The sequence below is a fragment of the Ornithodoros turicata genome, chromosome 2 (genome assembly GCF_037126465.1).
Source record: "Ornithodoros turicata isolate Travis chromosome 2, ASM3712646v1, whole genome shotgun sequence".
In the NCBI taxonomy this organism is placed as follows: domain Eukaryota; kingdom Metazoa; phylum Arthropoda; class Arachnida; order Ixodida; family Argasidae; genus Ornithodoros; species Ornithodoros turicata.
In genome coordinates this window covers 75,467,187-75,534,432 of record NC_088202.1, presented here as the reverse complement: position 1 = coordinate 75,534,432, position 67,246 = coordinate 75,467,187, and the positions used below count along the sequence as shown (strand labels likewise).

Genomic DNA, 67,246 nt, shown 5'->3' with positions numbered 1-67,246 from the left:
TCAACGAAAAATGTCCCTCTAGATTCCTGTCTTGTGGAATCATGGGCACTCAACCACCTTAAGGGGTGCCTCAACTTCTGGCTTCTGACCTCTCTACTGGGAAATTTTCAGTAAAAAAAAGGAAGACTCGGGCTTCCGAAAGCCATAAAGTAAGCATTGAAGTGAGACAGTCGTCGGAAAAGACGCGCGTTAGTCCCGGCCACCAGCGCAAGGTGGCGGTTACGGTAATAGTACAAACATGTTCTGTCGGTACAGAGCGCGCACGAGCTTCGTGTCATTTGTCGAAAGAGTATGTCACGAAAACGCGTGTTTCGAAGCTTGTGATGCATAACGCATTTTTATGACTTCGTTAGCTAGTATTTACTACAGATGACGAATCAGAACCTTTACATGTTGCATGGCCAACTATTCTGACCCAATTAATGATTTTTTGTATGCCGTGTTAGCACCACGAAGCAACTGTGGATATGAGCGGCGTACAGATGTCGACAGATGGAGAGAGGACAGCAGGAAGGAGTGAGGGTGTGGAGGGTTGTATGCGTCCTGATCCGACTTCAGGTTGAACTGTGCCAACATTCGGAAAACCCAGGGAAAACCTCAGACAGCACAGCCGGTGGTAGGACTCCAATTAATTATTTATAACTTTCAGACGTCGATATGCTATCGCTATTACCTGAAGTGCTTGGGCACTTTGTCCCATGTTGCTCCAAAGAAACGAGAAAGGCATTCCAAATTTTACAACAAAGACGGCAATAGACGCTTGGCACTGGCAATCTTGAAGGTCACGGGCCTCTGACATCACTGCTAACTCAATCCGGGCAGAAAAATCATTATTTCTTCCTTAGTGCTTGTGCGTGTACCAGCTGGTAAAAAGTCGTGTTTTCAAATTAACATCGAGATTAACTTTCGACAAGGCGATCCTGCACGGGTGGTGCATCCCGGGACACTACAATGTAAGTCCGACACCCGTAGAAATCGCCTGGATGCCAGGTTTTGCACACTGCAGCGATACCACAGTGGCTGTCGCAGCTTTTCTCTTCTGGTCACTCTATATAGTCACGGCAGGACCGTGGGTAATGACGGAGGAGCAAAGGACACGGAGACGCGGAGAGAGAGAGAAAGCCAAACAGATGACACACATCGCGCAGATATTCTTACATGTTACAACAGTTTAGTCCGAGCTGCTCAAGAGATGCTGTTATTCTTCAAAACAGGTCGAATAGTAATCTGTCTCAAATGCGCCACGTAGAACTTCAATATCACGTGATACCTGTCCGCCGATCCGGGACGGCCCCCAATGTTTCCCGTGGCAGCTGGCTGTGGACGCTGTGATCGCGAAATTTTCAGTCTTTGAAATTCATTAGTATGAAAAATATGAAGGACACATACACGATGGCTTGTGTGTGCATCGTCACAAAGCCAAGTTCGACCTGGTGGTGCATAAAAATATTGTGCGTGCATTTCGCCTTTCAGTCCCTGTAAGGTAAACAAAAAGAGTGCACGGGCCCGGATGACACACCGAATGCTTATGCGGTGTCGATTCCTAAATAGTGGCCGCCTTTGAAAAGCCATTTTAGATAGGAACTATACCAGCAGATTGGAACCGTGCTGAGAGCAATATTTAAAAGTGGGAATAAGCCAGTTGTGAATAATTACTTATCCTTCTGTTGCTCTGACTTCCACTTTTTGTAAACTCCCGGAACATGTTGTATATGAACTAATTATGAAAGATGGAAGTCAGTCAGGATTTGAGGCTTTGTATGTATTTGTCCTTTCTATGTTGTTCCAGCCTCAGAACATCAATTCTCTCATGAACTAATTACTGAGGGGTTAGTGGCCAAAAAATATGTTACCCTATTCGTGACGCGGTTTTAGGGAAGGCTACACTAGGGTTAGTCAGGTCACTGAAACAGTGCACGATTTTCATTTCATTTCACTTCATCTATTACTGAAGCATAAGCTCCATGTCGGGAACCGACGATATTTCGAACAGAAACTGTCCTTCCACTAAATCGCTGGATTCTCCACTTTTATTTAGTTAGCAGTCGCTAGGGACCCCTCCTAGGGGGTAGTCAATAGTGGGGTATTAGTGGAGAGCCCGTTCGCAGGTGAAGGATATTTTTTTCTAGATTTCTTCAGAGCGTTAGATAAAGTTCACCACGCTCGGAATAAAATTCGGGAGTGCAGATAAGTGGAGTGTAATATGTTTGTATTTAGTATTTGTACTTATATATTTGTATATAGAGTGTCCTATATATTGAGTGCCATATTGCCAGAGGTGAAGGCTAAACATTGTTCACAAGAAAAGAATGCGCAATCACAGGACGAGTGAACTCTACGCCAGCGTTTCTTTCTTGTGTGATGTTGATTTCGCAAAAGCTCAGATGTAAGCACGGGAACGTTCACTACAGTCAATAAGTCGACTACGCTGTCGTTCACCATCTTGTCAGATGCGGTCTCAAGAGCTCTCGCGTTGTAAGATATCTCGCTGTGGAGAGTTGGGGGCGGAGGCGGTATAGCTGGGACGGAAAGCGCTAGGCGGTTCCGAACATCTCTACCGCATGTGGGTACGGGCCACGATACTATACACGGGCTATAGGTCGTGGTTACGGGGCATCTGGACGGAGCCTTTCCTCCTCTGAGTGCCGCCCTCTCACACCTCCGCTTACGGAGTGACGTCACGCCGCTGGAGCTTCTGCAGCCCCGGAGGCTGCGGTGATCGTTAAAATTCGTATAGTAAAAGGGGCAATAAACAGGCATACGAGTCGCACAATTTTAAATACATTGTGATATATTGTCGACGGTGAACGTTTTCAAAACACTGCTGTTTCAAAAAAAGTAAATAATGACTACAAACCAACTGAATATTCACTGCACTCTTTCGCCCTCATGCCCCACACTGCGATGTCTTGGCGACAATAGGGACACGTCATTTTGACGTCACGCATCATAGGCCATTTAGAATGCCGGACGCTTATACATTAATTTTGTTGTAATATCGAGAAGTGATGTCAATTCTAAACATATTCACGCTTGTCAAATCGAAGATAGCCAGTTCAAGCCGTAGCACAAACCCTTAATACTATATTTCACTGGCGCACTATGTTTTCGGAGCTTTGTTGCTCCGCGAGGTCACCGAGATGTTCCCGCAACCGGTTCCCTCCCGGGCTGCAGCTTGCTCAGCAGTGGGGTCCGTCATTACCTCATTAGCTAGGAGAGCGAAATCTCCCCCACCTCCAGCGCCTAAGATTCGGTGTTGCTATACATTGGGACATGATGACGTGACCCGGTTCCAAGGATAAGGATACACTCACGCGGATTATGCCATTTGAATGGCATTGTTTCGTGTTATAGGCGCTCGCGAGAAGCAAAATAATTTCATATTTGGATATCGTGAGCTACATTCTTTCATTGAGCATAATAGTTGGAGAATGATCCTCGACCTGTTTTGTGCCCCTTTAATGTCGAAGCATTTTTCGGACGCGAAAAACAATAGCAAGGTAGACTGTTGGCAGATGCCTAACACACTCGTATCGGTTTCATAGATGGGTTTCCGGATGTGACCGTCCGTTTAAATCCTTCAGGTGACCTGAGCTGGAAGATACCAAGCACGTAATCGTGGATAGTGTCCTCTTCAGGACTCAACGAGAAAAGCCATACGAAACCGCATGAATCAAACCACTGCCTTCGCTTCGCTTTGGCGACAGTCCTTGGACTCTGGACCAACATCCTGTAACATCACCGCCTCCTGCATACTTTCCTGGATTTCCTGCAAGACACCGGTCTCCTTTATGGCCTTTAGTGCGCCTCTCCACATTCTGTGCATTGCGTGTCTTCCTCCATTTATGGGGGCCTTACTCCGCAGATGTGCATCCTTATTGTGTCATCATGTGCAGCCTTGCTACCGTCTTTCAGCCATCGCGACTTCATTGTCATTTTATATCTCATGCAGCCTCTTCGGCATTGGGGTGGTGGGCCCCAACTCAGAAGGTGAATTTCATTGTCATCAGTGCGTTGGTTGTCGTTGGATAAAGCTCCCTATCCAAAATTGCTGTCTAAACTGAATGAATTGGACCTTCTTAACCCGTGGGACACAGCATGTGCACATTAAGAATTACCGTCCAGATTCCCAGTTTGGCAAGGATCAGCTCTGGGTCAGTAGCTGTTTCTTGATTCTGTCAACAGTATCGTGAATACCATATACGTAATACCGTAACGAGACACTGAGTTCCTGTTAAATTATGTGCTAATGATTGCGTTTTGTATAACCATGTTAAATCCCATTCCGACCGATTCGTTTTAACTCATAACTCAGCTTCGGAAAGGCGTAAATCTCGGCAGATGGCAATTACATTTAAAAGCGATTATCAGTAATATGCTAGACAGCATTCAAAATAATGTTTTTTACGAACATTGCGAAGAAAAGCACCCTGTTAAGACCCATTTCTTAATATTCGGTTATGTCTGATGCTTTGTAGAGCGTTACACGGCACAAATATTGAGAGGCGATATTCAGATGTGATCCTGCTGAAACTCACATATTAACTTGTAGGTAACATCTCCTCCGGTGTGGGCAGACGACGTGAAGATAAAATAAATAAAGGAAGTGTCACCTACAAGTTCTTTATTCCTGCTGTACTTTTTTCACATATGAACATAATATGTCCGTCTGCAACAAGTAAGACGTTCGTTACTATGTTACACTTGAACCTAACCCTCGCTCATCCTTATATAAGGTAGCACACCCATTCGTCCAAATGTTTATTTCGTCCAAGTATTCACAACGTCCCAGTACTCAGCGCGTCCGAAAAAAATTGGACATAGTGGGCATTGGACGAACTGAACCAAAGAGGGGAAAACATGACCAACCCGTCCAAATAACCGTACCGTCCAAACGCTTGTTTCGTCCGAAAAGGGAGGGGGATCTCCGAATGCGAGTGAACAATTGCTTCGTTTACGATTGAAGGTAGGATTTAAACATTCACACCGAAAGGTGCCATGCCATGCACCAAGTAAAACGAAAAACAAATGCTCAGCCTGCTCTGTTTATTTATTTTTCTTTCTTTCTTTTTTTTTTTTCATTCCAACAACTGACTTATTAGTTGAAGGTAAGATTTAAACATTCCCACCGAAAGATGTTATACACCAAGTAAAACGAGTAACAAATGCTCAGCCTGCTCCGTTTAGTTGTTTTTGTTTTTGTTTTTTTCCTTTGAACAACTAACTTATTAGTTAGCATGGCCCAGCAAGTGAGACATGCGCTGCAGGTATGCCTTGATGACATGAGCAAACTGCTCTGTTACGTCTGTGAAGGGTGCTTCGTTTCCCAGCATCATTTCCCCTGAGCTGTATTTTCCGTACGCCCATGAGAAGGAGCGAGCCTCTTGTATCGTCTCCTGCTTGGCGAAGGAGCCGAATGCGTACCTGCAAATGGCGTTAAGAAGCATGAATACAAAGAGAGCAAGCGAGGAAGTATATATGCTATATTCTATTAATTATCATGATGATGTTCCCTGATTATGCGAATTTGCTGCTTACCTGGTTGTGCCTACATTGTGTATGGTTGACTCAAATTCGACGAGGAACTTCGAAAACGTCATGTGGGGTTGGCTCTTGAATTTCATGCGCAGCGAATTATGCCACCATTCGGCGTGATTGTTTGTGCGTATCCTCCTTTGTCCTCATCCGCAAACTAATTCCAGAGATGAACGTTGGTAAGCCACTGCCGCTCGAAGTAGTCTACGTAAAAGCAAAGGACCGCAAGTTTCCTTTCAGATCCCTAGATGTTTCCAAGAAAGATCGCTGACATTGGGAAACGCGGTACTTAGCGAGAACATAGTTATCGAAAACAACACATCGTTAACTGGACGGTCACTGTAGGTCAGCGGTCCTGTGAACGGGTTTGTGTTTTCTGTGATTCCCCGTTTGATCGATAATCCATTTGCTTTCATGAATATAGTCACCTGCCATTCACCCAGTGTCAAAATGGCCTGTGCTTTCATGAACGCAGCCAGGCAGTCGCCTGCCGAAAGGGGTAGCACCCCGATTCGTCCAAATGTTTATTTCGTCCGAGTATTCACAACGTCCAAGTACTCAGCACGTCCGAAAAAAATTGGACATAGTGGGCATTGGACGAACTGAACCAAAGGGGGGAAAACTTGAACAACCCGTCCAAACGCTTGTTTCGTCCGAAAAGGGAGGGGGATCTCCGAATGCGAGTGAACAATTGGTTCGTTTACGATTGAAGGTAGGATTTAAACGTTCACACCGAAAGATGCCATGCCATACACCAAGTGAAACGAAAAACAAATGCTCAGCCTGCTCTGTTTATTTATTTTTCTTTCTTTCTTTTTTTTTTTCATTCCAACAACTGACTTATTAGTTGAAGGTAAGATTTAAACATTCCCACTGAAAGATGTTATACACCGAGTAAAACGAGAAACAAATGCTAAGCCTGCTCCGTTTAGTTTTTTTTTTTTTTTTTCTTTGAACAACTAACTTATTAGTTAGCATTTGTTGCATGTAGCATGCCCGTGAGGGCCCTTGGGGTAAAATGAATAAATAAATAAATAAAATAAATAAATGGCCCAGCAAGTGGGACATGCGCTGCAGGTATGCCTTGATGACATGAGCAAGCTGCTCTGTTACGTCTGTGAAGGGTGCTTCGTTTCCCAGCATCATTTCCCCTGAGCTGTATTTTCCGTACGCCCATGAGAAGGAATGGCGAGCCTCTTGTATCGTCTCCTGCTTGGCGAAGCCCCGTTCAACAGCAGCCGAATGCGTACCTGCAAATGGCGGTAAAAAGCTTGAATACAAAGAGAGCAAGCGAGGAAGTATATAAGCTATATTCTATTAATTATCGTGATGATGTTCCCTGATTATGCGAATTTGTTGCTTACCTGGTTGTGCTTACATTGTGTATGGTTCACTCAAATTTGACGAGGAACTTCGAGAACGTCATGTGGGGTTGGCTCTTGAATTTCGTGCGCAGCGAATTATGCCACCCTTCGGCGTGATTGTTTGTGCGGAGATCGTCCTCATCCGCAAACTAATTCCAGAGATGAACGTTGGTAAGCCACTGCCGCTCGAAGTAGTCTACGTAAAGGCAAAGGACCGCAAGTTTCCTTTCAGATCCCTAGATGTTTCCAAGAAAGATCACTGACATTCGGAAACGCAGTACTTAGCGAGAACACAGTTATAGAAAACAACACATGGTTGACTGGACGGTCACTGTAGGTCAGCGGTCCTGTGAACGGGTTTGTATTTTCTGTGATACCCCGTTTGATCGATAATCCATCTGCTTTCATGAATACAGTCACCTGCCATTCACCCACTGTCAAAATGGCCTGTGCTTTCATGAATGCAGCCAGGCAGTCGCCTGCCGAAAGGAGCAGAACCTTAGGCAGTCGTCTGCCGAAAGGAGCAGAGCCTTTGGGAATTCCCCGATTTGGACGAAATGGGTTATTGGACGGTACGGGTATTGGACGCGCTGGACAAGTTTCTCCTCGCCTGTTCATTTCGTCCAAGTGTTCAGGACGTCCGATTTTTTTTCGGACGAATTAAATATTTGGACGTTGTGAGTACTTGGACGAAATAAACGTTTGGCTACTATGTTCGCGAAATTGGAAAGGCGCGTTATCCATAGTATATATCGTAATCAGTCCTCTCCCTCAGCAATGATTGAGAAAGGCATTTTAAATACAGTTCAGCAGAGAAGAAAAGCGAATCATCTAAAAGGTTCAGACAGCAGTATCAGTATCCGTAGTCCCTTGTTCCCATTCTCTTCCACGCCGGCAGTTTTGAATATGCTTTCTTTCCGAGAACAAACTGACGATTGGAGTGAACGCATGAATAAATGCGTTCCATTTGATGTCGCAGACTTCCCATCGGTTGACCGAACTGCAGAAAAGTTATAGGGGGGGGGGGGGGGTTCGTTGGAGATGCCCGCGAGGTGTTGAGCGTAGAATTTACTTTGGTGACTTTTAGCTTAAGTGAATTCGTCCGTTTATTTGTTATCAATAACGTAAAATAATAACTAATTAACACAAATTAATTACATTATGTTAATTAATTGAGCCCTATACCAGACCGTAAATCCAAACGGTACACCTTTAATTCTTAAGTGTCGGTGTTAAGTGATCAGAAAAAGAAAAGTAAGTCATACGTAAAATAACACAGTGCCTAGTTTATTTCTGAAACCGAGGCACTTTTCACAAAAGTCGTACTATCGTTCACTTTCGTAAGTCGTTGCGTTTCGTTCCTATAGTTAAGAACTACCACGGCCGACGTGCTAGCATTCAGACGCCGTGGATCTACACACACCAGACTATCTGCTGAGGAGGATGAGCGCTCCATGAACTCTGAAATGGAACAGAAGGCCACCCTTTGGCGACTCACTTACCAGAGAATATAAGTACAAGGAATACGTGCAAGAAGAACCTTACGAGCGATTGTCTTGGGGCAGCTTCGACTTGTCAGCACGAAGATGGTGTTCGCTTCCCTTATTGTCCGAGATCTGAGAGGTTGTCCAGCAAGTAGATTGCATTTTTGCCACAGGACAAAAATCTGAAATGGAGAAGAAGGTGATGGGTGCACATGACCGTGTGCGCAATGCAACACAAGGTGTCCTGACGCCCTCAAGCATTCATACTATTCGCATAACAGGAGCGTGTACGTTTGCCATTGCACTCCGATACTTCCATACCATATAGTGATGGTGGTGGTGGTGGTGGTGGTGAAAGGGCTCGCCGTTGTCGGCATCACAGCGATGGGCAACGTCATGACTGACGCCCTGGGGGAATGTGCGTCCTGGGCCGACTTCTAAGGGAACTATGCCGACATATGTCTGAAAGCGTCTGAGGAAAACCCAGGAAAAACCATACCATACCATGCCATACCATATGACATACCATATGCCAGTCACAATTTGAGAATCTCTACAGCACATGGGTCGAAGTTTTCTAGACAAAAAAAAAAGAAAAGAATCAGACACAGAAAGCGCGCGTACTACACTGGTCATCTCTTGCGCTCCCCTTGCTAGTCTCTCTAACAATTTTCCGTTATTACTCCGCATCTTCTTCAAGGCAAGTGTCCGTGACCTGTAAGTAAGAAACAAACGCAGTCACGCAGTCGTTCATGATTGAGAGCGGCTTAATCGATTTCACCCAATGGCATCTCCTATACATTTCGTTTTCGGGTCAAGTCTGAGTCCATTGATGCTCTGGCAATAAGCAAGTTCCGCGCAAGACATATTCGTTACATTGGAGAAAAAAAAATGAAAAGTTGTTTCTACGTGAGTACAGATGGAATGGAAACACCCATTCGAAATGTTAAAGAAGGAGCAGCGTGATTAATTTTATCTGTGACTCCTGCAGTCGCACAGCACGAACATGGTAGCCGAAACGTCTTTTCACATCGCACAACCTTTGCTCCCATGCACCTGTGCGTTCTCACTGATGCGTAAGTGGAAGACCTTGCGGGGAGGGGGGATGTCCCTCACGATACCCTCAGGGCTGTTCGACTCGCCGTGCACCTCCTCGTCCTGTGTAACACCCTTAAAAGGGGGGAAGAAACACTACTTTCACCCTCGGAATTATCAAAAGAGACTCCTACATCAACACAAGCATCACTAACAGCTTCGTCTTCCAGCCGCGAAAGAAACCGAAGTCTTGTCGCCTGCGAACCTGACTGCGAATCGGCCTTGGTGTCAAGTCTGCGAAAGGTCAGCCACTATTGTTTCCTTGTCTCAGGGTACGAATGTTATATAATTTACTTGACTTTAGTGACCAAGGTTAGGTAACTGTTTTCTTGTTACCTTGAAAGCCGTCTTTGTATTAGCGGTCACTCCGTTGTTTTCTTCCGTGTTTCTTTCTGGACTTCTTACTGTCCACGCTTGGCTTGAAGCTGCAACGAGGACATTATCTCCATAAAAGAATAGCATTTTAGATCATTGCGGTAATCATGACTATTTTGGAATGACAATATGTATAATTAATGGCTAAAATTAGAAAGGCTGGTTCATATCATAAATAGTATTGATAAAGCTATCCATGTTTCGATTGAAATAATGGCTATATTCCTGGTATGTAAACGTTAACCAAGCACAAAGTATGCCTAATCCTTATGGATCTCCTGACATCCGGCACTTGTTTCTTCCTCTTATTTTTTTTTATATTTTCTCTATTGACACTTTTAGATTTACTAAGAAGTAAAATAGACGAATTGAAATAGGTTACTATGGTCAATTTCAACACATTGGAGCTATATCGAATACGACTTGTTCAACCGCGGTGCGTTTTAAATTGCTAAGCACCTGCGTGTTATATTCACGTATTCAAATTCGTATTTAGTTGGAAAAGTATCCAACGCCTTGTTGGAACCTCGGTTGCGCTGATAGTTGTGCGGTCGTATTCAACTCAAAATCTCTCGGATTAGGTGTGATGAAGCTGCAGTTGGTTTACAAAACTGTTTTAGAAATGCATAAAACATTAAACCAGCAGGTTTTAGTCTCACGTATTTGCGAGATGCAAGTCATCGCCTGGCCCCTTTTCGAGACTACTACTTGTTGCAAACTAGAAAACTGATCTGCTTTTCCGAAAAGTACCTGTACCCAAAAGGAGATTCTCATCTGTCGCGTGTCAGTGGAGAGAAACGGCTTTCGGATAGCTGTGTTGATAGGATCCTTCAAAGGGCTTTAGAGTGCCCATGTGTCAGCGGTATAAGCGCATTCTCATTTCATGTAGGTCTCAGTCCCGGTTGAAATCTATCCTCCTTATTGGCTATTGCATAGTTTAACCAATTGCAACTGCGTTACACTTTCAAGTGCAAGCTAGAGAAACGTCCATCCCATTACCAATATCGTTATGTATAATAGATAGCACGAGTTTAGACAAATAGAATACCTCTCTGTTTCGAGTAACAGCGCTCAACCATCACTTCACAGCTGTCCCTGCGGAAGATTTGACACATCTTCAAATGTGTCATCCAGCGCCTACTCAAGGATTCTGTCATTGTTCTTCGCCCTCCAACCTTTTCGTACAGGCGATTTTCCATGACAGTCAGTAGTCGGACCTGTCAAATCACGTGGCACTGCAATGATCGGGCAACGATTTTCGGGCTGCTATGATCGACAGAAGAAGAAATTGAACTTTAAACATTATAGTAAAAACAGGACAGGTAACGACCGAATGTGTACGCGTCTAAAATCACTTTTTTTCGTTAAAGTTGACATTTAAAATTACTTTCTCTGTCTCACGATGACCACAGAAACTCTGTAACACAATTTCTGCTCTAGCGAATGACAATTTCCTTTTCGGACGGTTTTGAAGACTATCATATGATAAAATTACACGATTCAGTCAAACATGATGCCCGAGTAAAAGCCAGTAGTATTATTCTCTAATCAAGGTGAGAACACTTTAATTGAATAGTGTTCACTATAACTGAATATGTCTACTTAAAATCATGATTTAACCAGGGTATATCCCAGCAGTAAGACCAGAAATTCTGAACAAACCATAAAATTCCAAAATTCGCGGATGCACCCAGTTGTAATTGATTCTGACACAGATTATAAAATATTTGCAGATGGCTTCAGCCGTATCTCTAACGACCATTGCTAAAGCATTTTGGGAAGGCTTCAGAACAAATTGCAAGTAGGAAAATACTATTTTTGAACTCGGAGTCAAACGCGCACGACATGTCCAAGAGTGTTGTTGCTAATTCTACAGAGGACACCCACGGATTCTGGCACTAATGGTACATCTAAAATGACAGTTCACACCGTTTGTTGATATGCCTTAAAGGAGAATGGAAGGCACTACGAACGCATGTTTTATACCGCGTATATGAACATAATACTTTTAGGAACTGTCTCGCAAAATATTTCCTGTGTAAAGTGCGAATTTTCTGAGAAAATTTGTTCACCAGAATGTGCGCAGCGGCAACGATCTCGCCCAGCTACCCAACGGGCAACCGACGCAAGCAGCTTTCCTGGCCTGCTGGATTGAAAGCCTGCTGCTATTGGCCAAACTCTTCTCAAAGCACCTAGACAAACAAACAAACAAACAAGCTCTTTTGCCTACCAGGATTGCGCGCTACACTCGAACTTTTTCTGCAGACGTGTGCCCCATGGCCTGTAATGCTAATTTTACCTCCTCCTGACTTTTTTTTTTTTTTTGAGGTCTTCCATGCTCCCAACGTCGTGTGGCAGGTGTGCATGCGAACGGTGTGTACGCAAAATTTGAGCGTTCATCGTCATCATCATCATCATCATTATGGAGCATTAAACGAGGAGCGTAGCATTCACACTGCCCCGGAATCCGCCAATTACTTTTGCTACACACAGTTTAGTGCGTTGAGGCACACAAACAGCAGCACAAATCAGCGTCTTCTGCCGGAAGAGCTGTTCTGGCAATGACGACACACTGTCTGGTCCTCTCTCTGTTGCCCAACATTTGACATTGTATGCGCGGATGACTTGTGTGTTTAAAGGAGTCGCGGTTTTCGTTCGTGCTCTGAGCAGAGGCTTTCCCAAGGGGGAACGTTAAACAGGTTCTCAGAGGCCCTCGCGTGGGTATTTGATTCATCGAGCGCATTCATGTTCGTTTACACTGAAGAACGATTTCTCTAAGTCTCAATGATCTCTCTGTCAGACTGCCTCACGAGACTCTTGCCTGGAGTTATATATATACCGTCAGACACACTCAAGGATGTCACCGAAGGGAAGGCCCTAGATGAGCATGTATCGTGGTATATAGTGGCATCGTAGGATTCTGAATATAGAGAATAGAGAACCTCACGTCAGCATTGTTGTCTTCCTTTGCTGCATCATCATTACCATGGTTATAGCTCGCGAGTTGTTCGATAACACATAAGCTACCTAAACAACATTATCTGCAACGCTAAGTCATCAGTGTTCTACCGATTGGCCAGTTGCCCCCATTAATCTAGACAAAGAAATGAAGTAGAGGATCTACTTCTCAAAAGCGGACGGATTGGCAAGCAATTCACGAAACATTGACGCCAAACTTTTGCGCTTCAGCACGACCAGCCGCTACAAAATATGTAAACCGAAACCAGTTACTTGCAGCAACAAACGACCCGCTTCGGTGGCAGATTTTTCTCTAAAAAGTGTCCACTGAAGGTCCCAAAAGGGGCGGTACCCATCTTAAAGGGACAGTCGCATCGACCACAGATCGATTCCGAAACCACAGTGAAATGAGATTCCCCGTCCTTCACTGACCATGACTCCGAAAGTCCCATTCCGATCGACGGAATACTTTTTGCATAATTCGTGTGTAAGCGGCGCTACAGCAGACGACGGATGCGGTCGTCAAGCGGAACTCCCTGCTGAGAATCTTTAGCAACGTCACACGGAATCTGACCAATAAGAACGCGGCGAGCCAGAGGAGTCCCCGCGGCTTGCAGCTTGCATGAGCAAGGTCAGGGAGACGAAGGCGAAGGCACATACGGAGATGGCGGACTCGGAACGCGGAAGTGGCGAATCGTGCTGTTCAAATGCCTTTAGTAATAGCTCCTGTGACGAATATACATGTTTGATGACGGCCCATATTCGACGGACCCGCTTCTTCTGCAAGTCGCTGGTGATGTATGTGCCGCAGCTGCGTTAGCGCAACAGAACGAGCCTCAGGACCACTGCTTTAGGTACGTCCATGATCGGAGTGCTCAATACTTAATCCCGTGACATTCACACTACGACGCAGGAAACAATCCAAGTGTTTGTGCGGCGTCTGTGCTCCCCAGGAACCGGATGAGTACCTATATGAAGCAGTGCTGGTGAAGTGGCAGAGTTGTGCAATGACGGGCACGCACCACACGCACGCATCACACTTTGTTCCCAGCTCTCTGTCATCAGCCAGAACTTCTGGTGGTGTATCCACCGCAGTATTGCAGCGACGATCACAGTCTTCGCCTACTGTGCCCACGATAAATAGGCACGTCGAGCAATCCTTATTTTCGTAGTTGTCGTCGTTGTTTGCACACACGACGAATGCCCCATGAAAGTTACGAAGGCTCTAACCAACTGTGCAACTCAAGGACCGGGTTAAAATTAGAATGATTGTCAGGAAATTACTGTGCTACATGTTTAGGAAAGTGTCCTTTCTTTTTACAGCTACGTCAGGTTCACTGCGTATTGTGTGTTTACAAGCTCAGTTTGGAGATTCCTTGGACCGAGAAACAGACGACAGATACCTGGGTGTGTCGTCCGCATGATTCGCCAACGTTTTTCCATCCTGGTCCTATCAGGACTATCATCTTTAGTATGCCTCATTTCCTGTTCACACCTACACCATAATAGACTTGCGTAGCTTCCAATTGAGAAGTGTGAAACAGAATCTGTGTTACCACAGTAATCCCGAGAAGTGCAAAGGAATAGGCAGGAGCAATAAACTACCTGGCCACAAGTGGCAGTTATACTTTTAATGGTAGTGTAATGCTTCTTATCGTTGGCAGTATTATAGCATGTGAGGGATATAACACGTCAACTAATTTCAGGTAACGTTTCATAACTCACTAATGGTACAGTTACACCTCATTATCATAGTAAGTGATACATCTGTCTGGGAATGTCCAAAATTTGTCATTCCCACGGAATATTGTTCTGCCTTGATACAGCAAAACAAATTTTGATACCTGCCATTGATCCAATTTTTTTAGCACCACTGTTTTGAAAACAGCTTTCAAGACTGTAGCTTCGGAGATCCTTGGCAGAGCATTACCTCTTGTCTATGTATTATAGTAATTATTATAATGCCAGGCAATAAGTTACGTAAATGTGAATAAATCTTTGTGTTGACTGAGTGTTGTCCATTCAAGAGCCATTGCACAAGTCCACATCCAACTCTTCACGCACAGATATTTATTATTTGCTATGCACAGACTGTTATCAGCGTGCACCACACTGGCAATGTCCCTTGGGATCTGAAGTGGGGACTCACAAAAATAAAAAATAAAATAAACAGTTTTGTAAGTACTTCAACTGCAATGAAAACGGGACGGTTGGACAGTAAATTGGATGGTTTCATTAAAACAGTGGTACACAGGAAAAAAACTTGGGGTGTTGGGGGGATCTGGATCGATCTCTTGGCACAACCAAGTGTAAAATTTTGGAAGGGTTAGTACATCCTGAAATGACCCTCATGCCCCTCAGACCCCACTACTCGAATAATGCACCTCCCTTTTACAGTAAGAGGCCTCTTACTATCTACGGCATATCCTATCAAAGCTCACAGGACAGCAAATTTGGCCAATGCTTATGTGACAGTGCCTCATAAAACATGCAGCTTTTCTGTTGAATTGACACTACATCTCTGGTAGCCCCTTTAATGTCTGGAGGTAGGTGCATCATTTGACATTTAACCAGCAGTAATGTATAGCATTGCAAAAAAGGAAACAAGGGCTTAATCTCAACGCTGCATCAGCATCATTCATCATCTCACAATAACGTTGTTGTTGTCAGCCTCTGCACAAAGATTTGGGTGGACCTGAAACGGACCTTTTTTTTCTTTTCATTTCCTGTTTTCAGTTATTTTGTCTTGGCATGGAGATGTGAGTAGAAGCCATGAAGTCATTCTCTTTACTTCTGAAATTGGATGTAGAAAGCACTGTTCTGGAAGATCATAATTTGTCAGAGGCGTCGTAGAGGCATTAGTGTAAAAACCAGGTCTCTCAGCAAAATTGTCGTGCACACACGTACATTGTTTGATGCCGTTTCATGGATGGATGGGACTTGGATCAGCAGCACTTGGTCCTTCTATAACACAGAAAGTCAAAAGTGCACCTCAAGTTGGCTACGACAACCGCAAAAACCGCCGCCCTACAGCACACAAACAGTTCACAAACAGAGAGATAAAAGGAAACTGGGAAGTGGTTTATGGCGCTTATGTTACGGACAGAGGTACTGTTTGTATATAGTGCCTGTTTCTAACACCAGCGCACAAACAGCGTCAGTTCTTCCTTTTAGTAATCGGGGTTCATAGTTTGCGAATTGTTCTGTGTCCAAAAATTTTAAACACATTATATGTATTTAAGTAATACAGTCGGACCTCGTTTTATGAACCCTCGATATACGAATTCCCTCAACTTACGAACGGCTCCACAGGGAACCAAACTATTTCCGTGTATTTTGACCTCGTTTTACGAACCCTCGATATCCGAACTATGAACGGATTATTAGGGAACGGACCCAAAGTAGCCAAGCCATTCTGACCTCGATATACGAACGGGCGCTATGAACGTACAGAGGACAGGCCAATGGACCGGAGGAAAATGAAAGTTCCTCAGTGCATGCTGCCAATGTCAAACATACAATGTTCCAACGTCGCTACGTTCCACAAACATGATTCACCATTTCCTGAAAGAATAATTCGGACGTTTACAGCCGAACGGCTGTGAGTTTGGACCAGGTCTCCGAGATGGAAACCTCTTGCCGTTCCAAGAGAAGGCGTTCAGTCCTGACAGCCGGTGACAAGCGTGATATTTGCAGTTGGAAACAGTCTCATCCGCGCGCGATACGGTACTTTGAGGACCGAGTGGACGAGTCAACTGTTAGACTTCTGTCATCTCTTCTAAACAGGATAGACCCTGCAGAAAGTATGGTGCAAAGCACAGTTACGCAGTATTTTCAAAAATAAAACTTATTCAAATCAATTTCCCGTGTTTTTGTGAGGTATTTGTGCACTGCACACCTCGGACCTCGATTTACGAATACCTCGATTTACGAACGATTTTCTGAGAAACGAAGGGTGTTCGTAAAGCGAGGTTTGACTGTATACGTACCACTTGCGCTTGACCCTGTCGAGCTGCCTGCAGCTGTAATACACATGAAAACCAATCATGTCTACCACATCCCACAAAAGTCACAGGTTCAGTATCAGGGAAAGTTTCATGATAACGCGTCCGACAACGAGAAAAGCCAATCACGTTCATATGAATGACATCATGTTCTTTTACTTGTTTATTGTATTTTATTTATGTAGTTATTAATCATAGGTTAGGGGATACCTTACGTTGTACTGATTTCGTCTTTTGCTGCTAAGTTACTCACGCGCAAGAGTGACAGACCCGATTGGGAAACTACATAGACATTGTGACTTACTGTGGAAGTTGCGGGCTCGCTTTGTTCGTGGAACACTGTCGGAACGGTCGTTCCTTTCGTTCCTTTTTTGTGTCAATCCAAGTTGCACTTGCATGATGTTCTCATCCAGGTACACATTATCGGTGAAATGCGAGGAGCATACACGGACAGCATGAACATTCCTTGCTTCATCTGGATACCCGTTAGTGATGTAGCTGCTTCCAACTTTCGCTTCGTCTGGGGTCTGGCTGTAGCTGTATCCTTGGCGTGCGAAATCAAACATCGAGGTTTTCGAAGGAAGTTTTCCTGGAGTCAGGAACACTGCGTCGGTTTCCAAACGACATCTCACGCGAAGGATGCAAGCGTAGAGATAGTATCCGCGTCACTAGAAAGTGTCACATGTGAATACGGGCGACGTGCCGGAAAAAAACAAAGCAGCCCCAGACTTGGCGGCAGACGACAGCGTCCTTCACAGCGGATTAGCCAGATTCCACCTTGCGTCACGCGATGTTGTTGGCGCTGGCGCGTTCGAGGATCAAAGCGAAACCGGATCTTTTAAATTCGATTCCTCATCACCCGGTCCGTTTTGGAAGGAGAAAATTTGGCAAATAGCTTGGTGGTAGTGTACCGAACACATTGGTATTGGATTCGTAACCACGGTTCCGGATGCGACAGTCCCTTTAATGCCGACAGCGCCCTGCTTTACAAGTTATGTTTTTTTACGAAACTAATTTGAATCTTTATTTAAATAATGAGCGCCTCCCACTCATTCACACGGTGCGCAGCTTGTAGGTGGTATCGGACAGATACTTGTAAAAAAGAAAGTTCGTCAATTGGTGCACCCGTTCACGAATTAGGCAGCGCGGGGATTTAACTTAAACACCCGGAATATATATATATATATATATGTGCCAGCTTGCTTGTATACTTTCCTTTCTTCAATCATTATATGTCTCCCGGAGGGATACCCTAGGACCACTGTACATGCACAAGTATAAAGTTTCCCTCCCCGAGGTGGATAGAAGGTTGTGCGACAACCACACTTTTCATTAAGTTCTAGGAGGGTTTCGGCTCTGCTGGGAATACTTTTTCGTATATATTTCGCGAAACTGAATTTACATGGCAGGAAGAAGGAAGAATGAAGGAAGGGTGTGGGAACAGTTGTATCGTTACTTCGTCGCACATGCTGTGTATCTGTTTTCGCCAGATGTCCCGTCCTTTCTAACACCACGTTATGAAGAGTCACCATGTACTCCCGTCTGCTTTGCATATCCACGTGTCGCATGTTTTCCCTTCAATCTGCCTTTCAGATATTACTTAAACATGCAATACATTTTCCCGTAGGTCTACTAAACACTCTAAAGCACCAGGATCACGCGTGAGTGTCTCATGCAATGTGACTTCGTTACTGCGCAGGAAACAACCAGAAGAATGCTGACCTCAGCCACTATCTTGTGGTGCACGGTATTTTATGCAACATTCAGCCTTGCGGCGTCGCAGCGCTGCAACTACAAGAATCCCACCCACACCATGTGTCTCTACAAGGCTCGGGCATGTCCTGGAAAGCAACTCATCCGTAAGTTGATGTCATGTTTCACCAACGAGACACACAGACAGGTGAAAGCGCCGACGCAAGGATGCCGCGAGGCTATCGATTTCTAACTGCACCTGCTAAATGCGAACGATCATGCTCCTAATGATAGCTGCATGAAATCACGTGCCTCCTACCGCGAACTCGGCAGCCACGGCAAAGGCCGGGTCACGAGGGCACCACTTGGTTCGAGTCAAAGTGCAAACGATCACACCTATCGTCCTCAATATCGGCGAGGCCTGCATTGATCTCTGATTTATCAGCCCATAGTACACGAACACACACGACGGCCCACTCCAGTCGCCGTGAGATGTTCTTCGACAGGCTTTACTTTTCTTTTTCCCCCCGATGCAGTAAGTCCTTTTTTTAAGCTCCGTGTTAGCGCCGCGAAGCAACTGTGGCTATGAGCGGCGTACAGACGTGGATAGATGGAGAGACTACAGGAGGAAGGAGTGGGCGACAGGGGGTTAGTATGCGTGCTGGGCCGGCTTCAGGGGGAACTGTGCCGACATTCGTCTGGAAAGTCTTCGGAAAACATCGGACAGCGCAGCCGGTGACAGGATTCGAACCCGTGCCACCTCTCAGTCTCGTCGTGGAAAGCGATCATCCTAACCACTATGCCACGGGAGCTGTAGATGGGTCATCTGCAAGCTCTGGAACAGGTGCACAAATGCGTACCGCAAATCGTAGCACACACACGCACACACAAAACAAAACAAACAACTGTTTCCATTGTATTAAGTCAGTGGTTGAAAGAGAGAAAAGGAAGCCATGCGTAACACCAATGATGTCACAATTTTAGGGTGGTTTCAAAAAGAAAAGTTTCATTCAAGTGCATAGTCACTAGTCGCACCCCACAACGTGATATGGCACGTCTCCATTTCTTACGTCTTATTTTTATTCAATTTCATGGCCACAGTACGGGACTGTGGCACCGGCCCTACTGTTCATCTGCCTTTTTCTTTATTCATTTTATATGGCCAACGTAATATGAAAACCCAACGAACGAACTTGGCGATAATTCAGGTCACGAGAGGTACAACCTTGACCTTGAATCTACCAATCCACTGTAATAAACCGTATCTGCAGGCTTCCCCAAGTTCATGAACGTCCATGACTTGATGTCCGCAACTTCTTTGTATTCCTCGTGCGTTTACCCCGTTCAACAGGATTCCCCGTGCGCATTCAGCGTCTTTCATCTTACGAAATCACCTTGCAATCCGTACCATAATCGGATATGACGCCGAAGAATAAATATCGCGTGAAGACGTGATATTCTAATTAGCTGGTTAATTAAGAGTTCGCGCGACCCAACCATTCCGTGCTATTCGACAACGCGATATCAACACGTGGTTGCTAATGATGCTAATGAAAGGAAGCCAAAATCGTGCCTCATCGCTCGCATCCGTTATGGCGACACCGTAGGTGGCTTTGCCAAATATCAGGCGTTCGAGATATATTGCGAGTGCGATAAATGAGGCCCTGATCCCTGCAAGTCACCTCACTGCCCACGAACCAAGTACCTATCTCTCGACCAGCGTCACGGTGAGCAAGGCCTCGGCGTCGCACTTAATTTGTAGATCTCGCAATCATCGACTCAAATACGGAACGTACGCGACATGTAACAACAGAAAAGGGTATGGCGTGGGGACAGGGGAAACAAAAGGGGAGTGGCGATCAAGACGGATCGGCGTGTTGATTGGAATATGACGAAATAGTGTGAATGCTTTGCGCGCGGCATGAAATGATCGGTCGAAACAGAAGTGAAAACATAACCAAAATTATAGGTTACAATATGATTGGTAAGATAATGAGCTGGCAGACGTTCTTCTTTTGAAGTTGCCGTGTTGCGCTCAAAAGGAAAGACAGCGTTGATATACTGCCCACACGTCGTTGCATCAACAACCATTTGGGATCATTCACTGCACTGAGATAGATCAAGGAGCAGTGCAATGGCGGTTAGCGCGGTAGCGGGTTTGCTGGATGGTATAGTTATCAACTTTCATCTACAATCGGTGGCCCTTAAACGTTCACATTGTGCATATGAAACCAAAAACTTGAAGCTTCAGACAGTGGTATGGCATTACGGATTTACCGCTGGCGTTAAAATTCAATCGTGAACAATGAACTCCCAATTTCAAAAATTGTTTTCATGGTCACTCTGTGACACCCTAAATTATCGTATAACAAAGAAGCAAAATGCATGCAAGCTGGTGTAGGTTAATTGTTAACATTTCCCTATGTGTGAGGAGACAGACAGACCTCGTGTCGTTGGTTTGTGCCTGTCCTTTGTGCATATCTCCACCAACTCAAGGAAACGTTGCCGACAAAGTATATCATCGTCCGGTTTATAGCATTTAATCAACCCATGGTAGATGGAAAAGCCTCGGGTAAAGAACCGTAGATATTTCGACCAGAAGACTGTCGGTCTTGTGTCAAAATACAGCCTCTCTCGGCACAATTGAAACATGTTTCGGCATAATTATTGTGTTTGTTTTGTGTTTCACACACAGTGTGTGTGGGGGGGGGGGGGGGGGGCATATGTTTAATAGATTTGAAAAACGAGAAAAGAATAGAAGAATGGAATAGAAATGGAATGCACTGTGGCTATAAAGTGTTGCTAATTAGCTACTCTGGTACTCTGGTATTAGGTACTCTTATAGCTCTGGTGCGACTTTCACAAGTCACACACTTAAGGACCAACTCAATATCATATACCTATGGACTCCCATCCAGCAGAATGCTTCACGATTCCTACATAGAAACCCTATGTCGAACGCAGTTATTTTATCTACCGTAATAGAGAGTCTTACGTGGTCCAGAATGGTGGCGACGTCGATGAATTACACAACCCAATGGCATCACAGTTTATAACACGCATATTAAATTCTAGTAATAATTTGGCCGCACTTTCATGTGTGCACGTTCGCAACGGGGTCATGAGACTTCCTCCACACGAAAATGAAGGGATGCATATTGTTGTTCCTTGCCCCACGTCTATGATTTCGAAGACGTTTTACAGAGGCAGCAGTTATGTGCACACCTACTGCTAGTTCCGTGACCTGCGTGCTCCGCACAAAACGGCGAAAGCTATAGGGTGAGGGCGCGCGGAGAGAAGGCCTTCACGTTGCCGCGCAACGCCCGGATGCTGGAATTCGCGTTACAGGAGTCGTAACTGTCCTCGTAAAACCTATTGCGCTGTGCATCCTCCATGACTGCACGTTGAGACCGTAACGCCACTCGAAGTGCCCGTCTCTGAAGATCACATTGGAGAGATTTGGGCAGTGCAGATGCCCAGTGAACTCGTGATAGCCGTGTGTTACCTGTCGCCCCTCGCCACGATGGAACGGATGCACGACTATATAGTCTACGCACTCACACCTTACCGCGCGAACAAGCTCATCCTCGTCGGTGACTTCAACGTGGTCGTTTCAGCGGTCAGGAACACGGCGTTCCTAGAAAACATGTCCCATCAACTAGTCCTCACGCAATGCACAGACATCCGCCAACCCAACAACAGACACGGATCGTGCATAGACTTGGTCATTGAAAACACCCACTTCGTTCAAGACATCACTCATCGCGCCAACCATTTCAACAACCACAAATCAGTGGACATCACACCGAAATAAGCAGTTTATGTACAAACTTTAATCCGTCCTGGAAATAGCAAGACGCCATACCGGTGGCTAACCTTTCCCTATTATTTTTTTATATATAATAAACATATCCCCCCCTTTAATCCGTCCTCACTCCACCACACATAGCTGACGCTGGAATTCACTTTACAGTAGTCGTCGCCGTCCTTGAATTTTGTTCTCTTATTTTTTCTGAAACGAGGAGGTGTAAGAGAGGTGGATGAGAAGGGAAAGACAGTTGTGATTGGACAAGGGTACGCTACATTTCCGAGCTGACAATGTCCCACCCAAAGAACGTAGTCCACGTTCAGATCAATGGCTCTTGGTCTGTGGCTCATCCTTATCTCATGGCTTACATATGTCGTTCTTAAGGTAAACAACTACCACTCTCACGGCAACTTAGTACGCAATGCTTCTAACCGCGGTGCAATCAATCTTTTGGCCAACCTTACATAATGGCCTAATGCCAGAGTTTGTGCCATTTTTAAAACAAACGTCGAGTTAATGAGCTGCATAAAGCATCCTGTCAGTGCGCGGCAATGATGCAACCAATATGCAAGGACTGCTTCCTATACACAAGTGATGCTCATCTGTGGAAGAGGTGCTTTGAGCACCCAATTGTGGCTGTTAATAAACATGTACGCGTCCATATATCACAGATATAAATCAGGGAGTTTCCTATTGTGAGCATATAAACCTTGCAGACTTGACTTACATGGTGTAGATTAAATCTAAATGCGAGAATAGATATCGTACTGCCAGTGGTGGGGGAGGCGGTCTTCGTATGCTTTTCAACAATCCGGCGGTCAGCGTGCCAGCGGATGGTGGCAGGTCGCTCGAAGTGGTTGGCGCGTACTAAGCGTACTTCATACGCAGTTGTAACGATGTATACAAGGCGTCCCACGACAGATAAACCAAGCTTGGAAAACATCTGGTATGCAGTGTTCGCGAAACGATACTGGTTGGTTACTGTTTGGCAGCCGTCATGGACAAGTCAGGGTTTCTTTTTTAGTGTCCATCCATAACTAATTTATTCATATGTTCATTTATTTATTATCACACCTGTATCCTCGAAGTGGACTGCAGTAGGGAGGATTGATCATCAGATAAGGAAACAAAGTCATACAAGCATACAACCATGTACACAACATTAATGTGCTAACGAACATTAACATCACTTGTGCACAGCCTCGCATAAAACAAGTTAACATCTCTGTGATGTTCCACACCTGAAATGTAACGGAACGCAGAAGCAACGCTGAAGGCATGTAGCCTTCACTTCGTCCAACCAACCAACACCAAATAGCACTAGTCACTTTAACCAAATCAATGCATCCATTGAGCATTTACTTGCGCTCTTTGGCTAGGTGGTGGCGAAGATGAAAGCTGCTCGCCGTGTGTGGCCACAATGAAAGAGGACAGCGTCACGACTAAAACGCAGGAAAAAAAAGACACTACACTACACCACAGGCGTGATATAAGCCTCGAAACGCGACTCTTTGGCCTAGGTGGTAGAGGTGGTGATGGAGAAAGGGCTCGCCCTTGTCGGCATCGCAGAGCTGGGCGACGTAACGACTGACTTCCTGGGGGAATGTGCATCCTGCGCCGACTTCTAATGGAACTGTGCCGACATATGTCTGAAAGCGTCTGAGCAAAACCCAGGAAGAACCCCAGGCAGCACAGACGGCACCGAGATTCGAACCCGGGTGTCTCCCAGTCTCGACGTGACATGGCCAGCAAACATTACCGTGCTGACATATGGCCAGCACGCTAACCACTGAGCCACACGAGTTAAGTAGAACTTGCGCCATAAAACCTTGAACCACATACACACGCACATATCCATACTACCACACATACATGCGTACATGGATGCATATGTACGTACATGCATGCATGCATGCATGCATACGTACATACATACATACATACATACATACATACATACATACATACATACATACATACATACATACATACATACATACATACATACATACATACATACATGTGTGTATGTATGCATTATGTATGTACGCATGTATTATGCATGCATAATGCATGCATAATGCTGAACATAATGCTGAACATTGCTCCGCTGCGCCTGTGGAAGAAGTTAAATAAAATTTCCAAAAGCGTGTGGACCGTCCCCTTACTGCAATATCACGGCGTTTGCACCCATGTCACCAAAGCGTAAACAGTAAATCAAACTGCATTGCTCCGCTGTGCTTCTGGTAGAGGTTGAATGAAGTTACAACGGCATCCCTGGCACTCATAATTGGTCTCTCGAATTTAGCGCCTAAGCCCATTATAAATTCAGTTTGATTCAGAACGGCTTATGAGGTTTAATTCTGGCCTATGATGTGATTGGCTATGACGTTAATATAATGAATATAATGGACAATTATGTTATGGATGTGATGTCGAATAATGGATAATGAAGTGATGGACTGTGATGTTGAATGATGGGTTATGATGTGATAAGCTGTGATCTTGATGTCGTATGATGGGCTATGGTGTGATGGGCTGTGATGTTGATATCGAATGATGGGATATGATGTGATGAACACTTATTAATAACAAAGGCACAAAAAGTGTGTAAACAGTGTGAGGCGAGAATGAAGAAAAAGGAACGTCCTGGGTCGCCAGGCGTGGAAGGAAGGTGACCGGGCCGTGGCTCACTCCAAGACATCTTCTTCCGCCAAACTCTTGAAATAAGGATGCAGCAGTCGGAGTAGCAACAAATACAAACGTTTAATGATGATGAGACGTATTTACAGGCATACATAATAATTTAGGATGGTAAAGTGCCGAATAGGTCGTCGTATAGGACGTTCTATGAATGACGACAGACGATTACGACGTGGCGCACCGCCGTTAAATACTACGGTGGCGCCACTTACACACATCGACGATGGGCATGTCAGCTGACGATGACAATGACGCTGACAACAGAGAAATGGCATGAACTACGAAGCATTTCAAACGTCCTTTTCGATCTGATTCGTCGCTAGAACATTAGAAGGCAATATGTCGACGTTCCCCTACCAAAAAGCTTTTGCCTGAAAATCCCCTCCCTGATAACGACTCAGGCCCAACTCTAGTTTGTAATCCGAAGGCGCACAGAACCACCCAGCCTGCCTACTTCAGTCTCTCTCATCTTCTTGTCATCATCATCTCGTCATCTTAAGCTACAGTCGTGAAGATGCCCACACCTGTGAGGTGAACAACGACAATCTGTTACCATAACTACCACCAACCCCTCAACCCTCAGCAACCAACCCACCGTGTTACTAGATTCGGGTGAAGCTGAAAAACTGTGTTTCTACACCGGCTGCACCTATATGCTGATGTAGCTGTACGATCATCTCACATCCATCGTTACTTCAGTGTTATGCTATATTTCACACAGTCCGGTCGGTATTCGCATCGTGGGCCATAACTCAGGTGGCTACTTTCCCCATTCAACATCAGCATTAGCCTTTGTTGTTGTTGTAGGTATCCTATTGTCGTCGGTCAGCACCGACACAACGTCACCATTTCCACAATAACGAGCTATTGGAAGAGAACTGCGTAGGAGAAATGCACGGATTAACGCCGAGTTGTTATTACAGGATCCGGCGGCGTGACGAAGGCTTACCAGGAGTACATCGTCGACCTTCACAACCAGTTGAGAGGCTGGGTGGCCGGAGGGTACCAGAAGGGATATCCGGCAGCAGTCAACATGAGGGCACTAGTGAGTACACCATTCCATAGATGCAGTGATGTAAAAGACTGTCTAACGATGCACACAATAAACGCGAGAGGTCGCTGCGCATTGGTGTCAACCCGTCGTTATACCGCGAGCGCTTCTGAGATTTCCGGGGGGGGGGGAGCTGAAATACATTAATCGTGTCCCCTCGACACTATTGTAATACAGGGACAACTACGACACACTGAGCAATATTGGCAACCAAAGAGGTAACACGGACCAAACGAAGCAGCGTACTACAACTCATGAAGCTTATTTAAACAGCAGAGTATTTTCAATCGTGATTTTTAGCTAATTCCAGTGGAGGTAGGCAGCTCCACAGCACGCTATTCGGGGGTAAAGAGACTGTGTAAAAATGAGTTTCCGTAGCATGACATTATTTGTATTGACAAAGATGGCTTTGAAGTGAAGTGGTGAAGTAATATGCATGAGATATTTATAAACCAGGCAGCGGGTAAACAATATTACAAGTAAAACTTTGTAATAATAACGTAAAATAAATAATAATGTATGTAATATGTAAATAATAATAAAAATAATAATGTAAAACTCCGAGACTATGGAGCACGAAGGGACAGACAGAACACGAAGTCTTGCTGGACTAGGCTGGTCCGATGGCGCGGTTCATTGGTCTGCAGTAGGGTGCCTGAATAGTAGCTCCCTCTAGTACTCAGGCGCCCTAGTTGGAAGGGCTGCTATTGTTATTACTGATATTAAACCATTATTAATAGCAAGCGTAGTTGGAGGGAGGGGGGAGGGAGTTGTAGTTGAAATTATTATGAGACCTCGTGGAGATACTGCTCCTACCTACCAGATCCCGTGGTATATTGGTTAGGATGATCGCTTTCCACGCCGAGACTGGGAGGTGACACGGGTTCGAATCCTGTCACCGGCTGTGCTGTCTGAGGTTTTCCGATGACTTACCAGACGAATGTCGGCACAGTTCCCCTCAAGTCGGCCCATGACGCATACTAACCCCCCTGTCCCCCCACTCCTTCCTGCTGTCCTCTCTCCATCTGTCCACGTCTGTACGCCGCTCATAGCCACAGTTGCTTCGCGGCGCTAACGCGGAATAAAAAAAAACTGCTCATACCAAAGTCTCTTTATAGTAATATCTTCGTGGAATAGTATATTATCTGTGTATTTTTGTATATGGTTATTCCAGTAGTACAACTGAATCTTTTGTCATTAAAAGATGTGCATAACTTGCTACTGATAGTGCCTACATTCTTCAAAAATTTATCAATTATTCATATGTAAGTAAGAAACATGCATTATTCGATGCACCCGTGCCCCATAAGGGGCATTTTGAAAAGCTTTTTTAGTTTAAGATGGGTCAGGTAACTATAAAAGTATCAAATAGTTCAAATAGAACTGCTTTAACTGGAGCAATGGACTTGTTCTGTAAGGTATCTCTAGTCGTAAACCACATACTCTTTAAACATAACCCCAGTGATATACCCAATTTGTGAACTAATTTGGATTCCCTCTGGTATCTTGTTCGCAGACATGGGACAATGAATTGGCTTCTATCGCGCAGAGGTGGGCAGACCAGTGTACAAGTGGTCACGACAAGAACAGGGACGTGCGTAAGTGCCTTTGAAAAGCATTTATTTATTTATTATGGCCTACAAGAAGGACCTTACTAAGGGATACAGTGGTAAGGGTAACAGTATACATACATATACAGAAACACAACTTGTAAAAATTAGCAACTTTATTTATTTTATTTATTCATGGCCTCTACCCGAGAAACGTCATCATGACGTTGGTAGACAGACTGAAACCGAAACAAATCGGAAGGGGAGGGCTGGGTTCCACGAATAGGCACTTGTTCGCTGCCTCCTTTTGAAAGAAAAGTAGGACCGATGGTCGTGTCCATTTCAGGGGCCATCGTAATCACCTCAAGACCGCGGCTTTCAGGCGGGACCTTGTTCGCCCCTAGCTTGGAGCGTAGTTCAAGTCAACCAAATTGGTGGCGCTGTCGAACGCTATGACGTCATTTGTTTACAAACAGGGAGAGGTCTATTATGTTATGTATTTAGCCTTTTAAAATTAAAAAAAAGAGTCGAAAGTGCAATGATCATTTGTATTCTCTGTCAGATTCCTGAAGTGCCTTCCAGTGACGTTATCAGATTCCTATTTAACTTCCCATTACTATCAGATTCCTAGCTTGCCTCCTGTAGTGACTTTATCAACTAATTACGTTACACCAATTACCAACATTATCAATTATGTTACATCATGTGCGGCTGAGTGTGCTGCCCAATTTTATAGAATTTGACAACTGCCATTACATTCGACATCTAAAAAAGAAAGAAAGAAAACGAGGTCATCCACACTTATCTGTATAGAGACAATCCTCATTGGAGAACGCATAACATGACACAAACGTTGGCAGCCTGGTGTGCTTCATTATGGGAAAAACCTGAGCCTGGGCGACAGCACACGCACATCACGCAACTATTGGTGTCGGGCACTTATGAGTACTTCTCTTGTTGTTTTTTTGTTGTTGTTGTTTTTTCGCGTCGATATACTCATCCATACTCTGTGAATGGTGTGGAAATAAGGCTTAATATAACATTGTTACATACGGCAAATATTGTTGTTTCATGTCATCCCCAATTACGGCATGTTGTCGCACTCGCAGGACAATACCCGGTGGGCCAGAACGTAGCTGCGACGTGGTCGTTCGACGAGGAGGACAATCTGCTGGACGAGCCTGATTGGGGTAGCCAAATATACGCCTGGTACGAGGAGTGCACAAATGGAGGCTTCAAGGCCAGCTACATCAATCCCTTCCGGTTCAGCAAGTCTTGGGGTCACTTTTCTCAGGTGTGGTCATATCTCAAACGTAGTTAGAAAATATTTCAAACTGCAACCTTCGTTAGGTGCGTTTACATAAAGCCGGTAAAAGTCAACGGGAGAGAAGTCGATTTCTCCTCTCCATGTAAACCAGCGTGTGTACCTCGAAATAAAAGGACCGAAATCGCCTTTGCAAAATAAACTACTGTAAATAAATCGTCTGACTATAAAATGCACAGTCGCGCGCGGGAAACTGCCGACGGCAAACTTAGACTAACTTGGATATACAAATGCAAACACCTGATCTTGGACTCGCCTAATAATAAACTAACCAACATGCTGCTCCGTCGTGTCCGCCCTGCTAAAATATGGCTTTCGTTCGCCCAGAAGGCTTGGACAGACATCGAAAACCCGTGAATTTGAGTGGTTAAACAGTGATGTCATGTTTTTAAACACGGCATATCACCTTACGAAGCAACCCAGCGTTCTCATCGTTTTTAATCGGGGATTTAGCAACCGGGAATATCGATGTCCTCCCAAACTAGCGCATATCACCTTAAAAGATATGTCGACACAACGAAGTCAAGTCGCTCGAATAAGGTACAGTCAACCCTCGTTTTATGAACCCTTGATATACGAATTCCTCGGTTTATGAACGGCGTCACAAGGAACCAAAGTTTTTCTGCGTATTTCTCCCTCGGTTTATGAACCCTCGATATTCGAACTGGGAACGGATTTTCAGGGAACGAACCGCAAAAACGCATGTTCTCTGACCTCGATATATGAGAGGGGCAGAGGTTGACACACGCACGAGGAAGTAGTGGGATCAAGTCAATAAAGGTTAAGAAAAAATGAAGGTCAAGCACCCGTGCAGTGTCCCACAACCACAGGAATTAGAGAGTGAAAACAGAGGAGCGCATTTCCTGTGCTGACGGTGAACAGATATGTGAGCCGCTTGATGATGCCGCTTTAGTGTGGTCGTCGAAAGTTTGTCGGAAAACCCACGGGAAATCTTAGACTGCACAGCCGGTACCGGTATTCAAACCCGGCGTCATCTCCCAGTCTCGGTGTGGAAAGCAATCATCGTACTCACAACGCCACGCGAGCTGGTCGGACGACAACTGTCGACAGAAGAACTTATCGAGCAACTTATCCAGCAGCTTCCGCTAAGTCGAGTGTTCCGCGACCTTGGGAGGCTCCGTCATTTGCCATGTAAACCCACACCATTCGACCTTGATGATTAGTCGACTGGGGCTTTGAGTCGACATATCAGTCCATGTGAATGCAGTTACATGCATTTATAGCGTGATGAATATTAGACAATAGTGAGTTTTAGTGCGTCTTACGCTGTCACCTTTGCGTACGTAAGATATTCGCGATTTCAATGAACTACAGGTGGCGCCCCGAACTTCCAAGATGGCGGACGTGTGGAGGTCACAGAGAAAAGCGAGCTTAGGGAATGCCTTGTCGACCGAATTATGTAAATCTCCTTCGGTTTTTAATACCCACAAAGTGACCTGTTTCATGAAAACTCAATTAATTTTGTTTGCTGGTCACCTCATACAGTGCAGATCAACTGAGAGGAGTAGGAAAAAAGTTTCCGTCGTCGGAGTTTGTTTACATACTTCGGGAGTCGAGCGAACAAAGGAGGCGTTTGAGAATCTACGTAAGAAGGCAAAGCAGGGATTAGTTGCTTAGAAGAGTGACATAGTATGTCCCATGTTAAAAAACACGACATCCTTGAGCCCGCCCTCATTTCTATGAAAGGAGGGGACTGTGTTAGTCATATCTAGATAGCTCTTACCAATGAAAAGACTAGCGTTTCTATGCCAGTACCCTTGCGGTTGTCGCGCTAATCTCCCACCTTCCGGGGTGTCGCGGAAATCGCTGGACCTCGTACCTGTACCTTCTGTCTTAGAATAAATTCAGTTGTTAGTTTGAGCTCGTCCTGTGCTGTTCGTGTCTTTTTGCTCGCTTACTCGACATGTATTCGTTTGCTGCACTGCTCTTGGTATTCACATACAACTTGGTGTGATATTTTCATCTTTGCGAATCATTCGTTGTTCCGTCTGCGGCACCAGACAGAAGCGTTCTCTCCCAGTGCCCTTCCATGGTGGATGCTTATCTACGCCGCATTAGTATGGTGATATAGTTGACTTTGCCTGACGCCAGAAACTGCATACACGTGAACATGACAAAGAAATGCCGGTTCCTCGTGCGATGGGTCGACACATGGGACTTCCGTTGTTCTTGATTAGGAAACTGTTAAAAGAAAGCATGGGGAATATCCAACAGGCTGATAAGAAATTAGGAATGCATTGATCTTTTCGATTTCGATACGCTGTTTTTTGCAGGCATTTTGTCCATAAGCAAGAGAAACGTGTACCGCCGTATACTGTTGTTCCCTATCCTGACGCGCTCTCGGACCTCTACTCGCAGCTTTGGAAAATCGACGCCAGGCGGCCACGGCTTCGCTGGAATCGCGAATAGCGTTTGTGGTCCTGCGCACACCCTAAACATAAAATCTTTGCGCATTGCGCGAACCCACCGCACAAATCCCTTACGTACGCAAAGGCGATTACGTACTATGCATTAAAACTCACTAATTTCAAGCTCTGTCGACTTCACGGTTGAAATTAGTGGTTTAGAATACTACATAGTTCCCACTTGCTGTAGGGGCCTCTGCTGCTCAAGGCATGATCACACATCGCAACGTCAAATTAGGTTATTCAGAAAGCGTTTAGAACACGAGCGGCGAGATTACTGAACCAAAAACATAACTTCACGCAGAAAGCGGTGTTTTGATTAGCTCTAAATATGTCAGACAAAACTCAACAAGAGAAAAGTATTTGGTGTCTGCGTTGCAGTTAGCATCCCACGGGTGTCTAAATAAAACCGCTGCTGTTTCAGATCGCGTGGGCAGAAACAACCAAGATTGGATGCGGCTACTCCTACTTCAGGCAGGACGGCCGCGGTCTCACCAAGCTGTACGTCTGCAACTATGGGCCAGGGTAATAAGACAAACAGTAATCTCTCATAGGAGCGTTGTTATCCTGCCTTTTAGAACAGTGTGTTTTTAGTGTTTCTGTTTGTGTAAAGGAGCCTAGGTAGCTCTCCATAGGTAACTCTCTTGCTTGATGACAATACACACATCCAATACGCTATTTTTGTAACTGATGCGGCCACACATTGCGTAGCTACTCACGCTATTTATGGGACTACGTTGTTACGGGATTAGGCAGGACAGGCAGGATTATTACGATATAGGTTACCCTATCACGGGACAAGATTATATAGAATAGTCACGAAGCATCGTCCAGATTACCTAGGCTGGAATATCAGTAGAGTGCCAACTGAACATTTTATTAAAGGGCATTACTTGATATTCTGTAGAGGCAACGTGATCGGTGGATCCATGTACGAGAAGGTTAAGAGAGCTGTATGCAAGGATGGATTTCGCCAATCCCTCAACACATATCTTGGACTCTGTGGTAAGCTATCTAATTCTACTAGTGATTCCCTCTCTGCTCCATGCACAACAGACTCTACAGAGTCTGCCACGTACACAAAAATAATTGACGTAAGGGTAACAATACGGTTAATTCGTTTCAGACAAATGAAACTTTCGGGTCTTGTCTCACATATCTGTAATTCTGTCTCCAATTATGTATCTTATTTGCGTGCGTATATGGGGGGTCGTTATTTTTGCCGAGGTTCTGTCTGTCTTTTCTAACTCCTGATATTGCGCAGGACGGAGTTTGCTGATCACTTACACGACAGAAAATTAAAGTCACACTTCCTTGGATAACTTCGTCTAGCGGCAGGCTGACCGTTGTACAGGCTTTGGGAAACGCGGGTGGTGTATTTCCTCCTCGGTGCGACACCCTATCAGCGAGCGGAAACGGGGTCGTTTACTGGTTCAGAGGGGTGAGCGAGTGCGCTGGTAGCGACACACCACGGTAGTTTCGGTATTGCATAGATGTGCTCGAAACGGGGTTGGAATTGCTTTCGCTGCCGGCGCACTCCACCTCCACCTCCACCCCTCTGAACGAGAGGAGAATCCCGCTTCCGCCTGTCGCTAAGGTGTCGCACCGAGGGGAAAATACGCCGCTCGCGTGTTCCGCAAACTTTTGTCGGAGACTGTACAACTATACCACAACCACAATCCGTGTATTTACACGCGTTAAAGGAACTGCCGCATCCGGAAACGAGTGTACGAGACCGACGCAGAATTGTTTGGCACTGATTCACAGTCCACTTGGCCAAATTAATCTTCCGGAAACAGCTTATATAACAGCATCTAAGGGTGCTCCAGTGATAGTAAGATCATGATGACGTAGGTCAGGCACACCAATGGGAGCGCAGCACAGGCGACTGTCTCCGTGCTCGTCTGCTTCACGTTCGCATCGTAACGTACTAAGTGAAAAGTCCTGTGTAGATAGGCCGATTTTCGCTTATGAGTGCGAGTTCTGACGCGACGCTGTCGCGTGGGACACCGCGTTACCTTCCTGGCTGCACTAACACGTTCTGCGCTAAACCAGAAACGACATTCCGACATTCCACAAGCCGATCACAGATTTCCGCGATTTGCCGGCGTCTGCCTGCCCGCCTCGCCGGTCGTCAAAGGGCGCTCCCTAATTGGACTTGCCCGTGCGACGTTTTCTCCGATTTCCAGAGAGGGAATTCCGCCATATTCCTAACACCCGGCGTCGCCTCTGGCCGTGCATTGTTTCCAACTGTGGAGAAATTACTCCACTAATTCGTGTCGGATTTGCGGCGTTATTGTCGCCGATGAACGAAGAGTAACACAGTGCTATAATTTCGGAATCGACCGGGACGGGCGTCAGTCCCTTTAAAATATGGTCATCAACCAGACACATTTTCTAAAATATCGAGTGGTGTAAATGTAATTATCCAGTAATACGGAACGCGAGGGTCCGTAGCTGACATAAGCCAGCTTCACATTAGCAGGTGCTGACGTGTGCACTGACGGTTGCCAAGATGTTGCTGATACTTATGGAATTTCCGTGCTCCCGCGTCCTATCATTAGACAGTGTTATACTTGTTGATAACGTCACCGTAAAGTTATCGTGCCAACCTGAACGAATGGGGGCGTGTATGAGTCCGAACCTCATCCATTGACTGGGTGCGGTATCCATCCCTCGTAAGCTATGTTATCAACAGTCTCTTAAAACCCTATCAACACACCCGTCTGGCAGACGTAACCTTCCCACTTGATAAGGGGATCTCATACGGAATGCCCCGGTTCGACACTCCGAATATTGTACCCCGTTCGCACTGCCGCACAGAATCTGGATCGGCACTCGACCATGACCGCGGCTACCCGTTCGACATACCCACGCCGTCCTCTTGATATTGAGGATCCAGGTTGTCATCTGATGCCATCCTGCACGGTGAAGGAGATAGGAAGCCACTGCGCCTGCGCGCACATGTCCTGCTTGTCAACAAAACAATCTTTTTATTTGGCCACACTACCATATGTAACGTAATTTCCTCTGTTTTTTGAATTCGACATACTACCTAGCGCGCACGGATACTTTAACTCGAATGTGTTATATTAGTGTGCCTTCATACGTGCAGATATGAAGAGCAACTCTCGCCCCGAATTATTCGCTGAACTTGCACTTCCATTTCATTGTGATCGTCGACGCCACGATGATTTATCATTATTCCAAGACCGTTCTCCCACCGAGGCACCTCGATGAACAGAGTGCGCAAGCGAGCTTTGTTTTGGCTATGGAACTGGCTCGTTAGCCGAAACGTTAAGCAGTTCAACTGAATATATCGAGGGCAGATGCGAGCGTGGAAGCTGAAAAACACAGCTGTTTGGCCGAACCTTTATTTCATTCGAAGTTTGTTGCAGCTGCAGCGGGACAAATCGCCGCCACAGGCAGGCTGATAGAACAGCGGGACAGCAGCAGAGAAAGCGAGACCTGTCCCGACTAAATCCGGGCGTTCTGGCCACTTTAGATTAGACCCGATTCCTTTCGGTTATTCCGCCTCGAACCAGTTTCCGACCAATTCGGGTTCAACCCCAGTTATCCCCGAATTGCAATCACGTATCAGGAAAACGACTTAGTAGCGATCTGTACGCGTGGCTTATGTATATTATTTGAGTTCAACAATAAATTATGCGAACATTTGAGGTTACGAAATGTGGTGCTTGTGAAAAAAGTAACATAATGAATAAATAATAATGCTTGAAAAAAATAACCCGATAACACCCGAATGTGCCAAACTACACACCCCAAATTACGGATATTAAGTTCCCCCCCCCCCCCCCACCGCCTCGAATCTGGGAAAGGCATTTTACCCGAAAACATCAGACCCTACATGTCCAGTGCATCTGTTCCAGTCATCCATGTGCTTTGACCCGTTACCACGCCCCGGTTTTCACTCTGTATAGTCTCATTGCGAACTCGTCCTTATCAATATTCGGTTCAGGATCACATTACAACATCAATTACGGAGTTATCATGATGTGTGCTTTCCAACGACCTTTCAAATTTAGGTCGCTAACAGCGCGACAATACAAACCGCTGCTAACCAACCGCAATGTTTCAGACAAGGACCCGGACTACGTCGAGCGGACAACTCGCTAAGCGTCAGCCCCAACCAGCAAAGGCCTACTGAGGGCTGCGGTGCAATGAAACTTTTCATCGAAAAAGAAAAACCTGCTTGGTCCGATACTTTTGAGTTCCATAACCATAATCACCACAAGGGCCCCATGAATCACGAAAAAAAGGAACGAAAGAGCAAGTACTGTGACGTGCATCATTATTATGCAAGTAAGATGTCGGTTATCTACAGAAGTGCTGTACAAAATGTTTTGTTGTAAGTAGAGAATAAAGTGTCTATCATTTCAGTATTAAGCTGTCCCTTTTGCAAAAGCTTCCGTGATCTGTAGGGAAACGACGGTAGCATAAAATGGGTCTCCATCATGAGATTGCAACAGAAATAAATCTCATAAGTCACTAAGTTATTGCAAAAGAAAAAAGTACAACTCAAATAGCATAGCTTGTATTACACGAGATTCCATCTGTGAACGTCATTGCCGACTTATTTTTTCAATACACCAAATTCAGCAAGCAAATTTCGACTGGTTTTGAAAAAAACATGGAAACATTGCATAAATGCGTCTACTACTCCTGCACAAAATCGCTTCCTTCGTTGTGGCATTTTTACGGTGGCAAGATACTGTGCGCTATTTCTTCAACGAGTGGTACCAGTGTTTTTAGCCAATGGCCACCTAAATAAAAGGAGCATGTTTAATACACCTGTCACACGGGCCGTGTTCAATGATCATTGAAGGCAATGGCAAGTGAACGAGTGCTGGGTATTAAAAGGGAGCCTGGCCATTAGGAGCAGCGTGAAGAAAATCAATGTGCAAGTTTTCGGTGATGCAGAAACAAAAATAGCAAAGACGCTTAAGAGCATCAACTGTTTACTATATATACAAATTAAAAGCTCCCATGGATTGAGTTTTGCTTTTGTTTGTATTTCTATTGCATTTGTTTGTATTTCTCTCAGCCCTCACCCTTTTCCCTTGTACCATGTGACATGGCTTCGATATATCCTTCGCCACTTGTAACAGGTCCTCAAACCTGAAGAAGTGCAGCCTACTGATCGAAAGTCTTGTTTTCAATTTGTATACAGTTGATGCTCTTAACCGTCCTTGTTATTTTTCGCTAGAAGGAACCTAAGAAAGGAGCTCGGCTTGTTAATCAAATTGATTTTCTTTTTTTTTTTTGCTTTCGTGTTAGCGCCGCGGAGCAACTGTGGCTACGAGTGGCGTGCAGACGTGGACAGATGGAGATAGGACAGCAGGAAGGAGGGAAAGACGGGGTTAGTATGCGTCCTGGGCCGACTTCAGGTGGAACTGTGCCGACATTTGTCTGGAAAGTCGGCCCAATCACCATTGAGTTTTTTTTTTTCTTTCTTTCTCTTTTGCTGCTGTATACCTGTGCTCCTATGCAATCCACCATGACAGCGAAAGTTTCGAGAAACTGGCCTGGTAGCTTGAACCGGCGAACCGAAAACTTGATGACCAAATGTTTTCACAAAAAAACTTTAATTGTATTCTGTAAGTGTACATTCTGTTGGAATTATCTTGCAAATCACCTTTAAATTACGCTTCACTGTCGATGTTTACGCAAAAAGAATATGTTTTGTCGTCCTTGTTAAGCCTAGTAAAGACAGCAATCGCTTTTATTCGTACCTTTATTCGTACAAGGCACGTGCAGCATGTCGCCACACAAAAAGGCTGTCTCACCTTACGTGTAAATCTACCCCTAATTGTTATTTTAGTCATACATACACCTTTGCCCGTTCTTGATTCATCTTGTTCATATAATACCGGTAGTGGTGGTGACGGTGATGATGATGGATCTGCTGTAATACCGGTGTCTGGTTCCAACAAGCGGTTCTGCCGGCCAATCAGTTCTGCCCGCAAACAGTTCTACGTTCTGCTGGTTCTGCGTCTCCCAGACATGCCCCTCTCCATCCAGATGTCATCAATGGAAGTGGCCGCGAGATCCATTATGGTGGTAGGTCGCCAGGGAATATCCTATTCAATACAAACCAATCAAGCTTCCCGAAAACGGCCCAGTGAATACAGGTGAAATATGAAATGAAATGGTGAAATGACATCTGCAGTTGGACCAGAGGCAAATCCCGTCCGGCCATCCAGCGGCGCCTGCAACACGCTTTGAACATTATTGAGCACTACCTCGCAACGGCCGGCATGAACATCTCGACTGAAAAGTCCGTGGTACTCCCGTTTACGAGAAGGAACATGCATCCCTTCCCTCTTTCAGTTGCTGGTGTACAGCTCAGGAGTGCATCTTTTCATCGTTTCCTAGGTGTCCCGGTAGAGGCCAGGCTGTCTTGGGTGAAGCACATAGCGAGCTTGGAAGCCATGGTCCACCGGTAGATTGCGGTGATCAGGCATCTGGCAGGCATGAAGTGGGGCAATGCTATGGCGTCGCTTTTGGCTGTCCACCATCGCGGGTCACTTGCACACAGCTTGCCTGTGTTGAATGGCCTTCCACCTTCCTCAGTCCATAAGCTTCAGTGCCTCCTGGCGCGCAGTCTCAGAGGGTGCTTGGGAGTCCCTCGGGCGGCAGAGACCCATATGGTCATTGTCGAGGCTAAGGAAGCCCCGCTTGAAGGGCTTCGCTACGGGGATACGTGTCGGCAGTACCTCCGCCTTCTAGCTCACCATCGGCGGCATCCGCTAGTTAGGAAACTCCGGAGACGCAAGCACAGCGGCATCCACCCATGTGTCTCTCAACTGAAGACCAGCATACCTGACTTTGTGGTCGAACCCATAGCTCCCAGCACTCCTACTTGGACTTTTCCGACGCCCTGCATCTCCCTGTCGGTGCCTGAGCTAACAGGGAAGAAAGGCAACGTCGCTGCATGCGTCTCAATGGCAACGTGATATCACCACCCACTCTCTGCTTTACTCCGTTGACCCCACATTGTCCCTTACTCTCCCCCGCCGAATGCCGCGTTGCTTTACCACAGTCTTCCACCGCATGAGAGTTAATGTGGCTTTTACACCGACTTTCAAACACCTTGTGGCGGTCCGTGTGTGATGACGAAGACGTGCCTCTGCTGCAACGCGCTACGGCGCTGGCACGGCAGTTCTACCGGCACCGTCCTAGTGTGAGGCCACGACCATCTGCCCGCTGGGACATTCCATCACCGCCGGTCAGGACGCATGTAGAGGGACTCCACCTCCTCTACATTTGGTGACCCGAACAACGAACACCATGTTCGGCATAATTCGGCCAAGCACCATCCCAAATTACTGCAAGCCCACCTCTGAAGGTACGGTGCAACGTTCTACCGAGGAACCGCTAGGCGACGACGTCGATTCACCGCGGCTCCACTCATCGCAACGCACGACCGCGCCACACCATGGTCCTACCCACCTTACCCATCTACCCAGATCACGTCGCCATGGTCGCGCACTCTGCGTCACGTCGCCACACGCTTCACGATGGCACTCCTCGGGCTACCACCAGCGGCACCTTCCCGAGCATCACGCTCCTGTACCGGTCGCGGTACGCCGCTGTCAACCGCGCCACCCGCATCTGCTACGCCAGCGGTCAAGGAACCCTGCCCGCCTCGCCTTCCCACCTGGCTTTTGTGCAACATAGTGGCAGTCCAGTCCATCCAATTGCGGTCAAGGGGCACCGGGACCAACGTTCCACCGGGGTCACGCACGGAGGCCACAGTGAGTTTTACTCCCGGTCTCCACGTGCTTCACGATGGTCCTCCCCGGCACTCTCCGTGGTGACAACACTACGAGCTCAACGCTCACGAACCGGTCGCGGTTCTGTCGCCCCACTCTCTTATCACTTCGGCCTACATGCATGCTCTCCGATTTGGCCCGCCCCTGGAACCCGGCCCCGGCCAGCTCTTGTCCGCACCGTTCAGCCCGCCACTTCTGCCCACTCATCACAAGACGCAAGACCAGCCGTCCCTGTACTGCGTGTCGCCCGTCTTCCTCCTCTTCCTGTATCGACGCGGAATCTCAACCGCCAGCTCTACACCGCTCCGCGTCTGAGGGGGGGAGTGATGTGGCGGCCCGTGTGTGATGACGAAGACGTGCCTCTGCTGCCACGCGCTACGGCGCTGGCACGGCAGTTCTACCGGCACCGTCCTAGTGTGAGGCCACGACCATCTACCCGCTGGGACATTCCATCACCGCCGGTCAGGACTCATGTAGAGGGACTCCACCTCCTCTACAACCTCCTCGGTGTATGCGCGTCCAGCCTCTGTTCTACGTGTGGTGTGCGCGGTGACCTCCATCACGTCCTCCTGGTCTGCGGAGAGTACGACCGCGACCGCGCCCTCATGGAAACTGCTCTCCAACGCGTCGATCAACGCCACTTCGACGTAGCCAAAATTCTCGGGCCATGGTTGGACCTCTCACACCTCATGCAAGGCCTACGAGCTGTTGCTGAGTTCCTCTCCAGCACTGGACTAATGGACGAACTCTAACAGGACACTTTTCCATCATCATCACTTCTCATCCCTTCCAAAAGCGCAATGGGGCAGTGTACCACCTTAACGGCGGAGAATGACCCGACACATCATCATCCCATTTATGTATGCGTGTGTGTGTGTCGTGTTGACAAGTATATCCAGTTGTTGACAGGTGTATTATGTATTCTTTCCCTCCCTTGCTACGTGGACATATGATGTCGGGATTCAGCCAATCGCCGCAGATGATTTGAAACTCAAGCTTTCTGTGGCTAGAAATGGCTCCCCATGTGGATCATGGCGAATGTCATCACAGCATGGTCCTGATTGGACGTTACGTCACGTGGCTTCACGTTATCAGGCTTTGTTTCTAGGTGGTGTTGGCTCAGCCAGTTGTTTCATTCCATGAAGATCTCGATCATCTTCGTTCATCTTCTTCACATTTCTGATAAGATGGCGTTATTACACGCTCCTAATATGCTAGCCTCTCGCAGCCGATGTTCGTTAGATTGACTGTGCTACAATGGAGCTTCACTTTCACCCCTTCCTTTTGCCGCTATGTCGGTCAGTTCTGTGGGCTCGTATGTTCGCGGTTTCCGAAGGCACGCAGTAGACGTTAAAGGGACCATGAAGAAATTTTTAAAAATGAAGTCGGTGGAGAATGGATGTCAAGCATGAAGTTTACCGAAATTTATGCAATTTTTGCCACATTGCATTCAGCGTGGGCGGAGTTGAAGCACGAAGAAAGCTTCGAGCGGCTGCCCAGCACACCTCCTGCAAGCGGCTTGACGTCACTTGCATCATTTGCCCACTCCAAAATTTCACCAGCCAGTCCGCCAGCGGGGAATGTCACCTGCTTCTGACGTCACATTTGTTTCTCCATCGCACCGCGGCAGCGCTCCGGTCGCAGCAGTCGCCTTTTTTTGTTTTTTTGACCGGGGTTATCAGTTACTATGCGTTATTAATGTATTAGCATTAGAGTCCTCGCCACGCAAGAATCGCGGCGTGGTCTATCTGTAGCCACGGCGCGGCGCGCATGCGCGGTCAATGGCCAGGGATGGAGGGAAGGAGTGGGCGCGCGGAGAACTAGAGTCACTAAATGAGCTACGCTTCAGAGTTTCGACACTGAGCCGCCATGTTATTTCGGATGACCTCCAGCGCCATCCATTTAGCGCTCTTCGAAGTGTTGTCTTCTTCCACTGCTGAACTTCACCTTCATCTATTTCTACTGCAAAAATAGAGGTGGGGCTGGAGGTCATCCGAAACAACATGGTGTCTCTTCTTGCCTCAGTGTCGATACTCTGAAGCGTAGCTTATTTAGTGACTCTACGGAGAACGGGCGACGCTGAGCACCAGCCGGTGCAGCTGTGGTGGTCACAGGTTCAGACGTGTCAGCATGGTCGCGCCATGGGTTATAAAAGCTGTGCGTAGGAGCACCGGTAAAAGAAGTTAGAGGCTCCGAGCTGCCAAACTAGGTCGGAGGAAGCCCGAAAGGCTCGAAAGCCCGAAGCCCGAAAGGCTCGTTTGGCTGTGGATGCTGTCTTGCGATAGCGTTGTGTAGGGTCGTGTGAAGGGTTGTGTAACGTTTGGCAACGGTCGTTGAAGGGATGTGTAGCGTTGTGAAGGAGAGTTCCAAGGGGGTTTTCAAGTTTTAATGCCAACACATTTCCGTCGGATCCACTAAGCAATCGACCATGTTTTTTTAATCGATACTCGGATCATACCCCGCAAGGTCATTGCACTAGTGCCCAGGGATGCATTACAAATACCCAGGGAGGTTTTTAAGATCTCTTCATAGTCCCTATATAGTCTTTGCAATTGTGGGTGAGGTAACGTTATTTCGCGGAACAGTAGGTAGCATCCGTTGTATAATACGAGTACGTCGCTTGATAGATACGGTGTCCGCATCATTGTTTTACTAGTTACATTATTTTAGCATACAAGTTGTGTACATTCAGCTTTTTTGTTTGTGTCCTCAATAGGTGTTACTGCAGCGAGTCGTGTGGTGTTAGGTATCGCTGCCTATGTGTGGAGGCTAGGGCCGCCTACGCTTCTATGTGTGGAGAAACAAACTTTCACGTAGCCACCGCCTCATATACTACATGTTTGTGAAAAAAAAAAAAAAACGTAAGACACAACACTGGTTAAGGCAGTGAATCTCTCTGCCAAACTTCCCAGCAAACGTTTCCTTTCGGCGCATGCTCCCAGATATAAGTGACAGAGCAGAACCGTACACAAGTGTCGGGATCGTTTTGGACGCCTACGTCACGTGCATCTATGCCTAGAATGTGCTTTTCTGTGTTTATCTTTGAACGTGTTGTAGATCCCATCGTTAGCTCTCACGTAAATTACTTCCCAAATAGTTCTAGGTACACGTGTACCCATGTGTTTAACCGAGTGCGAAGGAGCATACAGGGTGTTTCACTTGAGAGTGACCCCTAATTATTAAAAAAACTGTACTTGAGACAAAAATTAGAAACCTTCTGCGTCATACTTGTGAAGGTTTTTGCCGCCCAAACAGGTGATTTCCATCAGTGTACATCATTAACTTGTCTATTTAGTTTAATTAAAATAAAAAAATTCCCAAGGAAACGTAACGTTTTCTTGCGCTAATGAGAAAGCCCATGGCCACAACAGCCCATTTCAGTCACAATAACAGGATCTTTCACGATCTTTCCACAAAAATTTGAAACCCGAAAACACGTAAAAGCTGCCCGAAAAACCGTCGTTCATCAAGGCGCGCTCGTTCAAGTTGCCCCGCCTAAAGTATGGGGAGGAGGAAAGGACATCACAGGAAACAGCACAGAACATCCGATGTCGGTGATTATTGGTAACTGACGGCTGCGAACAGATAAGCTTGCGAAGACAAAATGCGTGATTGGGCCGGTCCCCGCCCTCCCTTTTTTATTCCTGTTTTTCTCACGCTGTTTCCATGCGCAGTGGGAGTGTCTTCGTGCCCAGAGCCGTATAAAAAAAGGGAGTCTGGCCATTGGGAGGAGTCACAAAAAGAGGCTCGACCTGTCAAACACAGTTTCGCTCCTCTGATTGGTTTACTTTTTACCAAGGGGGTCGCCATGACACCATACTGCCACCCAAAATGGCGACCAAAACAAACACAGTGAAGCGGGGATTTCGTGACAAAGAGTTTTCACAGATTAACCTGATTTTACGCTGCAAATGTACATCCTAATATAAGTTTCTCGGAAATCAGTTTCATATTATGCTCATCCATCGATATCTAACTGAAAATAATACGTTTTGTCGACGTGTTAGGCCTAGTGAACACGGCGATCACAACGAAACCAGAACAAAAACGGCGCTGTGCTGTACAATCTTATATTTAATTGCTGGATTTCATGGATATGAACACTCTTGCCTTTTATATTCAAACTATTCGTGTAGATTTGTTTAAAAAACATACCGACGACAGAATCTGTCCTAGCAGGTGGTTCTGCCGGCAGTGGTACAACGATGGAAGCAGACGACAGTTCCCGATGTGCCTTACGTTCCCTAGGTGGCGCACATTCAATTTGCACAAAAAATCCACTAGTTTTGCAGATTGCGTGAGGTATCCATTTCAATCCCATCCAATCCACTTGCCACCCAAAATGGCGCTGCCCATGTTGGATACGGGGACAAATAGTGAGGATAGGTTGATTGATAGCGCCCCATATTTCAGAACTCTATTGGTCGCAAAGCTGAAAAAGTGGGTGGAGCTTCAGGTATAGGCATGACCCATTAATGGCCAGACTCCCTTTTAATATACGGCTCTGTTCGTGCCTTGCCGATAGCACCGCCACTGATGAAATCCGAAAACGGGCTTGCAGAGATGGCAAGTTTTGAGGTGTCGAATTTTTGTGGAAAAGATCGTGAAAGATCCTGTAATTGTGACTGAAATGGGGAGTTGTGGCCATGGGTTTTCTAATTAGCGCAACAAAACGTTACCTTGCCTTGGGAATTTTTTTGAGTTCGATTAAGCTAATTAGACAAATTAATGAGCTACACTGATGGAAACCACCTGTTTGGGCGGCAAAAACCTTCACAAGTATGACTCAGAAGGTTTCAGATTTTTATCTCAAGTACATTTTTTTTTTATAATTAGGGGTCACCCTTAAGTGAAACACCCTGTATGTGGAATTCATTGGAATTTCAAGTCTTTTTGGCCAGCGGAATTGGGTGCCCTGAGGTAATCGCAACTCTTCGTTTCAGACTCTCTGATGTGTTTGCTTCGTGTGAGAATAGTTACACCCTTTTCTCCGGTACTGCGAGCCTCTGTGGCATTCTTCGAGAGGGTACCTGCTGAGCTGCTTCTGTCGACGCGCTGTTTTATACAACGCTGGATTGTCTGGGGGTTCCGCAAAGAAAATGCTTCGTTTGGATTTTTTTCTGGCTGGACATTCTGCAGTTGACAATGTGAGACAACCGCGTGGAGGCTCTAATTTCTTTCTTTCTTTTTTATTTTTGTTACCAACCAACCAACCGGACTCCAAATTCGCCATGTACGCCACCGGAACATGAAAATGGCGTAGGATGGCACATGTGTGCCGGCATAGCTCAGTGGTAGAGCACTGGTCTCGTAAACCAGGGGTCGTGAGTTCAAACCTCACTGTCGGCATCCGTTTTTTTTTCTTTTTTGGTTCATTTCATGATCCTCAGCACGAAAGTGTGCTTCCTTTCTCACTCAGTGCCTGTTGTCTTGTAAGCTTTTTGTATCTATATATATATAAAGTAAAAAAATAGCCGAAGCTCTGCAGCTGCACGTTGAGCATATGTTTACAATTTGACCATGCACTCCCAGCCAAGGACAGCTGTTTCGCTCTACTTGGAGCTCGTCAGCCTGGCGTAGGGAAGTGACACGATCTTGGGTCGGCACAACAGTGCGTCTCGGCGAGACGTCAATGTTCACGGTGACGACGCCACCTGTGGAGGCCGCAGTTGAAGCCAGCAAGTACATATAAAAAGTAAAAAAATAGCCGAAGCTCTGTAGCTGCACGTTGAGCATATGTTTACAATTTGACCGTGCACTCCCAGCCAAGGACAGTTGTTTCGCTCTACTTGGAGCTCGTCAGCCTGGCGTAGGGAAGTGACACGATCTTGGGTCGGCGCAACAGTGCGTCTCGGCGAGACGTCAATGTTCCACGGTGACGACGTCACCTGTGGAGGCCGCAGTGCAAGCCAGCAAGTACATATAAAAAGTAAAAAAATAGCCGAAGCTCTGTAGCTGCACGTTGAGCATATGTTTACAATTTGACCGTGCACTCCAAGCCAAGGACAGCTGTTTCGCTCTACTTGGAGCTCGTCAGCCTGGCGTAGGGAAGTGACACGATATTGGGTCGGCACAACAGTGCGTCTCGGCGAGACGTCAATGTTCCACGGTGACGACGCCACCTGTGGAGGCCGCAGTGCAAGCCAGCAAGTACATATAAAAAGTAAAAAATAGCCGAAGCTCTGTAGCTGCACGTTGAGCATATGTTTACAATTTGACCGTGCACTCCCAGCCAAGGACAGCTGTTTCGCTCTACTTGGAGCTCATCAGCCCTGCGTAGGGAAGTGACACGATCTTGGGTCGGCACAACAGTGCGTCTCGGCGAGACGTCAATGTCAAATTGTAAACATATGCTCAACGTGCAGCTACAGAGCTTCGGCTATTTTTTTACTTTTTATATGTACTTGCTGGTTTGCACTGCGGCCTCCACAGGTGGCGTCGTCACCGTGCAACATTGACGTCTCGCCGAGACGCACTGTTGTGCCGACCCAAGATCGTGTCACTTCCCTACGCCAGGCTGACGAGCTCCAAGTAGAGCGAAACAGCTGTCCTTGGCTGGGAGTGCACGGTCAAATTGTAAACATATGCTCAACGTGCAGCTACAGAGCTTCGGCTATTTTTTTACTTTTTATATGTACTTGCTGGCTTGCACTGCGGCCTCCACAGGTGGCGTCGTCACCGTGGAACATTGACGTCTCGCCGAGACGCACTGTTGTGCCGACCCAATATCGTGTCACTTCCCTACGCCAGGCTGACGAGCTCCAAGTAGAGCGAAACAGCTGTCCTTGGCTGGGAGTGCACGGTCAAATTGTAAACATATACATATATATATACATATATATATATATATGTATGTATGCATGTAACGCCTGAGGCTCCCGTCCAGTATATATATATATATATATATATATATATATATATTCCCCCCTCTTTATAATTCACTGGCTTGCACTGTGGCATTGAGGAGTGCTCAGTCACCCTCCCAGGTGTATATCGCTCGCTGAGTGACCCCTGGTTTGCCAATCCCGAACGATGCGCAGCTACCCAGGGCCGATGAGCCGCAAACACGGCGAAACACGTGTCCTCTGGTGCTGTCGCATCGTTCAATGAGTATCTGTTTCTCTACGTGCAGCCATAGAAGCCATTTTAATCTGTAAGTTTGAGTTTCAAACACGTCTAGCATCATTTACTTTTTTTTTTAGTGGCTTTTCCCCCCTCTTTATAATTCACTGGCTTGCACTGTGGCATTGAGGAGTGCTCAGTCACCCTCCCAGGTGTATATCGCTCGCTGAGTGACCCCTGGTTTGCCAATCCCGAACGATGCGCAGCTACCCAGGGCCGATGAGCCGCAAACACGGCGAAACACGTGTCCTCTGGTGCTGTCGCATCGTTCAATGAGTATCTGTTTCTCTACGTGCAGCCATAGAAGCCATTTTAATCTGTAAGTTTGAGTTTCAAACACGTCTAGCATCATTTACTTTTTTTAGTGGCTTTTCCCCCCTCTTTATAATTCACTGGCTTGCACTGTGGCATTGAGGAGTGCTCAGTCACCCTCCCAGGTGTATATCGCTCGCTGAGTGACCCCTGGTTTGCCAATCCCGAACGATGCGCAGCTACCCAGGGCCGATGAGCCGCAAACACGGCGAAACACGTGTCCTCTGGTGCTGTCGCATCGTTCAATGAGTATCTGTTTCTCTACGTGCAGCCATAGAAGCCATTTTAATCTGTAAGTTTGAGTTTCAAACACGTCTAGCATCATTTACTTTTTTTTTTTTTAGTGGCTTTTCCCCCCTCTTTATAATTCACTGGCTTGCACTGTGGCATTGAGGAGTGCTCAGTCACCCTCCCAGGTGTATATCGCTCGCTGAGTGACCCCTGGTTTGCCAATCCCGAACGATGCGCAGCTACCCAGGGCCGATGAGCCGCAAACACGGCGAAACACGTGTCCTCAGGTGCTGTCGCATCGTTCAATGAGTATCTGTTTCTCTACGTGCAGCCATAGAAGCCATTTTAATCTGTAAGTTTGAGTTTCAAACACGTCTAGCATCATTTACTTTTTTTTTAGTGGCTTTTCCCCCTCTTTATATATATATATATATGTATGTATGTATGCATGTAACGCCTGAGGCTCCCGTCCAGATGTGATGGCCGACTGGGTGGCCCCTCCTGCACCCCGTCTAACCCCGAAGGGGAACAGGGTCATAAACTGAAGCTCGGGGATCCCAAGAACGGATGGGAAGAGCAGTTGCTTCTTGAGTGCGAGAGCATATGTAGCAGCATCGTCATCATCATCCCCCGCGCACCAATGATCAAGGCGCGCGGGTAATAAAACACGACTGCACAGCCAGCTCGGGCCGTTGTTCGGCTGGCCGGTCTTTCCTCACGTCTGTGTACTGTCTTGTGCCTCTAGCACTACATTGGTGACCCGAACAATTTCTCGAACAATCCCAACCCTCTCCGACGATGTCTCAAGGCGACAACGCGGCGCCACCATCACCACACGTAACCGCTGTCGCCGTCAAACTACCTCCATTCTGGGACCGCAATCCAGCCATTTGGTTTGCCCAAGCCGAAGCGCAGTTTCATCTGTCCGGCATCACTTCCCAGACCACCCGGTTCTACAACGTCATCTCGGCTCTGTCTCCAACCGCCGCCGAAGAAGTGCACGATCTCATCACCTCCCCACCACCCGAGCACCCGTACGACCGACTTAAGGCTGCTTTGCTCAAACGCACTTCCACATCGGACCGCGAACGTCTCAGGCAGTTGTTATCTGCAGAAGAGCTCGGCGATAGGCGTCCAACGCAGCTTTTACGTCGGATGAAGCAGCTTTTGGGAGACGACGTTTCCGCAGCCGGTGACCGATTCCTGCACCAACTTTTCATGCAACGCCTGCCAACTAACGTCCAAATGGTTCTGGCCACCGCGTCGAACCTACCCCTGGACGAGCTTGCTTCCCTTGCTGACGCGGTCATGGAAGTCGCCTCACCACACCAAGTCAGCGTCCTTGAGCGACCTGCGGCTTTACAGAACGCCACTCCTCCGCCACAGGCCGACCATCGTTCCCCCCTTTCTCCACCCGACATTCAGGTGATGGCGCAGCAGATCAGCCACCTCACGCAGCTTGTCGCGTCACTTGTCACCCGCCCGCGATCCCCAAGTCCGCGCCGCCCTCGACACCGCCGAGGCCCCCCGTCGGAACGCCGATCGCGCTCTCGGTCGGACAGTTCAGGTGGCCTCTGCTGGTACCACCGTCGCTTTGGTGCGAACGCCAATCATTGCCTGCTTCCTTGTACCTGGACGGGAAACCCGCCGGCCTCCCACTAATGGCGGCAAGTGGACCCGGCCTTGACGACAGCCGCCTCTTTCACATCGTCGACCGTGCCAATGGCACTCGGTTCCTCGTCGACACAGGGGCTGAGGTCAGCGTCATTCCTGCCAGCAGCAGCTTTTCCCGATCTCGACAACCCTGCTTCTCCCTCAAGGCCGCTAACGCTTCTACTATCCCCGTCTACGGCCAGAAATCTCTCACCCTAAATATCGGGCTGCGAAGAGATTTCCGGTGGCTTTTCCTCGTAGCAGACGTCACTCAAGCAATTCTGGGAGCTGACTTCTTGAATCATTTTAAGCTGCTCGTCGATGTCAACGGGAAGCGCCTGATAGACCGTACCACTTCCTTATCTGTTCACGGCCTCACACTGCCTATTTCTCCATTGCGCGTCTCGTCCTGCTGTGCTCCAGACTTGCCCTTCGCCTCCATATTGAAGGAGTACCCGGCTCTTACCAAACCGCCGGACTGGACCAAGCCTGTGCAGCATGACGTCCTCCACTACGTCACCACCCGTGGCCCACCAGTCCATTTCCGCCCGCGTCGCCTAGCACCCGAAAAGTTCCAAGTAGCGAAAGCCGAGTTTGATCATATGCTGGAGCTCGGCATAATTCGACCATCATCCAGCATGTGGGCCTCGCCATTACATATGGTGCCGAAAAAGACCGGCGACTGGCGCCCGTGCGGCGACTACCGTGCCCTGAACCGAGAGACGCTTCCAGACCGATACCCCATCCCCCATATTTCAGACTTCGCTGCACAGCTGGAAGGCGCCAATACATTTTCCAAGATCGACCTCGTTCGTGCCTATCACCAGGTTCCCATGGCCGAAGAGGACATCCCTAAAACAGCCATTACCACCCCTTTTGGCCTGTTTGAATTTCTCAGGATGCCCTTCGGATTGAGGAATGCCGCCCAGACCTTTCAGAGGTTCGTTGACAACATCATCCGCGGGCTTCCTTTTGTTTATGCCTATATTGACGATATCCTCGTCGCAAGCCGCTCTCCTGCAGAACATGAGCAACATCTACGCGCGCTTTTCTCCCGCCTACAAGACAGCGGCGTTATCATTCACGCGGCGAAGAGCGAATTCGGCGTTTCGGAGCTCGATTTCCTTGGCCACCACGTCGACTCCCAAGGAATCAGGCCACTACCAACTAGAGTCGCCGCCATTAGAGATTTTCCTTTGCCCACTTCGGTGACCAAGCTACGCCAGTTCTTGGGCTTCATAAATTTCTATCGGCGCTTTATACCATCCTGTGCCTCCAAGCTCCGCCCTCTCGAAGCCCTGCTCACTACCAAGCGCGACAGATCTCCTTCTCGTTTACTGTGGACACAAGAAGCTACCGCTGCATTTGAGAGCATCAAGCAGGAAATTGCATCCGTGTCGCTTCTGTTCCACCCACGCCACGACGCCCCAACCTCGCTCATGGTGGACGCGTCCAGCGTAGCCGTTGGCGCCGTTCTCCAACAACATGTGTCCGGGGCCTGGCGACCGCTGGCCTTCTTCTCCCGTAAACTTAAGCCCCAGGAGACGCGGTACAGCACGTTTGGCAGAGAGCTTCTCGCCGTGTACCTGTCAATCAAGCACTTTCGTCACTTCTTGGAAGGTCGCACATTTACGGTATTCACGGACCACAAACCCCTCGTCCACGCGTTCTCCTCCGCCAGCACCACATATAGTCCCCGGGAACTTCGACACCTTGCATTCGTGGCAGAGTTCAGCACCGACATCCAGCACATCAGTGGTGCCGACAATTTGGTAGCTGACGCCCTCAGTCGTGTCAGCACGATCGGCATACCGACCTCCCCACCGTCTCTCGACGATTTGGCGCAAGCCCAACTCACCGACGATGAGCTGGCACAGTACCGCGCCAACCCCACATCCGCTTTAACAATTGACGACGTCGCCTTACCTGGCTCGGTCCGGCCTCTCGCCTGCGATACATCTCAAGGTCGGCCACGGCCTTTCGTTCCCGCATCACTCCGACGTCAACTCTTCCAAGCCTACCACGACCTTTCCCATCCCGGCATACGCGCCTCGCAAAGCCTGCTTACCCAACGATATGTCTGGCCCAACATGCGCAAGCAAATCAAGCACTGGGTGCAGACCTGTCTTTCTTGTCAGCGTTGCAAGATACAGAGATACACCCACCGACCCCCATCCCAGTTCCTTCCCCCCGACGACCGCTTCGCGCATATCCATTTGGACCTCGTGGGACCACTCCCAATCTGCGACGGTCACCGCTACATGCTCACTATCGTTGACCGCTTCACCCGTTGGCCAGAAGCAACCCCGGTCCCCGACGCCACCGCGGCCACCGTCGCTTCGGCCCTCCTAACAACATGGGTGTCGCGGTACGGCGTTCCTTCCATCATCACGACGGACCGCGGCGCCCAATTTGAGTCCGCCCTCTTCACCAGCCTCACCAACATACTGGGCGCCAGACGGATTCGTACTACCGCGTACCACCCGGCCTCCAATGGCATGGTGGAGCGGCTTCACCGTCAGCTAAAAGCCGCCCTCCGGGCGTCGCCTCAAGTCCCGTGGACCGAAGTTCTCCCCATTGTCCTTCTCGGGATCCGATCGGCTTTCAAACCCGACTTGGGTTGCTCAACAGCCGAGTTGGTCTATGGAACCTCATTGCGACTCCCCGGCGACCTCATCTCTGCCGCAGCGAACCCCGCAGCCGTACCACCAGCCGGCTATGTGTCCCGCCTACGAGACACGATGAATGCTCTTCGTCCCAGCCCCACCCGCACACCACGCATTGCCACCGGTTTCCAGCACCCCGCCCTCGAAACATGCTCGCATGTTTTCCTTCGGTGCGACGCCGTGAGGAAACCCTTGCAACAACCCTACTCTGGTCCTCACGCCGTACAGCACAGAGCCTCCACCCACTACACCATCCTGGTCAGCGGCCGAGAACAAACTGTCGCGCTGGAACGTCTCAAGCCAGCTTTCCTCGAGGCCCCTCAAGAAACATCCAACGCTTGCTCCATCGGTGTTTCTCCGGAGCTGGAACTTGGCAATCCCACTAGCCCTCCCCATCGACCCCCCCTCCAGTCCTGCTGCCCGCCGCAACAACCGCAAATGCACCCTCGCCCCCGAGTTTCCTGGGCACCACACCTCCACATCGCTCATTACCTTCCGGCCACTCGCTAGGGGGGGAGCCCTGTAGCAGCATCGTCATCATCATCCCCCGCGCACCAATGATCAAGGCGCGCGGGTAATAAAACACGACTGCACAGCCAGCTCGGGCCGTTGTTCGGCTGGCCGGTCTTTCCTCACGTCTGTGTACTGTCTTGTGCCTCTAGCACTACACATAAACACGTATTCTCCTAGTCACTCCTCCTCTGTTGTCTCCTTCACTCATTCGTCATTCGTAATGAATGAATGCGTCTATCATAAACCACCTTGCCCACCCCCAAGGGCCCTTGGGGTGTGCATAAGTAAATAAATACAAAACATCTTGATGCTGACTCCATTGATGCTGACTCCATTTCATGCAGTAAAAATTTCAATACGGGGCAAACGAACAGTGATGCTTGTATCGAGCAAACGTGCATTACAGGGGTGGCTATATCCCAGACAGAACACCATCTCCCACGGGCGTCCGCAATAGATCCCAATGACCATATCCCAAAAAATGGACGTCTGCGGGGCTTCCCTTAGGTATTTATGGAGGAAATATATCCGTAGCTGTACATACGCAGGAGCTCCTGCCGCGGCTGTTTCACGGAATGTCCGAATTAGCTCCCTGAGGGGGATGCTGTATGGATCATGTATTGCAAGAGAGAGAGAAACGCGGGACGATGTAGCACTGCACAAATTCGACTTTCCATGGACTAACTCAATTTCTCAAACCAAAGTAGTGAGAAACAAAGACGATATCCTCATGGGATCTTTATACGCCAAGCAATTCCTCATTTCAATGTTGTTTGGCTACGCAATCCGATCAAACTTAAGACACCTCACCCTTCATTTCGACTCACTGGCGAGCAGGGCTCTCGAACCTGTGGAAGCTCGCGAGAAAACCGATTTATACACAAAAACAGGATTCAAGGAATGGGCGCCGTCATTAGTGCTGCCACCCCGCGGTAGTCACTGGAACTGTGCACGTGTGGACTGCCGTTTGCCGACTTCCTTCATTTTCCCGTGTGTGTTTTCGTTCATTTGCGTCTTCGTTTGTGTTCATTTCGTGCCCGTTCATTTTCTGCCGCTCGGGAACCGGTGTAGAAAAAATATGGTATCGGCCTGTACTCCTCACGTGAACAACTGTGCATATCGCACGCAAAAGCAAGCAATCTTCTTTTTTCCTTGATCTTTCGAACGTTGATACGCTACTCTGATGTTTAGCGGATGACTACAGGTTTTCTCGCTCAATTTAATCCAATGGTCACTCAATTTAATCCTGTGGTCTCTCATTTTAATCCTATGGTCACTGAAATTCCCATGGTCACTGAATTTAATCCTATAGTCTATCAATTTAATCATATGGTAATCCAGTGGTCAGCCAATTTAATCCGACCCATATTATTGCATCTGCCGCCTTTGAAATCAGTATAACCCAATAATTTATGACTACTGCTGCACGATAAGGAGATAAATTGCCAGTACTTGGTCATTTATTACATTGATATTGCTGCATGAGTTATGACTATGCGGGACTTTATGAGCTTTTCATCACTATAACCTATATTATAGTCCATGACTGGACTATTTCGGACCACCCTTGTCGGAAATGGTATGACATGAATTATGACTATGCGGGATTTTATGGGCTTTTCATGACTATATCCTACATTATAGACTATAACTGGACTATTTCGGAGTAACCTCATTGCAGAGAGTATAATACCATGATCTATGACTATGTGGGATTTTATGGGCTTTTCATGACTAAAACCTGCATTGTATACTATGACTGAACTATTTTGGACTACTCTTGTTGGAAATTGAATAATGTCATGATTTATGACTATGCGGGATTTTATAAGCTTTTCATGACTAAAACCTGCATTGTATACTATGACTGAACTATTTCGGACTATTCTTGTTGGAAATTGAATAATGTCATGACTTATGACTATGCAGGATTTTGAGCTTTTATGACTGTAACCTACATTATAGACTATGACTGGACAATTTCGGACTACCCTTGTCGGAAATGGTATAATGACATGAATTATGACCATGTGGGACTTTATGAGCCTTTCATGACTATAGCCAACATCATAGATCATGACTGGACTATTTCAGACTCTACCCTTGTCGGAAATGGTATAATGATATTAATTATGACTATACGGGACTTTATGAGCTTTTTATGACTATAATCTATATTATAGGTCATGACTGGATTATTTCGGACCACCGTTGTCGGAAATGATATAATGACATGAATTATGACTATGCGGGATTTTATGAGGTTTTCATGACTATAACCTACCTTATAGACTATAACTGGACTATTTCGGGGTAACCTCATTGCAGAGTACCATGATCTATGACTATATGGGATTTTATGAGCTTTTCATGACTAAAATCTGCGTTGTATACTATGACTGAACTATTTCGGACTACTCTTGTTGGAAATTGAATACTGTCATGGCTTATGACTATTTGGGGATTCTATGAGCTTTTCACGACTATAACCTGTATTATAGACTATCACCGGATCAGTCCGGCTCCCCTTGTTGGAAATGGTCTAATGCCATGACCTATTGCTATTTGAGCATTTTATGAGCGTTTTATGACTATAATTTGTGATATGAGCAGACGGTTTATCGGTGTATCAGTTGTGATGAGGGCAGTGCTGTGCTCCGTCTAATGGACCATATACATCAAACTGTCAATACCCCAACAGTTACATGCCATATCATTGCACCATTTGCAGTTATGGTAGTTCAAATTAGTCTTGTGGTAATCCATAATATACGCTATGGTCATGAAAAGCTCATCAGATTCCAAGTAGTGATGTCATGACATTATACCATTTCCAGAAAGGGCAGTGCGAAACCCTCCACTCATAGCCCATTTAACAGATTGTAGTCATAAAAAGCTCATAAAATGCTCAAATGCAATAGGTCATGGCATTACGCTATTTCCAACAAGGGGAGTCCGAACTGATCCGGTGATAGTCATGAAAAGCTCATAGAATCCCCAAATAGTCATAAGTCATGACAGTATTCAATTTTCAACAAGAGTAGTCCGAAATAGTTCAGTCATAGTATACAATGGAGGTTTAAGTCATGAAAAGCTCGTGAAATCCCGCATAGTCATAGATCATGGTATTATACTCTCTGCAATGAGGTTACTCGGAAATAGTCCAGTTATAGTCTATAATTAGGTTATAGTCATAAAAAGCTCATAAAGTCTCGCATAGTTGCAATTCATGTCATTATACCATTTCCGACAACGGTGGTCCGAAATAGCCCGGTCATAGTCTATAATGTAGGTTATAGTCATAAAAGCTCAAAATCCTGCATAGTCATAAGTCATGACATAATTCAATTTCCAACAAGAGTAGTCCGAAATAGTTCAGTCATAGTCTATAATGTAGGTTTTAGTTATGAAAAGCCCATAAAATCCCACATAGTCATAGATCATGGTATTATACTCTCTGCAATGAGGTTACCCCGAAATAGTCCAGTTATAGTCATGAAAACCTCATAAAATCCCGCATAGTCATAATTCATGTCATTATACCATTTCTGACAAGGGTGGTCGGAAATAATCGAGTCGTGGACTATAATATAGGTTATAGTCATGAAAAGCTCATAAAGTCCCGCATAGTCATAACTCATGACGCAATACCAATGTAATAAATGACCAAGTACTCGCAATTTATCTACTTATCGTGCAGCAGTAGTCATAAATTACTGGGCTATACTGATTCCAATGGCGACAGATGTAATGATATGGGACGGACTAAATTGGCTGACCACTGGATTAATTTGGTTGACCATAGGATTAAATTGATAGACCATAGGATTAAATTCAGTGACCATTGGATTAATATTCAGTGACCATGGGATTAAAATGAGTGACCACAGGATTAAATTGAGTGACCATTGGATTAAATTGAGCGAGAAAATCTGTAGTTACATGAAATGTTACTTTATCGTCAGTCATACTCGTTAAAGACGGCAGTCACCAGTATTCATCCCAGTGGGAAGTGCGATTTTAGCAGTCCACCCCTGTTATGTCATCGCTGGGAACGATGCTAAGGATGGCACCGAGACTGGCAGTTTGAGAGTAACGCGACAAGGTCTATAGTGTCTGTTTTCTGTTTGGTTTGTTCTGTTTGATCTCGTCTGCCTTCAACTCCGCGTAAGCGGTGGAGAGGGAGGCAAAGGGGTGCTGTCCTTCGTATACTGGAGAAGAGCCCCTTGATAACCCTGTGCGCACCCGGGTGAGCAGTGTCTTTGAATGCGCGGCCGATAAAAAGGTCGTCGGGGCAGTATCGCTTGCGCTGCTGTTCCCGGGAAGATTTTTCCTAAGATCTTCATTTCTAAAGCTTTTCGTCTGAGTGGTCCAATCTCCTTTTCTTTCTTCTTTTTGGAAACGCCGCGCTCATTTTCCGTCATGGGAAATAAAGCGGAGTAAGAGAAAATAAACGAAAAAATGGCAGAAAGAAAGGCTGATTATTCTACTACAAAGCGTATACTGACTTCTAGAAAAAAAGTAATATTAGCTGGAGCATCCCGCAGAGCTCCTGCTTACGTCCGTAACTCCATTGATACATCCATAACATGGATGTTCGTAGGAAGTACTTCTCGTGGCCACTTGAATGACCCACGGGTATCCGCTGGACAAATCCCTTTATCCTGTGGATATCTGTATCTCCATGAAAGTATATCCGATGAACATCAATGGAACATAATTTTCTGGTGAAAAATTTCCCATGACAGCCATATAGAGGGAACGAGATTCATCTGCTGCGTCGTTCGTGCTTCATGAGCGAATGAAATTCCACTTTCTGCATTCTCTCTTTCTCCAGTGCTCGGCAATACAGAGCGGCCTGTCATTGGTCTGCTCAAACGATGTGCCTAATCGTCGCTAGGGGTCGCATGAGGAGACCACGAAACAGGTGGCTCCGTATTGCGGTGCTTCTTGAGAAGGAGAGAAGAAGGAAAACATAAATTGCGGTTTCGTTCGCGCATAAATCACGATCCGATAAATATCGTTCCTTTTGTATCGCTGTTAAGGTAACGAGATTCTTCGTTCTACGACGACAAATTTCACGTCTAGGTTCTTCACTCATAACATGGTAAGGAAAGTCTTCCGGCTTCTGCTTTATTTGAATACTTTTCAGTCCACCTATAGCAACCGGGAATGGGTAATTTACCAAAGAAAGTAAGTTATAGTTACAATTAGTCTACACAAATAGTAACAGTTATACAGCCACAATTACCACGTGAAAGTAAGGTAGTTACTCTACGGTTACCTTTGAAGACAGAAAACAACGAATAAAGGCAACACTCACAGAATTTGTTTCAGCACATGTACTGTCCAAGCACGGTTGTTATAAACAAAGTATTTCCCATGGGCATTAACGGCACGGTGGTAGTTTGTCTAAGGTCATCCCGGCAGCGTGTGAGGACCAAATTGGTCGAATTCCTGGTTGTGTAAAACGGCATGCTATTTGTAGTCTCGACAAAACGCCGCTAGGGAACTGACGCGTGAAAAATATTGCAGTACCGCTAACATATTAGTGACATTTACATTTTACAGTTAATTTTACAGTTAAAATGTGTCTTTTATTGAGCCTTTTATATAAGTCGCGAAAGTAGCAAATTCCAGGCCCGTGCTTAGATCCCACGCTAGAAGACACGCACGACGTAAGATGAAGCATGACGTCATAGCTCGGCTCGGTTGACGCCACGTGGCTGCGCTCTGCGTGGCGTCTATTTTAACCTCCTTTCCCCTATCCTCTCGGCCCTCCTCTCCTACCCTTGCTCGCCTCTCCTCCTCTTGGTTTGACCCGGCCTTTCGTCACCACTAAAGCCACAGTAAACGCCCAGAAGTTCTGTGGAATTAACGTACTTTCTTCAGGCATCCAATTTATAACAACACAACAACAGACTACAGTTAAACAAGAGTAATCGTTGTCAAAGTAGCGATATTTAAAAAAAGGTTAATACGCCAATAGCATGCAGCTGAGAACCAGGACAGACACACAATCATGTACAGAGGAACGTAGGATGACTAAACCATCAATTACGCACAAGGTGAAAAAAATGTTTTTGTGCACATTTTGATGAATAATTAAAATCATATAGCAGTAAATTATAGAATGGCTCATCTGCGGTCTAAGGGCCAGTTTCACCAACGCCGGTTAAGAGTTGATCAGTGATCAAGCACTTGAAATTACGACAAATTTCACGTCTAGGTTCTTCACTCATAACATGGTGAGGAAAGTCTTCCGGCTTCTGCTTTATTTGAATACTTTTCAGTCCACCTATAGCAACCGGGAATGGGTAATTTACCAAAGAAAGTAAGTTATAGTTACAATTAGTCTCAATTACTCAGTCGTCTTTTCTAACGTGAGCTAGCGTTACACCTTACATCACTAACTAACGTTATCGAAAAATAATGGACGGCTAACTTCAAGTGTAATTGATGCTTGATCTTGGCTTAAAGTTAGACGGCGTTTGTGAAACCGGGCCTAAAGGGCAACCTCCATGGAGCGAATTTTTGCAACGAAGTTCGCGCGGCAGACTGCCACGCGCGTTCCGCCGCCAGTTGTTCGCCGGCACCAGCTCCATGGAGCGAAAAACCAGCGGACGGCGTCGGGAAGTCATGCTGTGATGTCACTGTTGCCAGGGTATAAGGTGGAAGCTTAATGAAATCAGTTGCTCGAAAAAGTGCATTTAATGTCACAAATTTTGCAACTAAATCCAACAACTGTCTGAAAAGATGCGCCCAGTAACGTACCGAAAGGCATATTCACTACTGCGAAAGGAAAACATGTTTCTTGGCAGAGAATGCCTCACGTTCTAACGATGCAGTTGGCGAAACAGCGAGCAGACGACAGCATCCAGTTGCAAGAAGAGGACGATGAGGATGATTCACGAGAGCAGACGACTATAAGACGACCACGTGCAGGCGATCTGGCGTAGATTCGTAGCGGAAGAGCACTTTGATTGGTTCATCTGCAGTTGACGCTTCCGGAATCGCGGACGCTGGGCGAAAATATCTGGCATGGGCAGATCGGCGGCGGACGCTCACATTTTTGACGCGTCGCCCAGGCCGTCTGACGCTGAGCGAAGTTCGCAGCTTTTTCGCTGTACATTCGCTCCATGGAGGTTGCCCTTAAGAGAGCTAAGACAAGCATGGGATCGGTTGAGTCTGAACGTACCGCTGATATTCTGTGTACTGCATGTCGAGCCCAGCTGGCGTGAGAAGGAAGACTGGGCAGGAAGGGAGCTTGCGGGGCCGCAAGTCGTGACATATCACCAGAGGAATAACCAGAGAATACTAGATTTAGTTCTGACGCACTTTCAGCTATCAGTAACTGACAACAAAGAAAGAGTGAAGTACAAGTACAAGTACAAGTGCACTGATAGTAGTGAGAGGAATGATACCGTGCCTATCCAAAGGGTTAGCTATCTTTTGATATTTTGTAGTAAAGCTTCTTGTCCACTAACTGGACCCATTTGTTACAAACACATGCGACTTTGCTATGCTTGCATATGGTGCTATGCAAATATATGCCAAATTCGTCGACCTTACCCATGCATGTGCCGACGGGAGAAGCAGCAAACTGCGCTTCCTAGCTGGATAGCATTCCGCTGAAAATCGAAGCGCGCCAGCAGTCGCGCGGCGGAGACAGTCTGCAGAAAGCGTTATGCCTTACTAACTACCATGCCAACTGACAAAATATTACTTGTGTGAAAGCCATTACAATGCTTAAAGCGACAGTCCGGGAGTCAGGTGATTTTCGAATAACGACTGTATCAGATTCCAAACAGGTCGTGTATGCTACATGTGAAACGAGAAAGCTTAATTCTTCCTCGTTGTAGAGAGAATGAATCTAATTGTATGCGAATTCCATATCCGGTTTCGGTATCCCCCGACCACGCCCGACACTAGTGACGTCACGGGTGTCGTGACAAAGCAGCGTCTAGAGCGGCGACGCGAGACGCAATGCAATCGAAAGTGTTTTTAGCATGAGCGCTACAGACGAAGAAGAGCTGCTTTCTGAGAGCGATGATGGCCTACGTCGAAGACGAATGTCAGTTTACAACAGGCCCTTTGCCAGTACCGCAAGTACGCACGGAAGCATGCACGAGACGGACGATAGGCGCCTTCGTCGCCGGAGATTCCCACTTTTGCAGCAGATTTATTTAGCTGACAGCTTGTTGTCTGCAAGCGAGTTTTATGTCTGTTTACAGGGCATATGTTGTTGAGCCAGCGTTCTGTATATCTTGTTTAGATGCTGGTGCTTAGGCTGCAATCCGGAACGACCGGATGGATTTCTGTGCCGAATCTGCGACGAAAACAACATTGATTGCGTCGCTCAGCATATGTTTCCACTATTGTGCCTTCACCGTCAACTTCTCTCCGTTTTTGTACGACACATGAGGCACTAGATCCCCACCCAAGTGGAGCAACACAGAGACGGGAACAGGTACTGTAACAACCATGTTTGTACTTACTGAACCGTGTTTTTACATATGAAAACCACGAAAGTGTGAGTACTAGATGTAAAATTCCTAGAATATCAAACTAAGTTTTGGGACGGCACGCAGGAATTTGACTTATTCTTTCCTTTCTCTTTTTTTTTTTTTTCGTGTGTGTGTGTGTGCGTGTGCAGTACCCTCCGGTTTGCAGCGTATACCTTGTTCGTATGTTGGCTGTGGGGCCGCCTTGGCCGTGGATATCGCAGGCAAATACCCGGCTGCTGCGTATCATCTATTCGAAGTGTATTTCCATCACCAGTCTATCACGGATTTCAAGGTAGGACAGATATAACAAACAGTTCCAATGTTGAGCAATTTATTGAAGTTGCTATGATTTGTATTGACCACGTAATGAATTTTTTCAGAGATTGCTCACTGTATGATTGGAGAATGATTTCGCTGCCCGGCCTGCCTTAAAACCTGGCTGTACTCTTGTACAAGCTACACAGGAACCGTGAAACAAATAATTTTTATTTACATTGATAGAAAACACGCACTTGTGATGCTACAGAGATTACAGGACTTCTGGATGTCTTGCAGACGAAGTTGCATGTCCATCAAAGACCCATGTTGAAAAATACCACAAGATTATTTTATCATTGGACGCCTACCTCTGCATCAAACTAAGGCAGGCATTTGGAACATCTGCACTGACAACTAATAATATAAATATTACAAGCAGGGATAACGGATATGAAATCCATATGTGGCTTCAAAATTAGGCATTGCACGTCTAGCACATTGTCCTAGACATCCTAAATCACAATAGAAGTACGGTGGTGGTGAAAGGGCTTGCCGTTGTCGGCCTCACGTATGTGGGCAACGTCACGACTGACGCCCTGGGGAAATGTGCGTCCTGGGCCGACAATAGAAGTACGTGTGTGTATAGTGCCCAGTTTTGAACCAGTTAGGGAATTGAGAAGATTTCTTGCTATTATCTGCTCTGTATAATCACGTTCTTTCTCACTGCAGGATAATGCGTCGTAAGCCTCTTCATCAGCACGTAGTGCGCAGTATGTAAGTTGTAAGGCTGGTGTGTATTGTGCGGTTTGTTAATTTTGTTGTAGATATTCAATTTTTGTGTATTTGCAGCAAGTGCTGTCAAATAATGGATTTGTGAAAAAACACTTTAGTTGCATAAAATTATATTTTGTGCAAATAAGAGGAGAGGACAATTATTATTCAGCATACTTGCGATATTTCAGCTTAGTCTCGTTATTCCGCAGTCACTAAATGATGTAACTGGCATACACAACATGGGCGTGGATTCTAATGCTAACAAGTAAGCTGAACAACGACTGACAAATGACACAGAGCCATATTTTCCATGCTCATTTGAATCTGAACTTCGGGGTCGTCAACACTGGAAGTCATGTCCAACGCATGATTGATGACTTTTTCAGCACACATAATTTTCCAGCATTAACTCACATCTTGTATTGCCAAAAATAAATAGCAATTCTGGTAGAGGAAGTACTGACTCCGGTGTATATGAGCAAGGCCCATGATGTCGAACAGGCGCAGCGACTTGGTGATGATGCTACCAGAGAAAAGGACTGCCGAGCACATTGCAATATTGCCCACAGGTTTCTCATGAACAAGTGGCTGGCTGTTACACTGGTTCCTGTGGCCATTCTCACAAGTGCTTGTAACTTTTGCAAGCATTCCCATTGTTGTGAGCCGCACGTTTGTGGGTGATGATGAGCACCCGGTGCACACTTTCAGGAGTCCTATGAGGCTGGAGCGTGCCACGATGGACATGCCGGGAACTGATGAAGGCTGGGCTACGGACCTGAGAGTAATATTTAATCTTACTGACATGACAAAACTTCAAAAGTCATAGAACCACACACTGTGAACAAAACAACGCTCCGGGAAATGTATCACACAATTCTTCCCTGCCTTTGCTAGTTTGTTACAGCATCTCTGCTACATTTGTAATAATAAGAGCAAGTGGGGAGTCATGTGGCATGGCAATGGAATGTAAGTACTAACTGCTTTCTTGCAGATGATAATGAAGCAGACAGCGAAGGTAAAGAGCATCCTCCCACAATGTATCGTAATACCACGGTCCATTGATACTCTCTCTGGTCACGAAACTCCGCCAGAGAACAATAGGTCATTTTTGCCTAGGGAGAACCGCCGCCGCGCGGAGGCGCGCGCGTCGCTACTTGGGGAGAAAACGCCAGCTGATACGGGTAAATGCCAAATACCATGCCAATGATGAGGACGGTGCCCAGAAGAAGAACAGTCTCTGTTCGAAATATCGGCCGGCTTCTGTCCTGAGGCAACTCCCTTCCTACATCTCTACCGGTTCGCTGGATTTCTACCCATCTATCTTCTTTTGCCTGTGTTTTGACCAGTGTAGACGCTTCTTCCTGAAATCCAAGTGCATCCTTAGACTGTGAATAGATTTCGGGTAATCTATGCATGCCGCAGACGTGTTGTATCCCAGCGTGTCGCTCGAGATATGATAATTCTGGTGAAAAAGTATCGTTTTTCGCGTTGCCGACTGATGCCATCAAGCGAGACAAGTGGAAGCGTTCGATACCTCAGAAAGAGTACTCGCGTTTCAGCTTTGAGTCAAAGTGGACACGTGTGTGCGAGAAGCACTTTGACACATCCGACATTGTCAGAGCGGACGAATTCCTCTTGACACGCGAAGCTCTGAATGACACCGCAAGCAAAGAGAGGGTCACCATGCCTCGCGACAGGTCAAAGCTGCGTCCTGATGCCGTGCCACGAATTTTTGACGGGTGTCCGCAATACTAGAGAACCCCAAAGCCTAAAAGTCGCGCAACGACGAGGCTGCCAACAGCGAAACCGTTCTCAGGTGCAGGAAAGATTCACCACTGTAGGTGAACAGTGCAAATAAGTCTGGCCATCCAAGGCCCTAAGGCATTTGGTCATTTCATGAGTTGCCCTGGAACATTGTTTTTGCCGATTATCATAACTGATTTTGTAAAGCCCAGTCACTCACGGCCATTGATGTTCTGTGATATAAAGTCCTCATTGCCAGTGCCGCTGATTGTGATCACTGTTGTTTCGCGAATCATAAAATGTATAATACAATCATAAAATGTAGTTAATTAAAGCCTCCATGGTGTGGGAAACACGTTGCAATAGCAGTATTGTGGAGTTCTGCTACCTAAAATAGTAAATCTGCAATAAATGATGATTGGGTTCATTGCTGTAGCGCAGGTGGAGCCTTAATTTTTTCAGACATCAAACGAGATCGAAACACTTACAGTAAAGCGTGTCGATGAGATAACTGCCTAAACACAGAGTTTTTAAGTGACAAAGCGCCGCTGCAAATTTGCGATCAGTCCCATTGGGACGTCGGTATGTCAAAGCCATTTCTCGCTGAAAGTTCTCCTCCGTCCGCAGCCGATTATACTGCTCAGAGAGCTATATATCGCTGCACACCCGTGCACATGTAAAATAAAACAAAATTTAAAAAAACGTTGAACAACATTATTTGGTTTGTTGTGCTCAAAACCACCCAAAACGGCCAGCTCAGCCCACGCGCGAACATATGGCTACGATGCGCCAGACGCGACCGTCACCACCTGCCGCTTATGCGCGCGCCGCCGCGCGGCAGCTCCGGTCCCTAGGCTAACTTTCCGGCGGAGTTTCGTGACCAGAGAGAGTATGGACCGTGGTAACACTTAGCCGTCACCATCCAACTCATCAACAAGATGGCGCGTACCTACCACATCTATTGGCCTGTTTGGGAAGCAATAAATGGGGGTTGGGAAGCATTGTATGTTATTAACTGGTTACTCTGTATGTACTGCTGTTATTCATTCTATGTTATCAACCGGCTTCGCTGTATATACTACTGTTATTTACTGCTTGCACTGTACATATCATCAGGTTAATCTAATAAATTTTCTTTATATAAACCAAGGGTTGGTGGCAGAAAGTTAGGTAATGTACAGGGAGTAAAAAATTGTGCACTCACTCTCCATCACTGTCATAGCCAAGCTCCTGCACAAAGCCTCTGACCTATATCAGATGGCAGTGAGACATCTGTACGGCCTCATACACAGATGTATAAAATTAACCGCATTTATGTTTTATCAATAGATTGGCACTCTATAGCCTTCGTTAGTTCATGATGAACATATGTATTTAGTATGACAAGCCCAACCACGCCATGCTTTTTTAGTGCAATGTGAACAGTACTGACCAAATATGTATGATATTGTGCAGTTAATTACCTGGGTTCCTCCTCAAAACTGACAATATCGGCTGTGCCATCATGCCCTGGTGATGAAACTGACAAGGTGAAAGGAGGAAAGGTGTGAAAGGTGACAAGGAAAAAGGTGGAGATTCCGCAGCAGGTGTTGATGATCTAGGGAGAGCTTGGACACTATCGGGTGGCTCAGGATCTTCCACTATGACCAAACGAGGTGGATCCTCTGTAGGCACTGTCTGAGTGGTTGCGTCTTGTGCGGGTGGTCTCCATTGTGTGACTGTGGGTTTTGCTCCAAACGTCTCTCATCTGTCGGTGATGCTGCATTTTTCGTTGCATGCCGAGGCCTTATGAATGGGGACGGAACTGCAGTGAGCAGCTTACATTTGTAAAGCGAGTGACTAGTTTGATTGTGTGCAAAATACTTTTTTCAGGACCATAATGACATGTTATATTCCACTTATACACAAACACGGAGGTATAGTTACATCATCAATGGCTTTTAACCAAACTGAGGTTTGGAGTAAAAATTGTTAAACATGCAAGGGTGAAATAAACAACTAGTTTGCATCTGACGACCAGAATGCAAAATGTATTGTAGTTAGTCAATATGGTCTTACAACGGGTCTTTGCAGAATTTCAGACCCAGTGATGCAGTATTAACAAAAATTGTGCCATCTTTGTCACTACCTGAAGATGCAGTGTAATGCACACCAGACTCCTGGGAGTCAGCTGGAGAGGGTTGCGATACACCTTGAAAAAAAAAAGCACCAGAATACATCAGCGCATGCAGGCTGTCTTATTTGTATATTTTTCTTCCATGTTCGTTCTGTCAACTGAACTATGAAAACACAGCACACATTTGCCCGATACTGCCCATGCAGTTCACCTGCGATCTTGACTACGCCAAACCATAGGGCAAACTCATGAGTACCACTCCGGCAGTCAGCACGATACAAGTTTCAGGAGATGTGCCGATGACAAATATTGCGGCTCAATACGTATTTTTACAAAGCAGAAAATTATTCTTCACCATAGTCACTTGTCACTTCAAAAGGAACTGGCACCGCACCGTGGCCGTGCTCCTGCGCATCAATCAAAGATATGGAGCAAACAATATGTGAACCTGAGATGATCAGGGAAGTTAGGGACTTGCGCTATCCTAGCTCGAAGAAGCTGATGATGCGTTGAGACCAACCAGAGGATCAATGAAAACGGAAGGTACCGCGTCAGATTTCAAGGTGTGGCTTCGTCTTTCCTGGACGAGATATGCCGAGCTCCCACTGAGGTCTGTCACGCTCTTCGAAGCAATCCGCGGTAAAGTGCTCGGAACAGAGGGTACTTGATTCGTAGGACTGCCATCCGGGGCGACGAACCTTTGCTATCCATAGCTGTCGACGCTCGCACTTCGCAAAAATGAAAAACGATACTCCTGTTGTCTTCTCTTTGTTGTTCTTGCAGTGAACCTGTGTCCTCCCATTGCCACAAACGTGTTCAGCGACGTCGAAGCTGCAAAAAGGCGGCATGTATTCAAATATCGAAAGTACCAAAAAGCCACTGGCGACTGCTAGACACGCGACAGGCGTCCAAGGCACGGCGGAGCAGACACCGGAACTCGATACCGGTGACGTCACCAGTGATCGGAGTGCAGCTTTCAATCGGGGGTATTGTCCAAAGTTCAAAATTCAATAAAAAAAAATTCGCGGGGCCGAGTCCAAAGGAAAGCTGTTGCACGGTGGCTCCAGGAAACATAAGAAATCGTATAACAACGCCCGCAAACGTTGCATGATAGCTCCAGACAGTCCCTTTCAGTCCCGATCTCCTTAGCAATCATTGTGTTCAATCTAGCCATACTAATAAGCTGTTTTCGATGTGAAAAATTCATTACATTGATGACGAATATTACAATTATTATTATTTCAGTTATACACTTGTTTATTTCGATAAATTACAGTTGTTCTATTCAGTGTTTGTTGTCTTGATTGATGAATTGATTGATGAAGACATCAAATAGTTTAGTCTTAATATTGGGCGCTTGAATCCAGCGTTGATTAATGCAGGCGATACGTTGTCGCCGTATTTGTATTACTTCAGCAACTTGCACTTTGTTGCGATGAACTTGCACAGTCTCTTATTGATGTTTCGTTTCTTCGTATGAAGATTCTTGAATGGTGTACAAGAGAGTATTAGATGAAAATCGTCCGGTGGTCCACCGCAATTGATATGTTCGTTGAGTTTCAATAAGTGATGATACATCAGACCTTGTACGACTATATTGAACTTCTGTTCATTCGACATCATTGCAAGAACTGGTAGAAGAAGATAATTGTGCAGACGCTGTAGTGGAATATATGACGTGATAAGATTTTTTATGTACTTTCCATTTCAACTGTTAGGTGTAATTTCAACAAATCCGTAATGAATCGTGCGATATAGACTGCTTGTATATGATAATTTGATCGGATTGCTTTCTTGATTAATGATTAATAATTAATGATGATTAATACCCATTGCAATCATTACAATTACATTTGGTCTAATGTATTTCAATTCTTCGTTAGCAAACCTCGAAAACTCCACCATCAATCCCAGCGACCCTTCCGTTGTTGACGTGCAAACATTTTTATAAGTATTGTAGATTCGGCATACAAGTTCTTGCACCTTCAATTCCGTAATTTGAACCATATCTCTGAATACGACCATGTCTAAAACGTATTGAAATGCTGCGATAATAGAATCATTTCGCTGCTCTTCTTTTTCGAAACAGCTTTTTTTCATGTCCTCCCATAACCGACACTCTAAGAAACAAAGGTACGATTTTATACCCATTTCGGTAGAGCTACATTGCAACCACATTTCTACTC

General features: G+C 46.4%; 3 protein-coding genes and 1 non-coding gene across 4 annotated transcripts; all 4 read left to right on the top strand.

Annotated features, from left to right (window-relative positions):
* Positions 1-9,603: 9,603 nt before the first annotated feature.
* LOC135383727 (venom allergen 3-like) lies at positions 9,604-35,772 on the top strand. Its single transcript, XM_064613078.1, has 8 exons — positions 9,604-9,721; positions 18,515-18,674; positions 25,942-26,063; positions 27,586-27,667; positions 28,729-28,913; positions 31,794-31,894; positions 32,277-32,374; positions 35,469-35,772. The coding sequence occupies exons 2-8, from the start codon at positions 18,530-18,532 to the stop codon at positions 35,504-35,506; spliced, it is 771 nt and encodes a 256-aa protein (XP_064469148.1). The 5' UTR covers positions 9,604-9,721; positions 18,515-18,529; the 3' UTR covers positions 35,507-35,772.
* Positions 35,773-44,442: 8,670 nt separating this feature from the next.
* Positions 44,443-44,514, top strand: Trnat-cgu (transfer RNA threonine (anticodon CGU)). The gene has a single exon. It is a non-coding gene; the product is annotated as a tRNA-Thr (tRNA).
* Positions 44,515-47,628: 3,114 nt separating this feature from the next.
* Positions 47,629-48,492, top strand: LOC135384782 (uncharacterized). Its single transcript, XM_064613968.1, has one exon. The coding sequence runs from the start codon at positions 47,629-47,631 to the stop codon at positions 48,490-48,492; it is 864 nt and encodes a 287-aa protein (XP_064470038.1).
* On the top strand, positions 48,492-49,197 carry LOC135384781 (uncharacterized). The gene is made up of 2 exons (XM_064613967.1): positions 48,492-49,075; positions 49,158-49,197. The coding sequence occupies exons 1-2, from the start codon at positions 48,492-48,494 to the stop codon at positions 49,195-49,197; spliced, it is 624 nt and encodes a 207-aa protein (XP_064470037.1).
* Positions 49,198-67,246: the final 18,049 nt, after the last annotated feature.

Excerpts from the sequence above, each read along its gene's own strand:
- LOC135383727 (XM_064613078.1), top strand. The coding sequence starts at position 18,530 with ATGCTGACCTCAGCCACTATCTTGTGGTGCACGGTATTTTATGCAACA. Across the intron at positions 26,064-27,585 it reads CAGTCAACATGAGGGCACTA|ACATGGGACAATGAATTGGC; the intron begins GTGAGTACACCA and ends TCTTGTTCGCAG. Across the intron at positions 31,895-32,276 it reads GTCTGCAACTATGGGCCAGG|AGGCAACGTGATCGGTGGAT; the intron begins GTAATAAGACAA and ends GATATTCTGTAG.
- LOC135384782 (XM_064613968.1), top strand. The coding sequence starts at position 47,629 with ATGTCTCAAGGCGACAACGCGGCGCCACCATCACCACACGTAACCGCT.
- LOC135384781 (XM_064613967.1), top strand. The coding sequence starts at position 48,492 with ATGGCGGCAAGTGGACCCGGCCTTGACGACAGCCGCCTCTTTCACATC. Across the intron at positions 49,076-49,157 it reads TTCCAAGTAGCGAAAGCCGA|ACCGGCGACTGGCGCCCGTG; the intron begins GTTTGATCATAT and ends GTGCCGAAAAAG.